We start from the raw sequence: 72,089 nt of genomic DNA on the forward strand, positions 1-72,089 counted from the left end.
AAGGGGCAGAGCTAACTTTCCTGTTCTCATGCCCCTGGGGCTGGCCCACCCTCGTCCACGCCAGCAGGGTCAACTCTATTGTGCTGTTCAGTCAGGTGCAGGTCCCATTCTCCCAAGGGCTGCAGACCTCAAAGGCCTGGGGGGCTGAGGCAACTCTCCTTCCCTCACACCCTAAGGGCTGGCTCACACACCAACCCTGAAAATAGGGCCAGATCTACTGTGCTGCCCAGGTGAGGTTCAGGGCCCACCAGATTTCCTGCTTTCATGGCCTTGGGTCCAGCTCCCTTGCCTGCCATAGATGGGGAGGAGTCAAGGGGGGAGGGTGTCTATCTCTCCCTTACTGATGCCACCACATGGCAGACAAGTTGCAGAGCCAGCTTTCCCACAGCATTTGGGGCTGGCTCACCCGCACACTCACCACCAGAGTCAGCTCTACTATGCTGCTGGGGTAGGAAGCAAGGTCTGCTTACCAGAGTCCTGCAACCTGTGAGGGGCAGGACCTGCTCTCCCACTCTCAGGACCTTGAGGCATGCTCTTCTGCCTGCCATAGGTGGCAAGGGGCAAGGGTGGAGGGCATCTCTCCCTCACCTACACCACTGCATAGCATACAAGTGGCAAGGCCAACTCTCTCGTGCTCGTACCCTTAAATCCAGCTCTTCTCCAATCTCTACCACCAGGGCCACCTTCACTGTGCTTCCTGGGTGAGGTGCAGAATCCTCTTTTCAGATGGCTGCAGCTGGCTAGGGGTGACACCAGCTCTCCTGCTCTCATGCCTTTGGAAGACTAGCTCCCCCAAAGATTCCCAGGTGAAGGGTAGGACCAGCTCTGCACATCCCTCAGACATCAAGATGGCTTCAGGCAGCAGCTCAGACCATGAATGTCCTCCAGGCCTTTGGTGGTAACCCCTGGTGCTACAGGGCCACAGACTCAGACATAATCCTCTGTGGCAGCACGGGCCACATCCTTACCCTGGCCCCAGGAGGCATCACCAGCCACACACATCAGTCTATTCCTCACCACCTTCCAGTCTCCAGTTCTGTCTTTCTTCATTGTGCACACATACCTCTGCCTGTCCAACCCCTCCATCTCTCTACCACTTACCTGCCCATCTCAGTGGTGTCTGGGGTCATCCAAGCAGTGCTATGTTCCACCTCTGCAGTGTGGTGTCCGGAAGGGGTCATTTCAGGCTTGGTCTGCCCACCCAGGCCCTGTGTCATTGTGTCTCAGGCTTGCTCTTACCTATATGCTTTCTAAAGAGAGATAGAAAAGAAGTAGATCTAGTTGGCATGGAAGATGTGGAAGAACTGGGGAGAGTATGGGGATGGGGAGGGGTAAACTAATCAGGATATATTAATTGAGAAAAAGAATCTATTTTCAATAAAAGAAAAATAAAGCCAAATTAGTCAGTGAGAGAACCAGGTTAATGTGGTAAGCAATTTAAAAGAAAAATAAAAACTTCTGAAATGTATAGAGGAAAAGAAAACCGAAATAAATTACTAAATAAATAAACACTTTTGATACTGTGGAGTGATTTCAATTAAAACTCTCTAGTAGGGATAGACTCTGTATATCCATTGAGTTCTGTAATTTATACACAAGGGGCAAAATACTTTGATGATAACTGACAATGCTAGAGTCAGACAGTGCCAGAGGATATATGATCGTCAGTGCATATGTTGTCATTGCTATATGATATTTTCACAATTAGAATATCAAACAGTTTTAAACACTTGTTTACTAACATTGTTGTTGTAATGCAAGTGCATCTTTCCACATATATAAAGTAAATAAGAAATCTCATGGTTAACTTACTTTTTAATTCTTATTGGTCATATCTTATCTATGTAAATATGTAACGCTGTAAATTTTCCCCTGAAGCTATATCGCATATATCTAGTTTATTATATTTTCATTATTATGATTTTTCCAGATATTAAAGAATAATGTATTATATTGAAGATTAAATGTAGATAAAATGTTTATTTTCTTTTTATCTGGACAATAATGTCCAATTTTTATTGAATTATTTTATATTTCTTCTTGAAACAAAGTCATGCTTTGAACAGATGTTAAATTTATATTTGAGGAAAAGTTTTGCTGGATATAACATTTTTGACTCATTTTATTTTCTTGAAAACTAAATTTTATACCTTTAGAAAATTAGATTTTTAAAATTATAATATTTTCGGAATTCAGATGAAAATGCAACATTGTGTTTCCTTATAAAAACTTTAAAAATTTCCATACATTTAAATAATACCTTATTATTCTAAAATCCATTAATTTTACTTAGTCTTATTGTAGAATTTGTCATTTGATGTCTATTCTGAAAGATATCCAATGTGCCTTTTCTTTATGCATTCTTTTTCATTTTAAGTGTTAGGCTCAAGAAACTCCTCTTAAACATGAACATACACTTTCATTATTATCTACCAACATTAAGGTATTTGGAAACCCTACAAATATCACATCACTAGAAAAATCAGATTATTGCTGATTCCTAATTTAAATACTAGCCCCGCTACTTTCTTGCCTATACAATCTTAGGAAAATATCTTATACTATCCCTCTGTTTCAGTTTTATCATCTATAAAATGAAGAAAATACTGCATGCCTCCTAATGATTTTGTGAAACTAAATGAAGTTATATACATATGATACTTAAATGTTATATCACAATGCAGTTTTTATTTTTTTAATTTTATTTAAGTAATTTATTCAGATTATGTCTCAATTGTTATCTCCTCACTTGTATCTTCCCACTCCTCCCTCCCTCTCTCTTTCACTCTATTCCCCTCCCTTAGGCCTGTAATAGAAGGAGACTTCTTCCCCCACCATATGAGCACAGCCTATCAGGTCTCATCCTGCTAGCCTGCTTCCCCTTCCTCGGCACCAAGGGGAAGTGGTCAAATAGGGGGCACCATAATTCATGTCAGAGTCAGTCCTTGCTCTCCACACAACTGTGGAGAATGTGCTGTTCATCGACTAGATCTGAATAGGGGATCTAGGTTTACTGCATGCATTGTCCTTGGTTGGTATAGGAGTTTGAGCAGAGCCTCCTGGGTCCAGATCTGCCAGCCCTTAATATATATATTGTCGGGAGCCGCTCCGCCATTACAAGATGGTGCTGGTTTCCTGTTTCCTGTTTCTTCACGGAAGCCCTTGCGGCCAGTGCGCATGCGCAATTACGTCATCCTTTCATAACCTGCTTACGCAGACGATATGCTAATTGGGTATTCTCTAGAGCGCCAATGATAAGAGGACACGTCCCTATACGCCCCTGAATTCCCTATATAAGCCTCGGGTTTTTTGGGGAAGAGGTCCTTCTCCATCTGTCTGCAAAGAGCTGTACAATAAAATCGCTGTCAGAAGAATCCTGAGTTGCTGCGTCTCCTTTATCGGCGAAGGCTACGCGTGACAATATATATTTTTTTTTTCACAAGGAGGATGGTAGTGATGTCTTTAGAGTACCACACTCAGATAATTGTTATCTTGGCTTAATTGTATAAGTAAAAAATAATTCCTTTTGAGTAATAGATATAATGCAAGAAACTACTGAAGAACACATGGGTCAAATTGCAGAAATACGGTTCCTAGTCTTAGATTTATAATGTTCAGGAATTTGTTAATCAATTACAAGTTGTAATATTTAAAGAACAATGAGACAATGCTCAATGGTATCTCACTTCCCTGAGAAATTTCCTCATTCTCTTTGTCTGGTTACTTTGCCCTTATCATTAGAAATTCAGGCTGGCTACTTTCTTCTTCAGCTGTCGAGATCCCCTCAGTGTTCAGGGGGCTCCCACAACACTCTAATAATGTCTAGTTTAAATCTAATTATATTCTATGAATGTCTTCTGATTACATGGCTTTGCCTCCAGAAGGCAGAGATGATGTTTGAAAACTTGCTTTCAAATCACCTGGTGTTAATGGGCAAAAAAAAAAAAAAAAGTATTTTTCTCATCAAATTTACATTTTCTCGAGAACGCTTGTAAAGCTAGAGTGGAAAAATACAACTAAAGTTTTCCTGAAAGCACATCAAGTTAAAGGGTTTAACAATTATAAATAATGGAACCTGAGCAGAGGATTGGAATAATTGTGCCATTTAAAGTCTAAGTAGGTTCACCACTGTAAATAGAGGAATCAAGGACATCCACTTCGTTTTAATACTCCTTTTCAAAGCAAACTGCACTTGCCTGTATATCAAGCTACTTTCAAAGCTCTGTGTCAGCTTTTGAGAGACAGGAGCATCTCTGTGTGTTTGCTGATTATGTTTTTAAGCCTTTGAGAAGTAAACAATTGCTGTTCATTTTACCTTCCTTTGTGATTTATATGAATACTCATGAAGCCCACATCTAGTCTCTGAGCTCTTTCAGTAATTCCCACTTACAAATGCTCTTGTAAATGTCTTGGACCTTTTTTTTTTTTTTTTTCAACACCACTTCTTGTATAAATGCAGTGAGTAAAACACTCTGTTAGTTATCTTATGCTTAAAGTAAGACAGAAGGATACAACACATTGGCTAAGATTTGGAAGCCACACAAATGGAAAGTGTCACTGTTATTAATGTGAAATTTGCCCCTATCTACCATTTTCCACATCTCACTCCTCTCCAATACATCTATAATCACCATGATTGTGGTAGTCTAGTAGACTGAAGAAATAAGTGTGGTATCTTACAGAACAATGGCTCCCTTGCTCAATAAATAAAGTCTAAATTACTTAAGAATGTTGAACATGTATCTTATATTTCTATAAGACTCCAAGAAGCCTTAATGCTATTAAATGCTTTTCTTTTAAAGAATTTTATTAATTAATTAATTAATTCTTATTAATTAATTAATTAATTAATTCTTATTAATTAATTAATTTTTATTAATTTATTAACCCATGCCTTGTATCCTCCCATTCTTCCCTCCCTCCCATTTTCCCCTTATTCCCCTTCCCTATGACTGTGACTGAGGGGAACCTCCTCCCCCTGTATATGCTCATAGGGTATCAAGTCTCTTCTTGCTAACCTGCTGTCCTTTCTCTGAGTGCCACCAGGTCTTCCCCTCCAGGGGACATGGTCAAATATGGGGCACCAGAGTATGTGAGAAAGTCATACCCTACTCTCCACTCAACTGTGGAGAATGTCCTGACCATTGGCTAGATCTGGGTAGGGGTTTAAAGTTTACCGCCTGTATTGTCCTTGGCTGGTGCCTTAGTTTGAGTTAAATGCTTTTCTTTAACATAGAATTCTACAATTTTCCATTTTAGTCTTGTACTTTTACTTTTCACAGCTGCATCCATTCATCTATACGCACATCCACCCATCCACTTATCTGTCCATCCACTCATCTGTCATTCCATCCATCCATCCATCCATCCATTGATTCAAGAAACATTTTATTGATTCTTTGTGAGTTTCACATTATGCACGCCAGTCCCACTCATTTCCAGATATTCTCCCTTCATACTTGTAACATCTCCTCCCAAACAACACACCCACCCACACACACACACACACACACACACACACACACACACACACATCAAAGCATAAAAAAATCTCATTGTCCCATAGTATATCCCTCTGTCCATACATTTTCACTTGCAAATGGTCATTGAAATGAGTCTTTGGTCTGGTTCCAGGTCTCTGGCTTTTGTGATACCATCAATTCTAGATCTTCATCAGGACTCCTGGTTTCTCTGTTGTTCTGTGTCAGGGAGGCCCTACTGACTTTGGAGCAGCAGGACTGGCCCTTTCATGCATCCCCACCATTCGCAGATGATATAGATTTAGAGCCCTAGATTCAGAGCCTTTGATCTGAGCCCCAATGGAAGCTGAGCTGGTCAGTCCACCAGCTCTCCCTTATCTGTTCCATCAGGGTAAGCTTTCCAGCACTGCTCCATCTCACCAGGAGGCAGGAGGAAGGGTCAGCTCTCCTAATTCCATGCCCTCAGGGCAGGCTAACTGGCATGCACACCTCCAAAGCCAGCTCCACTATTCTGCCCAGCCAAGGTTCAAAGCCTACTTTCCCAAGTGCTACAGCTTGAGAGGAGCTGTCCGCCAGCTCCACCATATTGCCCAAGTGAGGTTCACAGCCTGCTCTCCCAAGTGCTACAGCCACCGAGGGGACAGGGCTAGTTCTCCAGCACTCAAGACTCCAGGGTCAGCTCTCTTGGTCACTAGAGGTAGTGAGTGGGGAGGAAAGGGCGAGGTCATCACCCCTGCACCCAGGCCACCTCATGCCAGGTGAGTGGTGGGGCCAGCTCTTCCATGATCTTGCCTTTGGGGCTTGCTCACGGTGCACCCCCTCCACTGGGGCCAATTCTACTGTGCTGCCCAGATGAGGTGCAGGGCTTGCTCTCCAGAGTGCTGCAGTGGGCAATGGACAGGGTCAGCTCACCTTCTTTCATGACCTCATCAGGGCCAGTTCTCCTAACTGCCACAGGTGGTGAGGGGTGAGGCGGGGTGAGGTGTGAGGGAGGGAAGGCAACACCCTGCCACCCCTGCCACCTCACTGCAAAACCAGTGGCTGGGCCGGCTCTCCTGAGCTCTTGCCTTCAGGGCTGGCACACATACTCTGTCAGCAGTAGGGTCAGCTCTGCTGTGATGTCCAGGTGAGGTGCAGTGCCTACTCTTCCAAGTGCTGTAGTTGGTGAGGGGCAGAGCTAGCTTTCCCGAGCTCATGACCCTGTGGGCAACTCTCCCAATTGCCAGAGGTGGCAAGGGATGGGGAGTGGTGTCACATCTGTGCCAATGCCACCCCACAGTAGACCAGTGGTAGGGGAAATTCTGTCATACTCATATCATCATGGCTGGCTCACCTACAATACAGATACCAGGACCAGCTCTGTGTTGCCTGGGCAGGACAAGGCCTGATCTCCCAAGTGCTGCTGCCAGTGAGAGATGGACCAGATCTCCAGAGAGCCACATCCAGTGTGGGGCGGAACCAGTTATGCACAGCTTCTGGTCATCCACTTGGGCCCTGGTTGCTGCCCCAACCAGGGACATCCTCATGTCCTCTAGTGGTGATATGAGGCATGGACATCAACACTGACCTCTGCTGCTGCAGAACCACAGACTCAGACATGGTCCTCACCATGGGCCCAGGTGATGGGGCTGGCCACTCATTAATAGGATACTTGTCTCTACCCTTGACCTCCAGTTCCATCTCTCTTCATAGTTATCAAGCTACTCCACTTCTCTTTCTCTTCTTTCTGACTACCACATACTTGTTCACTGTGGTGGCTCCCCCTGAGGTCTGTCCATGCAGCTGGCCGGCTCTTGGGCAACATCCTCCATCCCTGTTCCATGGTGTGGCAACAAGCAGGTGTCTATGGCCTGTCTGTGCCATGAGATGGAAAGAGGCAGGTATGTGGGTGGCATGGAGGTCCACAGGTCTCTGTCTGCTTCCTCCTTTTTATTGGTCCTAGGTACCAATAAAGACAGCTTTGGCCACCACACCAGGCATCAGTCTAGGAAAAACAAAGGGTTGCTATCTGCTTTGCCCTTAGCTGATATGAGAATAACATTACCAACATGGTGATCCCATTGCCAGGAGGGATCCACAGTACCTCTTAAAGAATCTGAATTTATTGTTTTATCCAAAAGCTTACCATTCAGAGCAATGGGTAAGCAGGCAGTATACTAGATTACCCTATAATGAATTCATTGTATGTTTCTATCATGGACACTTTTCTTATCACATGCTATAGCACTGTCCTTCCTTTAGGGTGGCTTTTAGAAAGACCTTAAGATTTGAACTCAGAATTGACTTACATCCTCCCCCGCCCCCCAGTGTATGGAAACCTATGATCTCTTGGATGTCAATGAAGAGCAGAGAAAATAGACACTGTGGGAAGTAAGAGAAGCATAGGTCAGACTTGAAGAGTGAAGTGGAGATTTGCAGACAACGCTCTCAGTGACAAGCTGATTTAACTCTGTGATGTTCTTCAAATACATTCTTCTTTCTTAAGTGAGTTTGTGTGCCTTGCAACCAAATGGTAATAGACATCTAATGTTCGGACTGGAAGTAAAGGACCAGTGGGGACATTTTCAGAACATTAACATTCTAGTCGGTTTTCTGTTGCTGTGACAAAACATTTTGAACCAAAGCAATGTGGGAAGAAAGGATTATTTCAGTTTTTTTTTTCTAGGTAGCAGTCCACTAGTGAGGGAGATCAGGACAGGGAGTCCAGTAAGGAACCTGGAACCAAAACCATAAGGAATGTTGCTTGCTGGCTTGTTCTCTGGGTCTCTTCAGCCAACTTTTTTTACACAGTCCAGAACACCTTCCCAGAGATTGTGCCACCACAGTGAGCTGAGCCCAATCACCAGTCAGAAAATCTATCAGGAATGGGGCCACAGATCAATCTGATCTGGGCAATTCCTCAACCGATGGTCCCACCTCCTAGGTATGTCAGGTTGACAGTAAAAAGTAAGCAGCTGTTCCATTCAAAGCAGACAAGGTGCTGGCTCAGGATGGGTCTTGATAAACTGATTCTTGCATTTTCTTGCCATAGGCAAATAGTGAGTCTTCAAAGGGGGGGGGGGGAAGAAGAAGAAGAAGAAGCAAAAGATAAAGAAAAAAAATCAAGGTATATAATCAGCCAGTTCACAGGAGAAGTGCGCAGCTTGGCAAATGTGAAAGTGCCCCATGAGAGCTCTAGCTGCCTTAAATTCTGAAATTAGTGAAATTCAGATCAAGAAATCAGCCAAATTCTATGATGAATTGCAGCTGTTGAATTTTCAGTCCCATTACACATCTGTGGCCAAATTACAGAATTCAGCAAAATACAAATTCTGACTTTAGGAATAGCATGTGGATTGAAGGTGGTAGAGGATCTTAATATTTCCAATCTTTCCTCTTGATGTTTTAGGCATTTGTTGCTGAAATATTGATAAGGTGCTCTAAAATAACGCACTTCTAGTGATTGTCATCTGGTATGTGTCTTACAGGATGTGGCCTTGCTCTCATATCATGAGAACGAATTCTAGAACTCATTACTTCTCTGCCTCTGTTCATTGTATCACACATCCATTAATTCATTAGGTCTTTTATTCATCGATCTTCTATTGAACACGCCATGAGCTATTGGCACTCTTCTAGGCATGCAAGAGGCAGCAGTGAATCAAAAGAAACATTTCTCCATATAGTTCATGTTCCTATGGGAGAGAGGTTTCAGACGTTGATCCAATCTTTGAAAGAAATAAAATAGAGGGATGAGACAGAAGCAACTGTAGAGGTGATAGCGTAGATGCACCATTTGAGGTAATAGAGATGTTCCCACCTACAACAGGATAACTGAGCTTGCCTGGAAATAAGAGCAGATTAATTGTGGGGTAAACGGGTGAAGGAATACTTAGTAGAAGAAAATAGTGTGAGGACCCCAAAATAGTAAACAATGTTTTAAAGAATGAATATATATATATATATTTAAAGAATGAATCCTGATTAGAATATACACGTTATATATTATATATATACGTATATATATATTGACAGTCTGGAGAAAGTTGGTGTTTCTAGAAATGTTGGAATTATTATAATAGGAATGAGGATCTGGAGCATCACTGATCAGTAGACAGTATGGGAGCTACATATGTGCAACATGGAACTTTCCAGTTGCTACATAAAATAATACAAATAAACAGGTGAAATGGATTTCAATAATATACTTAATAAAATACAATAGAATCAAACTATTACTTTAACATGAATTATTAGAATTTAGTTATTTAGCATGGGAGAAATATATGAAAATATTATCCCCGTAACATGAGTTTCCTTCTCACATGACAATGTGTATTTCAAATGTTGTATGAAGAAGGGTTGGATATTTCACAAGAAGTGCTAAAGAGAGCGGAGCCACGTGAGACAGCAGTTTTTGAAGGTTGACAGTGAGTTCGTCACCACTGTAATCTTCAGAACATTGGAAATGACCGAAGTTCAGCTTTTGCTTAGCTAGAGAGGCCTAAGCATGGCGATCAAATAGACTGCTTTACAGGGAAGGCACTGTGTGAAGGAGCAGAATGTGATGCATTTTCTACATGTGAGCATGCGGCCACAGAAGAGGAAAGTCTAAGTACGTCACAGAACAGCAACCGACACTGGGATTCAAATCACTCCCTTCCTCCCACGAGTCACCTGCTAGAACCAGTCGTAAACATCCGGCAACACTGCGTTATGAGAAGAGCAAGCACTGAATTAACTTTGAATGAGGCATTTTTCAGAAAGAGGTAAAGATGGGCCCAATAAACGCAGAGACTGGGCCAAGTGTTGCTTCCGGTTACCGGTTCCCATTCGTTTTTAGGGCAGATGGCCTTTCTTGAATTTGGGTTCTAAGACATTGCTGTCACCTATTACTAAACAAGCCCCTCCCCTTTCATTGTTCTGCTTGACCGACTTCTGTGTGTAAAATCTGTTTCTCTAAATGCTGAACACAATGAGGTCCTGGTTTAAGCAGGATTTCTGTGAGCTACAGGTAAGTGTGTCACAAGGCGCTGGCCAAAGACAGAGAGCAGACCTGTAACCGTGCAGCATAGCAGGCCCAGAATAGCAACTAACAATCTTATTTTAAAATCTGCCTGTTTATTTCCTGATTTATGTGCCCCTATTTCAAAAAAAAGAGAAATGCTATTTATAAAATAAGGACTAAAAATTTCCTATAGCTTCAGGAAACAGAAGTGATTGCTACTTTTTTTTTTTCGGTGCATCATTTGTTGTCTTGTATATAAATTGATCTCTGGTCACTAAATCACTTTCTTTTATTGCAAATATTAGAGCAAGATCTCGATTTTGTAGAAATCTATCTCCATAAATACATTCCCCCTGCTTTCTTTATCCCATTTTCAAGGAGAAGTTTTTATTTTGTGTTTATTCCCTCAAGCTTTCCTCACTCTGGCCCTACAGGACACCAGGAATCCTGGCAGGCTCTTGGATTTTCAGCGAGCAATTCCACTCGGGCTCTCACAATAGCTGTCTTGTACAGAGACAAGGCTATTGCTGGTCAGGAGATTTCTAGAGTAATCACATTTTTAATTTCTACAGCCTTGAGTGATGCTTCCTCGGGAGCTTTTCTAATGCCTCAGCTTAGAGATGGCCGCTGGAACTTGAGACCAGCTCAACGTAGCTGTCACTGTAATAGCAGCAACCTCAGCGGAATCTTGGAAAGAAAGAAATCAAAAGCTTTGCAGCATTTACACAGGGTTTCTGCAAAGGCTCTTCTGAGGGAAATAATTAGTCTGGAGCATTATCTGTTGACAAAACAGCATCCCAAGAAGCTGAAGTTAAATGCCAGAGTCTTCAGAAAACAGAACGAAAAGAATCCTCAATTTCAAGGTCCTTACTCTTGGCAGCTCCCATAGCTGTGTGACAAGAGAAAACACTTCTTCAAGCTTAGCATGGCAGTGAGCATAGGGTGTGAGATCCTTTTAAAAATATGAAAATTTCCTGCTACTACACAGGTTGATGTGATGCTGGTTACTCTCTAGTCCAGAGAGGGGAGTTTGATTTATTATTATTATTATTATTATTGTTGTTGTTGTTATTATTATTATTATTATTATTATTATTATTATTAAGCAGAAGCCTCATTCATACTAGGGTCATAGGGGAGCAGTAAGTAATACAACATGTATCTGCTTTTTCCATTTAGGAGATCTTGCTGAAAATGTGATGAAGCAGCTAGGATGGGTTTTACACAAGCCATGCGCACCAGAGAAGGCTAGATGCTTTCTGCCTGTCTCCCTCTTGTATCATCTTACTTTCTTATTCTCTCAAACTTGTCTGGATACTTGAAAATCATCCATTCTTTTTTCATTTAGCAAAAGTTCATTTGCCTGCAGGTGATAGTTGATATGCACACACAGCATTTCCTTTAATTATATTCTGAGTGCATTTTTTTTGTACTCAACAAAACAATATGGGTTTCAATTTATTTAACATCTTAATAATTATTATGTTGTCTTCTGGTGATTTCCATATTTAGCAGATTGGTCTCTTTCTATATATATATTTGAGTGCTTCATGAGGTCAAGGCCTGACACTGTTGCCGTGAACTGTCAATATTGTCACAAACATTGACAACTGGCTTACGGACTATGTCCAAAAGTGTGTAATGAGTGAGCAAATTATTTGCTTTTACTTATTACAACACGCATTCATTCCTATCATTTTTTTTTTCATTTTATAAAAGAGAAAAGCAAGACTCAAGAAAAATGGTACCCGAACCCCAACGTCATATAAGAAATAAGGACACAGCTGGCTTTAAGCCCGAGCTTTTTCACCTCTGTCACCTTTCCATTTCACCCTTCTTCAAGCTAAATGCTGATGGGAAATCTCCTATTCTGCTGGCAGATAGTCACTGTTAATTGTGTGCCTTACAGCCTTCAAGGGAGCCAGCCAACCTATCTGGGCAGACAGAAGTCAGACAGCACGAGACACTCACAGATTTTGAGTGGTTGGTTTCCTCAGTTGTACAAAAGCGGCCTTATGTCAATGTGTTTACTCATTTGTCTTGGCTTAGGCTTGCTTTGGTTAGACTTAATGGTCCATCTATTTCTTCAATAAGCCATCCCGCTCCGCTCTTCACCACATCCTGCTCTGTAGGTGCATCTTTTATGTGACTTTGACCTCAGTACGTTTCAATAATGGTACCAAAGTTTGGCCAACACTATCTTATGAGAAAATATCTGAAAAGGGTCCTCATTTTATTTAGCAAAACTGGTCAAATGGACAGGACATTCTCCACAGTTGAGTGGAGAGTGTGGTATGACTTTCATATGTACTCTGGTGCCTCATATTTGACCACGTCCTCTGGAGGGGGAGACCTGGTAGCACTCAGAGGAAGGACAGCAGGTTGCCAAGAAGAGACTTGATACCCTATGAGCATATACAGGGGGAGGTAATCCCCCTCAGGAACAGTCATAGGGAGGGGAGAAAGGGGAAAAAGGGAGGGAGGGAGGAATGGGAGGATACAAGGGATGGGATAACCATTGAGATGTAACAAGAATAAATTAATAAAAAAAAGAAAAAAGTTTCACACCTATGCTAATTCCATAAAATTTCCATGAAAGGGAAACACCAAGACACATTTCCTACAGAGGAAATGGGGACTTCATGTCCATCTAGTTCTGCACTGACATTTTATCTCTTGATAGCCACCCCTCCATTCAGTCACATTTCCCTGATGTCGCTTAGATGTCGTTGACATCTCACTTTAGATTGTAAGCTGGTCATTTTTGCCACCCTGGTTTTCCCTCTCTTCTGTGATTCTCTTTTGAGGCACTTTTAGTTCTTCCTTTATCATACTATACTTGATGCTTAGAGGATATATTCGGCAGGAAGAAATGTCTGCTGCCTCTTTCTCCATTAACAACAGTCGCAATAAGACACTGCCTGCATACATATACGTGTGCGCACGCACACACACACATATGCACGCGCGCACACACACACACACACACACACACACACACACACACATATGCACACAGCACAGAGGTTTCAAGAGAAGGGATACATGTATGGTTTATTTTCAGTTATCATATTTTTTTCTTGTCTTTTTACATTTCAGATTTTGCTTACTATTACCTGTAGTTTCATCTTTGGTAATATTCCCATATGTTTAACTTTTTATTATTTCTTCTCCACCACAGCTTAAACTGTCCAGAGGAAAAAAAACAAACTTTGGGATTCTGCTACATTTTATTGCATGAATCAAGAAAAAACAAACATTTATTGCTCTGGTGTTTTTATTAAGGCAAGCATGGCAATCTGAGAGAGAAATGTTTGTGCTGGTGGTCCAGTGCCAAGGTTCCAGATGACATGTTCTAACTCTTCTTCCTCCAACCGCGAGCTTTCAGCAAAGAAGTTATGAGGGTGCTCAGAGTCTAAAGGCTGGGAAAGTTAAGCAACTATTTGTTTATTTGATGAGTGGAATAAATCTCTGCACTCCTTATATTTGGCACTCTAGATAGTTTTAAATACCAATCCAAATATATCTAGCTGTTGGGTATTAGATATAGCTGCTCAGGAATATTGCCAACTGCAGGTTGTAGAGGAAAAAAAAATCCCCCAAATTGGCATGCATCATATTACTATGGTGTCAAACTTGCTAGACATGCGTTGGCCTGGCCATTAGTGGGGATCCAAAGTCCTCCTGACATGAGACAAAGGACATCTGCAGCTTCAGACACCCTCTCTCCCTGTCCTCTGTCTGCTACACAGGACTATTCTCTCACAGATTCAGCTGTTCTCCTTCCTAGCACATCTAATTTACTAGTCACTGTACAGCCTTCAGTCTTCATTTGTATGCGCATTACAGACATAAATGTCCCATCTTAAAAACATACAGCAGAATACTACTTTGTCTCCATAAAATGTTTGCAAACAATACTTAGTTGTAATTTTTAATGATGATGCCCCCCCAAAGCCCTCCTATTTTGTGCTTCACATATATATTCTTATTCCTACTGGAAAAAAATTCCCTCCCTTTCTTTTTATAGCTTAGGAGGGAAGGAACATTAACTGTAATTTTGCAGGACTCAAGGGAAAGACATGAGCATCTGAAGGTGGCTGTTCATTGCACTGTGCAGGACAATCTGACCTGTGGCCCAAGTGGAAACAGGAAGAACATGAGGCTGAGGGTAGCACTAAGCATTAGGGGAAATGAAGATTAGATGGCCAAGCAAGACAGCTGGCAGAAGTACCACTATTATCTACATTTTATGATGTAAGAAACATTTATTCTTGCCTCGTTGTTTCTTCATTATGAGCAGCTTTGATAACCTGACAATTTTACTTTTAAGTATATGTTGAATCTGTTCCCAAAACTTCATGTCCATAATCTATACTCTTATTTATTAATGCACCCACATTACCTTTGGGAAATCCTGTAATGGTCTCCTAATTTGTTCACTTATTTTTTGTTGTTGTTGTTGTTGCCTATTTTATTCAATAATTCTTGGTCAGTAATAAAGAAGAAGGGCATTTTTTTCCAGGAAGCATCTGGTTTGGTGGGAGGAACACGAACTAAAAACGGTGGTGAATTCTATTTCCCCTTCTGAGTGAGATTTAAGCATCCTCCCTTGGTTCCATCTTGTTATTTATCTTCTTTGGGTCTGTACATTATAGTACGTCTATCCTCTACTATACTGCTAAATTCTTATAAATGAGTACATACCATGTATGTCTTTCTGGATCTGGGTTACTTCTTTCAGAATGACCTTTTCTAGTTCGATCAATTGTCTGCAAATTTCATGATATCCATGTTTTTAATAGCTGAGTAGTATTCCATTCTGTAAATGGCTTACAGTTTCTTTATACATTTTTTGGCTGAGGGACATCCAAGTTGTATTCAGATTGTGGCTATTGTGAATAAAGCTGCTATGAACATAGCTGTTCAACTGTCCTTGTTTGGTGAAGCATCTTTTGGGTATAAGCCCAGGAGTTTTCTATTTGGGTCTTGAGGTAAAGCTTTTCCCAATTTCCTGAGAAAGCGCCATATTGATTTCTAAAGTGGTTGTCCAAGTTTGTACACCCACTGGTAATGGAGGAGTGTTCCCCTTTCTTCATATCCTTGCCAGCAAGTGCTGTCACTTGAGTTTTTTATTTTAGCTGTTCTGATGGGTGTAAGGTGGAATCTCAGAGTTTTGATTTGCATTTCCCTGATGACTAAGAACATTGCGCATTTCTTTAAGTGCTTCTCGGTCATTCCAGATTTCTCATTGAAAATTCTCTCCTTAACTCTGTGCCTCATTTTTTAAAATTGAGTAATTTGGTTTGATGGTGTTTATTTTATTTTTTGAATTATTTATATATTTTGTATATTAGCCCTTTGTCATATATAGAACTGGTGAAAATCTTTTTTCCCTAATCTGTATGCTGCCCTTTCATTCTATTGGCAGTGTGTGTCCTTTGCCTTATAGAAGGTTTTCAGTTTTATGAGGTCCCATTTATTAATTTTTGATCTTAGAGCCTGAGCTGTTGGTGTTCTGTTCAAGAAGTTGTCTCCTGTGTCAATGAGTTCAAGGCTCTTTTCCACTTTCTCTTCTAATAGATTTGATGTATCTGGTTCATGGTGAAGTCTTTGAACCACCTGGTCTTGGGTTTTGTGCAGGGTGAAACATATGGATCTATTTGCAGTCTTCTACATTCAGACATCCAGTAAGACTAGCACTATTTGTTGAAGATGTTGTCTTTTTTTCCATTTTATGGTTTTGGCTTCTTTGTCAAAACTCAAGTCTCCACAGTTATGTGGGTTTAATTCTGGGTCTTTGATTGGATTCCATTGATCAACCAGTCTATTTCTATGCCAGTACTGTGTATAGTTTATTACTACTGCTCTGTGGTATAGCAAAAAGAGGGAACAAGGTAGGAGAGGGATCACAGAGAGAAATAAGGATGGAGATTAGACTTAGGAAGAGCAGGGGCAGTGCAGAGCAGGGGGAAGACAGAAGGCCTGCAGAGAAAGAGAAACTATGGGCCTAGGCTTCTCAGTGACAAGCTGGAGACCTAAGTCAGGATAGGCTTCTGGGAGGGTATGAGGAGGATCCTAGCTGAGACTCCTAGTAGAAGTCGTCATGGAGATGGAGGAGGATGCCCTCTAACTAGACATCTATAAAGGGATCTGATGCTTTCTTCTGGGATGTAGATGTACATGAATATGCAAATTTAATCACTGAAAAGGACACCCTCAAACTAGACAAGACTCCTACTGGAGGTAGGAGAACACCAACCCATCCACAAAATGTTGACCCGAAATTTACCCTGCCTACAAGATGTGCATGGATTAAGAAAGAACAGATAAAGCAGAGACTGAGGGAATGTCCAATCAATGCCTGGCCCATCTCAAGACCCACTCCACAAAAGAGAGCCAACCCCTGAAACTATCAATGACACTCTGCTCTGTCTGCAGACAGGAGCCTAGCAGAGTTGCCCTCTGAGAGGCTCCACCTAGCAGCAGATTGAAACAGATGCTGAGACTCACAGCCAAACATAGGGAGTCTTATTGAAACGTAGGGGGAAGGATAAGGGACTTTATCCATATGAGCACCACGAAAAGACCAAAAGAGCCAACAAATCAGGGCCCAGCAGAGCTTGTGGAGACTGAAGCACCAACCAAGGACCATGCATGGAGCTAGACTTAGGCCTCCTACATAGATGTAGCCAATGGGTAGCTCATGCTAGAGGTGGGTCCTCTAGAAAGGGGAGTGGAAGCTGTCACTGACATGGACTCAGTTGCCTACTTTTTGATTGCTTCCCTCTTGCAGTGTTGCCTTGCCAGGCCAGAGGGGAAGAGGATGTGCTCAGTCATGATGCGATTTGATAACTTGCCCTGGTGGGTAGGAGTGGCGCCTTTTGTTCTGAAGAATAGGGGGATGGAGGAAGAGGGAGGGAGGGTGGGACTTGGAGAGGAGGGAGGTGGCTATGACTGAAATGTAAAGTGAGTAAATAAATTAATTAATAAAACAAGCAAGGAAGCAGGGGACTGACCGTTTACCTAAATGCATTCCTTATGTAACATCTAGAATAATTTCCTCACAATGGAAGTATCTAGGTTATTATATACTGAAAAATACTCCAGATGTTCAGTACTATACTTAGAACAGGGCTGAAATCTGACTGCCACCTTAGGACACAGAGCTCTTTTTGCCCCTCGTGCTGCTTCTTCTCATCTTTCTACTTTTTCATTTAGCCTTTTTCTCCTCAGGCCATTCCTCACCCTTCAGCCTTTCCAAACACCCTCTTATTTTCTTGAGAATATTCCCTTCACCCTTCTTCACTTCTCCTTTTTTTCTCTTGCAAAATATGACTTGAACTCCTGTGTGAGTTTGTAGACTTGATATTCTGCTGCCATAGTAACCTACATTATACCATCACTGCACTTAACATTCTACTGTCAAGCTTTGTTTTCTATTTTGCCTCTCTTGTTAGATGGTAAGTTCCATATCTGTTCAATTTAGTTGTATCCCCTAGAGACTACTAAAATGTCTAAGCAAATTACAGAATAAAAATAGAATCAATCTCCTTTGATATTATTGTTATATTTCTGTATTGTTTTTAGAGTCTTCCATATTCATTTCTACATTATTCCCTTAACCTTTTCACGAAGGCTTCAGTGATCATGGGAGTCTCCAGGATGCTCGTTTTGGCTGTAATATGGAGGGACTTAATCATTCACACCGCCACGGTGATCTCCTCAAAAGGCAAATATGATATTATCCCATGGTTTTAAGGGAGCTCTGGAGAGTTCTTTTGGCCTAGAATTATAAATTTCAAAATTACCAAGTGGCGTAGGCTCTATAATCTTTCCCTGAGGTCTCCTAGTCTTTCAGTTTTATGCTATTTCATACTGTTTTACTTTTAGATATTTTGTTCCCTCTGACTGGAACACCTTCCTATCAGTCTACCTAAATGACTGTTTAGGAAATTTCTCCTCATCCCTGAGTGCTCTCTCCACTCTGCCATCTCCTCTCAAGACACTCTTCCAAGGCTAAGGGAAAGCACTTATTCTCCTATCCTCTATTGGTCTAAATTCACCATCTTCTTACTAAAGGGATTTATCCATACGATTATATAAATATTTGTGGAATTGCAGTTGCAGTTGCTTTCTCCTTTTGGACTAGTATCTTTTAGTTGTATTTTCTTGATTCAGAAAACATAATACCAAGCAAACTGCTACAGTTATGGAGCATAGAAGCAAAGTATTTTCTGCCAAATTATCTACAGATTGATTTTCCTGGCAACAATATGGAGAAACTGGAGATTTAAATGCCTTCATTCTATCACTTATTATTATTTTTTAAATATTCTTCATGATCACTTCTCCTCTTTGTTCTGGGATTTTGTCTGGCGTGAGCTTGCACTAGTCTGTGCATCTTGTTAAAGTCACTGCAAGTTAATATGTACTACTGTTCTTTTGTTTCTTAAAAACAGTATTCCATGTTGTCACTCGGTATCTCTGGAATTTACAGTTTTTCTGCCTTCTCTTCCAGAGAGATCTAAACCATTGGAAGAGGCTGCATGATACAAACAGGCTAAGCATTAGTCATGAAAGGCTAAGCCTTCGGTCACCTCCTACGCTCTGGTCCTTAACCAGGTGTGTATCTCTGTGTTAATCATCATCTACTGCAAAGGAAGCTCCTAGGTGAAGAGCTGTTTGCACAGAAAGCTGCTGGGAGAGGGAGAATCTGTTTTCCTTAGCAGGGTGGCCTTTGGTAGATTGACTGTGTTCCAGTGGATGACGACACATGTTGGGGAAGAGGCGGATACACAAAGTTGGGCATGTAGAAAAGGGGGAGTGGATCTGGGAGGAATTGGAGAGGGGGAGTGAATATGATTAAATACATAATAAGACATTTTAAAAGAACTAATTCAAAACGATGTTCTTAATGTATACTGCTATCCAATCGCCAAATGGCACCTCACTTATATAAATATTTGTTAAGTTTTTAATTTACCAGATAAAAGCAAGTTTAATTAGTTGACAATACTGTTTATGATGCAATTTACACTTTTATCTTTGAAACTGAGAGATGCTAATAGGCTCACAGCTTCAGTAGCTCTTTCATAGTGGACCTTCATAAACATCCTTCCAGCAGTAAAGAGGATCTGAGCAAATTCTTCTCACTGGGTAGAAATAATAATAGCTGGCCTGCTAACTATGGTTTGGTTTCATACAGTGCTAAAGGTCATAGCAACTTTGTCTATGTACTACTACTACTACTACTACTACTACTAATAAGCAAATACAACTGCTAAAGCATGTACTTATCTGAAATCAATAGCAAAGTAGGCATAGGTTTTAATTTTCTTGATTATTTGATCAATATTTTACCCTATTGATTAATATTTCACCTGTATTCTTGCTATGAGAAAAGCTTTAACAAAGTAGGTTTTATCAGGCCAATTATTAGTAATGTATTTTTTAAATTTTGTATTAATTTATTCTTGTTACATCTCAATGGTTATCCCATCCCTTGTATCCTCCCATTTTTTCCTCCCTCCCATTTTCTCCATATTCCCCTCCCCTTTGACTGTTCCTGAGGGGGACCTCCTCCCCCTGTATATGCTAATAGGGTATCAAGTCTCTTCTTGGTAGCCTGCTATCCTTCCTCTGAGTGCCACCAGGTCTCCCCCTCCAGGGAACATGGTAATATTTATATAGGATTCATTACACATGGACAAGATTTTGTTTTCACATCCTCAGTAAATAAAGCACTAAAAATCTTATGAACAGCCAGGAAACAAAAACCCAAGACTACTGGTGTAATCTCTGAGAAACTTTAATGGCCATAGCTTTCTTTTCATTCCTAGTAAAAGAGCAGTTTAAGTAATTTATGAAGCACTAGCCGGAAATTAAGTATGCAAAAGCTTCCACTACCATAGACTCCACAGTAAGAAAATGGACCACAGCTTGAAATATGTTTCCCAACTGAAGTTAAGGTCGAAGTGTATTTTTGAGACACATATGGCTTACAAAGAATGTATATAAGAAAGTTTGACTGCAAAGCAATGCCGTCTGTTAGAAATAGGATTCTGAGAGAGTTGGGGCTTCCAAGAATTCTGCCAACTACACTAGTAACTACCCTGATTTATAATTGTTAGCCAGATCATTCTATTGCCTTTGAAAGCTCAAAAGGTTTCAACAATTAGTGGAGAAATGTCAACCCCCTGCCTTGGAACAGCTAGTTACACCATCATTGAGGCTGTTCATGCTAGAAAAAAGTTTTCCATTTCAAAGCACTTCTTTTATAAAGATGGCATATTTTAAAGTCTCCTCTTCAGATGAACATAAAGATATGCAGAGAATTTTAAAACTAGTTAGTTTCAAGGCCTCAGCGAAAAAATTTTAACTAGATTCCCTGGAAGGAAATGCTGCTTCTACCCCTTCACATTAAAAAAAATCATTAGTAAAGATGGAAGGATTTTGAATAACTTAGGTACTTGACTATGTTTCAGCTTTTAGAGCCAGTTCTTTACAGCAACATCCCATTCTCATCTACTCATTTTGGATGAAAAGAGATAGCTTCAAAATGTTTAAAAGAAAACAAATTCAGATGAAGACTGAATTCGGTCATTTGAATATAGTTGCCAACTATACTCTAAACTTTTGTTTATTGCACAATAAAGCTGTAATTTTAAGTGTCTGTTTCAGATTATTAGAAAAATATCAGCATTTTTCTTATAGGAAATATTTAACATTATTTATGCTTATTAAACTCTCTTTTATCCAAGGGTTTTCAAATATTTTATAAACAGTGATGATCTTATTATAGTTTTGTTAAGAGTTTGGTATACTCAAAGTTGAGTGTGTATTAAGTTTTTTCCATTGTGTCTTCCTTTCTCAATATGAACATGTTATATTTCATTATTCTTTTTTAGCACCAAAACAAATTCAGAACACCTTTATGTAGAATCTCATATACAGTCTCTTAGGAAAACCCATACCTTTATGGAAAGAGATTGTTCTCCAAGAAGTAAATAATTGATAAGATAATAAATTATAAACTGAATATATATGTTGCCATATTAGTGGCAGCAAAGCCCTATAGGACAAGACAATTGTGTGTAAGTTGATCATGGAAAGATCGGAGGTGACTTTATGGAGTAGCAGGCTTTGGGTTTGGAAGGATGACTAAGTAAAGGACAGGAGATGACAGCATGTATAACTCTGTCAAAAATTATGAAGATTTAAAAAATGTGCTCTGGATATCAGGTTCTTTTTTGGAGAGAAGAAGGTGAAATGAAGTATCTTCTCACTTCACACATAAAGCCTAAGAGCACTGTCCTCTATGGTAGCATACGTTATCCATTCACTATGGGGATGTTCCCTAGTACATCCGGTGTAGTCTGCCTCTCTGTAGTTATAAAGGATTTAGTAAACCATACAAGACCACAGTCCTAACAGGGCATAACCAAGTCTCTCCAGAGTATTTTTCTAATAAAAGTAGGTAGCTCTATATCACTACACAGTAAGGCTCCTGAGAGGATCCTTGGCACTATTTCCAACCGTTCCAAAGGATTCTGCAAAAGATGTGAGAATACCACCCCCCCCCCCCGCCCAGATTCATGTTGGAACTCATGAAGTAGCATTTAGAAGTAGTATTTAGGAGGTCATGAAGTTATAAGCACTCTACCTTCTTGAATGAGAAGTGAAGTTAGAGGGAGTGCCCTTAGCCTTCTGTTCCCGCTGCAAGGCTACGACATCGTCAGTCACCTTTGGAGGATGCAACAGGACAATAATTTGGAATCAAAGCCAGGCTCCTTCTACTCCAATCCTATGTGGTTCTTAATCACAGACTTTAAGCCTGTTGAATGGTGATACATTTCTGTCATCTAATACATTACCTAGTATCAGAACCATTGCTATTGTGAAACAAGACCACTAAACCAGCAACTAACTCCACACTGGTGGGCTTGTTTTATTCAATAGAGTTTAAAGAGTTGAAATGTTGAATTCCTGTATGGGATACGGGTAACAGCTGTACTGCTCATGCTCACCATTTAAATAAGCTTTGTCACCACAATAAAGAATTAAAGAATTATGACACTTGTTCCCTTTAGTGGATGGTTATCTTATTCCTTCTATATATTATTTTTCAGTTGTGAAGTTGTGTGTTTAATTCATATTCACTTAATTTCTGCTTGTTTTATCCTATCCTTGAAAATTATGAGTCACATGCTGCTGTCATGCTCAACAGATGAGCAATCCCATAATAATCACAAAGGTTATTCAGCATTTACTGTATTATCTGTACTGTTTGAAGGACTTGCAGGTGTCCATTTACTGCATATCAAGATCCAGTAAATATAACAGTAACTACAGAGGCAATTTAATGCATAGAATTTCCTACATAGATGTAAGAGCTGAAGGCCAAAACCCAAAAGTAAACACCTGGAGATGTTACCACACAGAGCTGCTGTGTATTCTTTACCTTCCAGTGTGACCAGAGAAGATCTTGTGTCAAGAACCTGGTAGATTGGAGGAGGATGCCCAGATATTTGATGAGAGGTATATGTGTATATCTATCTATCTATCTATCTATCTATCTATCTATCTATCTTTCTTTCTTTCTTTCTTTCTATCTATCTATTTGATGGAGAGTCTAAAAGAGCTATTGCTTCATTTTCTAAGAAAGTGAATAGATGTCTAAATATACTTTTAAGTGTACAGTGTTTTAAAAATAAGCTGGAGACTCAAATAGAACTTACAAAAAGAGCAAGAAACAGAAAGAAGTCCTTCTGTCATCCTCCTCTCCTCCAGTTGCCTTCTTTGACTCTTAACAAGGAGAGCCTAGCATGACTACCACTAGCAAAGGTCTGAAAATGTCATTTGTAGAGTCATTCTGCAATAACGTTGACTATTACTGAAGAATGCATTTGGGCTGAGCATTAATAGATGAATAACAAGGTCAGACATGTCACCTTGTATACCCCTTATGAAGTAGATTCTACTTTCATCTCTACTTTTTAATAAATGAACAAAATGCCAGAGATTTTAGGTCAGTTTTTCAAGGACATCCAATAGGAGGGGTAGGTATAAGCTCCAGAATTTTAACTTGTATCCAATACAACATATGTATTTACACATTTTTTCTTGTGTTTGTGTGAATTCTTTTAAATATTATTGCTTTTTTAAATTTTGAAGTTAAAATATTTAAAAATTTTATATTTTAGAGTAGAACATCTTTATAATTTGGGAGTTTTTATGTATACAAAGGAGAAGGAAATATCAAGACGAGCTTTATATTTTTGTTTTGTATTTAGTATATCCGGATATATTTAATTCAGTGTATGCTCATGAATTGACTAACGATGAAGATACATCCTGAGAAATGCACCATTAGGCATTTTTGTCATTCAAATGTAGTAGCCTGTGCTTAGGCAAATAAGATGGCTATGACATCACTTGGCAGCAATCTTATGGCACCATCATTGTGTATACGCTGAGTCAGTGACAGAAATATCATTATAATGTGTGTGCTGAAGTGGTGTGTGGGCAGAAATTGTATTGCTAGGATTGATTCTTTCATTTTTTGATATATATTTTTGAGCAGCTCATTCATTTCACTTTTCGTAGAAGATGTTGAAATAGCAACAAACTAGGCAGATACCATCCTCCTGTTGTGGCATTGACATTTAGCTTCTTCAGAAGGGTGGAATGATGGTTTAGTAAGAAGCAATACAGTGAATTTTGATATAGCCATGGTCTCATTATCACCATCATTATTCTTTCAAATGAATATTGAACTAAGTGTAAATGTTTCTCAAAGATGTAAATCTCATTCCTTCTGGCTTTATCCCCTGAAAAGATAAAAAAAGATAGGAAGTGACCATTTCTTCAGAAATTTCTATGTTAAGAACATGCGAATGTTGAGAAAGGGTTGCAGTCTCACGAGAAAGGGCTCAAAACAAAATTTTGTTTGTAGATGGGTAGGAAATCAAAGGTAGTTTAGGAACTCTGCTTCTTTGCTAGTGAAAACAGCTCTCCGAGTTGAAGATAACAGATCAAATACTTGAGAAATCTATAGCTATTTCACATTTAACAGAAGTTTTCAATGGAGTCTAGAAATACTGGGGAATGACTTTAACAATGTATGTAGTCACCAACATCCAATTTGTATCTGACATTTTGGTCTTTGTGCTATAATTTTTTTGGTTTGTTTTGTATTATTTTTAAAAGGGGATTTTACCTAAGAAATTTATTTCATATACCCCAACACTTACAGTATTAAACTTAACTAAGATTTTAGTTTTCAGATTTTTCTCCTAGGAGTGCTGGGACTATAGTTAAGTTGATACAGTGCTTCTCCAGCATGCCCAAAGCCCTGGGTTTGATTTCTAACACTACAGACACTGACTTGATTACACACAGCAGTAATCACAGGCCACTGGAGGTGGAGGGGAGAGAATGAGATAGTCAAGGTTATTTTGTTCCTATGATGTCACTACCCTGAGCCACAGGAGATCCTGCCTCAGAAAAAAATGAATAAGTAAGTACAGAGATATACGGAATCAAAAGCTTAGACTAAAGGAAAATCCCATGGAAGGCTTTTTCTCAAAAGCTGAGGCCTATCTAGAGTAGAAGAATTCCTGACATTCCCAACCCTGCTCCCCAGTGGGGAAAAACAGTTTAAAAAAAAGTGAACTCAGGAATCTGAAAAACAAAGTGATTGGAGTAGATAAAAGTACAGGAAGAATTGCACCATGTAGGCACGAGTCCAAGCATGTGCTGTCCAGTACATGGGTAAGGAACACTCAGGCTTTTAGAGGATGACACATCCTCATCTTTACCTCCATCTTTGGGGTACCCACTACTTTCTTTCATACATTTCTTCATTTTTTTCCCACCTACAGCCTGCTTCCCCTTTATTCTGTCTCAACTCTAACTTTAAATAATGATTGTTTATTTTCTTGGAAGTTGATTTTTATTTTCTATTTCACATCCTTCCTGTGGCGTGGTGCCTTCAAGAATCCAACCTTCAGTAAGACGTTTCTTGGCTCAACTCTAGCACTTACCATGTGCAGAGCTTGACCTTAGTAATAGCCCTGTTTGTGTCCTGAATGCTAACTGAGACAACTATCGACAAACATGTTTATTGACAAAGACAGTGGACTTTGACAGGCCTGTGTGTGAAAAACATTTCAGGTTGCTACCCAGGAGAATAATATTTGCCCCCTAACTGATATATGCTTTTTAGGATCATAAACTTTAACATTTTAAGCCAGCCTTGAATTTTAAAAAATTCTGCATCGTTGTTCAAACTTTCTTGCTTTTATAAGCAAAGTATAATAAGCAGCATTTAAGCATTTCTTGATGACTCACTTTAATTTCGAAAATTAACAACTCTAGCACAATATAAAAGGGAGTATAAAGTTACACTAAATGGGCTCAGATTGCCATATATTTTGCATCTTAGATAATAATTATTGTCTTTCCTTTCAAGTTGTTAAGCTATGAAATTAGCTGTTTTCTAAGATCTCCCTGACTTTTTATCATATGATGTTTTGAATTTGAAAACTGGATAATCAAACTGACTAGACTAGTGTGCGGTAAAGTAGATCGACTTTCAGTGATGACTGCTGAACTTTCCTGCTAGGAAAACACATGGTGTTGCATACCTAAACACTGACACTGACTGGGGCTCTCTCAAAGCCTTTTTTCATTTGAAAAGGCATGGTTTTGTAGCTTAGAGATCAAACTCAAGGCTAAGCGCATGGTAGACAGGCACTGTGCCATTGAGCTATACCACCAACACCTTGGTTCACTTTCCAACTTGTATTTGGGTTCTGGAAACTCTGTGGCTCCAAACTGTCCGAAAGCAGCGCGATTCACTCACATGCCATGTCATAAATAACAAGAAGCCATCACGGCATAATAGGTGTGGATAATCATTGGTTTTGGATCTTCTTTTGTCCATTACTAACTTGGGTGTGCCACTGTGCACTTCGGACTCTTGCCAGCTTGATATTTGTAATGTTGATAAGTGTTTGGTTTCTAGGATCTTGAGATAGATAAATCAAATAAATACCCTACTTGGAATTTTTTTGTTCATAAAGGGACTTAAAACATGTTACTTCAATAACTAGAGGGATTAGCTGTTCTCATATGTGTCCAAATACAGTTCTAACGCATAGTATAAAGAAAAAAAACTCCACGAAGCATATGGAACAAAAATTGATTAGTTCTCAGAAAGGAGCAATTTAGCTTTGAAAAACCAAACCATACTGTTTACCATATGCAAACCCATATGTAAATGCCACTTTTAATGTATCAACTATTTTTATTGCTACAATTTTCATAATAAAAAATTCTATCCTACCCTTCAGAGCATTATTGTAGTGATGACCAAATGGCCAGGAGCCCAGACACTAGGCTCCATTTTTCAGTGTCCTGTGTTCTACTTGGTCTCCTTTTAGCCCTTAGTCTTTACAAAAGGAAATTTTAGTGACACAGAGCAAATTGAAAGCCAATGAGAATAATTTAACCAAGCACAGGGGAAAGCAGTGCAGGCAGGCCAGAATTAACAATGCAATCAGAAGTGGTGCTGTTTAAAAAGCAAAACTGATGCTTCAAACTTTTTGGGGGAGGGACACATTTGAATATATCTCCAGGGTAAAGAAATAGCCAAAGCCTAGGACTCCACTGTCTATGGAATACATCCTTTGGGGCAGTACCTAATTACTTTTGAAACCAAGAAACTTGTCTTCTTTGTTGGAGGACGTTCCATGGCCAGCCCAATCCAAGGACAACTCTCATGCCCTAAAATCAGTTTGTTTCATGATGTGTCTGCTTCATGGGTGTGTGTGTATGTGTGTGGGGGGCGGGGGGAGGATGTCCACAAACTGTATCTTATTTAGTTTGCAAAGTTTCAAAAGGTGATGTTGGCTGGAACATATTTAAATAACTGAAAAAATATCAAAAGGACAAAATTTTATAATATGTAAAATATGTTGAAAATGTCAGTGATTAATTCTGGTAAATAAAATTTAAAAGTGTCATCCATCTTGACACTAGCAAGAATTGTTTAGGATTTGTTTTACACAGTGGGTTTGAATGGTGGTGACGAAAAGACTATGTCACCAAGCCAAAAATACACATTTTTCCAGACTTTTGCGAAGTTGTTGTTGATCACAGCCCAAGGGTATTGCCTGGGACTGTTACCACAACCAGTGATCTCAACCTGCTTGTTGACTTTTGATAAATAAGAACATTTATACAAGCAACAGACTACTATCTATATGCTTAAATATCGCATTTGATCGAAGCTATTAAAACCCTTTGCAGACATGGCTCTAGCACTTCATTACGTCAGTAATCATAGAGTGCCAAACTCCCTAATTTTCAATGACAGCACAGAGTTTACCCATAGGCGTATTCTGGGGGTGAGTTCACATTGCTCCTGACTCCACCACAACTCTGAAAGCCCCACAGTGGATTTGCTTAGTCTTCTCTCTCTTGGGAACACTCAGTAATATACCTGGACTAATATTTGTTATGGCTACAGACATTTTCTTACCTTTGTTCTCAGGAGAGGGATGGGTGTGAGGAGAAAACCGTGCTCCCACTCTCTGAGATTGCCAGGAATGTGGGGGAAAAACCTGTCATCGTTCATGTCTCGTGTGTGAGACAGAAGCGGAGGAATAACCAAGAAGTAAATTTATTAACTTCTCATCTATGTAGAGAACCTGTGCTTAATTTAGCTAAATATACGAATACATAAAAGGAAAAGCCAGTATTCTGTTGGAGCCTGGATCTGAACCAGAACCTGAAGGTCAGACTAGTAGTGATTTAAAACAGAGAATAAGACCCGCAGTGCTGCCATGGTCCTGATGCCTCTTTTATGTTTATCTGCACCCCATCTTTGCTTTCATAAACGTGTGGGTTCTAGAAAACCACAAGGACTTAGAGCTTCCTTCTCACCTTCAAACTGTATTACTCACTCCACAGCTTGACTTAGAAATCCTGCATGCCACCTATTTTTGAGACAAAATCTGTTCAACCTCAAAAACTCAAAAAAAAAAAAATCTTATCTTTTAAATAGACCTGCCTTCAGTATTCTAAACATCCATCTTTTAATTTCATAGTATAATTTCAATCATTGACTTTGCTCTAATACATGCAGTTTGTACTTTAAGTATAGTGTTTATGACTGTTCTACCCCAATGACTGAATTGAATATAAACTTTTGAGGCCAGTTAAAGGCTGTAGCTTTATTCTCTCTCTCTCTCTCTCTCTCTCTCTCTCTCTCTCTCTCTCTCTCTCTCTCTCTCTCTCCCTCCCTCCCTCCCTCCCTCCCTCCCCTCTGTCTCCATGTTTCTGTCCCTGTCTCTCTGTCTCTGTCTCTCTCTGTGAGTGTGTGTCTCTCTGTCTCCCTGTTTCTGTCTCTCTGTCTCTGTCTCTATCTGTCTGTCTCTCTCTTTCTGCCTCTCTCTCTCTCTCTCTCTCTCTCTCTCTCTCTCTCTCTCTCTCACACACACACACACACACACACACAGAGTAGGAGGAGAAATATAAACATGATTGATTCACTATTAATAAATTCCATATTTGTAAATTCACCTATTTTCCAAATTTATTTGTAATCCTAATCAATACTTAGCACATTTTTTTTACCCATTTGTTGACATACATAGATTTCATTGCCAAATAGACATTTTCTATATTCTATTTAGGTTTCTGGATTGTAAACAAATTTCTATGGCTTTCTTAGCAATTTTTTTTTGTTTCAGATGCTAATCTTGGGTGAGGTGCTATTTAAAATATTCCCGACCTTAGTCCTCAGTGTCGTCTAATAGTTCTTTATAAGACTACTAAGATGTGCTAGACAACCTTTGCCTAGGCTTGAACTGTGAGCTGAGGCATGACTGTAACTTCAGTGTCAATTAGTGGGCAATTCTGGTGTAATATAATGCTTCAGACACAGCCATACACAACCCATGGTTATTTGCTGATTTGTTGACAAACAAGCCTGTGAGCAGAGGCTCAGGTGAACCTTCCCTGGCATTTCCTCTAGAAGCAAGAGTACAGCCATCACCAGTTGAGTGTTCATAATGAGGTTGCAGAACATAGTTACATCTTGTGGTGAGAACCAGATACACACACACACACACGCACACGCACACGCACACGCACATGCACACGCAAACGCGCACACCCGCGCATGCGCGCGCGCGCACACACACACCTGTTCAAGAAAGCTGAAGCTAGCTGTAGCTTCTTTTTGCACCTTTGTGTGGTGTATGTCCTATGCACCTTTCAATGCCTCAGCTCTCCTGCTCTACATCCATCACCCTCTACAAACATCCCATTGAGAGTGGGTGAGAAGGCAGAGAAACAGCTCAAAAGACCAAAGCAGCATGGCCTTTTAATTTGGAATGTGAAGCTACCCGCCGTCATACCATACTTTCTATTTCTGCACTAATCAGTACCCTGATTTTATCCTACCATCAGTGTCTACAGTGAAAGAAAGAAGAACCAGAGATTGCAGATATAACCTCCTTACTACCTCTCCTGACTTGCTCATGGGGCGTGCGGTTAATTGTTCCTCGCACTCCTGTTGCAACCCGATGAGATTATGGAGCAGTCTCCAGAACAGGACTATAGCAGGTGACTAATAACAGATCACAGTGCAGGCGTGGAATTGAAATGTTCTCAGCAACCGTAAGCAAAGCGTGTCCTCTTCCTCTCTGATGGACTCTAAATTCTATGCATGGTGTGGCTTCTGCATTATTAATAAAAAGCTTCGAGGAAGTAATCCTGAATGGATTGTGTATTACGAGGTCATCATGTGTAACTCAGAAACGTGGCATAAACATGCATCGGCTCTGACTGGTTAGGTGAGGCAGCTTTCACAGTGTGCCGAGGAAATGTACTTTAAGTAATGAATACTACTGGACAGTGTTTACAAAAATCAAGTTTATCCTACTGTGTTTGATTGCCAAGTACAGAAAGCTAGAGCACACCAAAACTTAATTGTCATCTCCTATTTGTCCTCTCACAGTCCTCTCTGGCAAAGCCAATTTCCATCATTGGCTGTATGCTGGTGGCACTGAGAGTAAGGACAGCAGGTTACCGAGAAGAGACTTGATACCGTATGAGCATATACAGGGGGAGGTAATCCCCCTCAGGAACAGTCATAGGGGAGGGGAATAAGGGGAAAATGGGAGGGAAGGAGGAATGGGAGGATACAAGGGATGGGATAATCATTGAGATGTAACAAGAATAAATTAATAAAGGAGAAAAAAAGTATAAAAAAAAGGAAAAAAAAGGAAGCTCAAGATACATGTATTAATGCATTACTTTAAAATATTATAAAACTGAATTTAAAATTGGCCCAAAACTTCCTATAAGTTCTTGCAGACAATGCTGGGAGTGCCATGGGCGTTTTGAATAAATGATCAATGGGGGTCTCTCTCTCTATGAGTATTTATTTTAATGTTTTGTATTTAATGAATATATTCAGGAAACTTATTTTACTCCACTGGTGCCTTTAACAAATTACACTGCATCTCCCTTCCATATATATTATGGATCTCCTGGGCAGTTGATATAACTTTTGTGGTATGAGGACATTATAATTTTGTAGACACAAGCAGACCAGTTGCCAAAGTGAGCAAAATGAAATTCTCTGTTCCATTCAGGTTAAAGTTCTAGCGCCCTCAGACCAGGGCTGTCCCAGGATCCCCTACACCAGTAGTGGAGAAGGAGGGGACATCCACTTTCAGTATTCTCTGCTTCATCTTGTCCCTCCTTGCTCTTTGCTTTGGGCTTCTCTGGATAGGAAAAACAGTAATCAGAAGAGAAGTAGAAATATTACTAGTTTCTGTTAGACAGTGTTTTCTCACAAAGAATAAGTTTTTTGCAGCCAGTCAATAGCTGGACCTTTTAATTCCTCCATAAACTTTGCCTCTTGCATCCCTGTGAAGACTTCTGCCCTGAAAATAATAGTTCTTCCTACATTCCCCCTCAGTGTTCTCTGGGATTCTCTCATGTTATCAAGAAATTCTCGAAGGGAAAGTCACTACAGAAAAGCGGTAGCCAAGTTTTCTCAGGTCTTATTTTCTTGGGTTTTAGGGAAACTTGTGTGCCCTATTTTTTTCCACATTAAAAACGTTGTTATTCGTTCTTTTTTCTTGTTTTTAGACAACAGTCATGCATGAAGCTCCCCCAATTCCAAAGGACTTATATCACTTTTCCTAGAGAACCGCTTAACTACCTAAAACCTTTGTTCTGTGACAGCATCCGACTCATGGTCTCAACTTGAGGGAACCAACTAAATAAAAGTTCAGTAAAGTAAAAAGTCAGCTTGGGGCTCTGGAGAAGATGCAAATGCATGTGTCTCCCTGCCATCAAAGGAGGAGAAAAAAACACAGTTCTTTTTACTAATTGACTTCAGTTGTCCTCCCCTCTGTGATAAATATTGTCTGAATTTCCCATCTGCTGTATAAGGAAGAGGTGGGCCGTGGTCCAGAGGTTACAGAGGACATTTTTGATGAGTTCTTTAAGGAGCAATCAGGAATACTGCGTTGGATGCACCTGTATCCTTCAGTAGACTCAGTTTTGGCCAGCATCAGAAAGGCAGATATCTATGGTAGCATCCATAGTGCATTAATCACTCTAAGCCTGCTATCCTGTGAGCTGGTTTTTTAGTAAACTTATAAAGTGGAAGAGTCAAGAACCATGAGCGTCAGTTAATTCACCTGCATGGTTAAGTTTCCTCTGCTGCATCCAGTTGGTAGCTTATGCAATCTCAACTCCTCTAGTCATGGCAACAACTCATTGTTTCCGGATACAGCTCCAGTTAGAAATCTGTCCACGCTTCAAGCTAAAATCTGCTCAGCGATTTTTACCCAACATGCCTCCTTATTCTGTTCTTTGAAGCTAAACTGGACAAGCTGTTCTGTCCTGAAAAATCTTCTATGTGAGATTCTTGAAATATCCAAGTATAGCAGAGATGTTTTCCTATTTCTTGGAGACTTGGGGTTCACATTGATTTCAGATGCTCCTTAATGAGAGTGATTCAGTACAGAGGCTCTTTGGATGCAATTCGTTTGCCAGATGGTGCATCACCTACACTAAGCAGAGTGAATGTTTCAGGATGCATCACTTTAAAAACTACCCTTGCTGCCCTGTTTCTCCTGCAGAGTCTTATTCCATTATTTGGAATTCAGATATCCTGCTTTGTATTGCCCTCTTTCCTTTTCTGTGGTTCAAAATGTCAATTTATTATACACACTTTTATTTCAGCCAGTAGCTCATTGAACCATAAATGCTAAATGCTAAGATCTTGGAATAGGGACACTGTGATATTAATCTAGGCTTCCCTGTATGGTTAGCACAGGCTAGAGATTTGATAAATATTTGTTAACTGAGTAGGCAATTGACCATATCCAAGGATTCCTAACAGCTTTGTTGTAGTCATAACACATGTTTATACCATGCTACACAATTGGTCACTGTACATTTCTGTGTCTCTTACTTTTGTTCATCTAAACCAGGCCTGTACTATTATGCTTGTTGAGATGTCTTTACTTGCCTGTACATGGACTAAATGCAAAAATGATGGGGGCACACATGTATGCAACTTTCACTTAATTTGAATTGGGAAGATACATTTAATCCACCATTTTTTGAGCTAGGAAGGCCCGCCTTGAATCTGGGCTACGTCTTCTACTGGAATCATATATAACAACATAGAAGATGGAAGCTTTTGCTCTTTTCCTGCTTGTTCTGACCACACCAGCAAGTTCATTCCTTTATTGGCCTTAGCGCCTACTTCTTTGGGGTTCGGGCACGTACTGATGGCTAGCTGAGAGACACAGTCTTCTAGACTGAACAGCTGCGAGATTCTTGGACCTGTCTTTCATTGGCAGCCATTGTTGTATCAGCTAGACCACAGCCTGTAAGTCATTCTGATAAGTCCTTTCTCTTGATCTATCTCTCTCACTATTCGTTCTATACAGTGTTACTCTAGAAAACCCTGATTAATGCACTTATAATTCTGTGTGTTCTTAGTTACACACTGATATTGGAAAATCAAAATCTGAAAAATATATTTTAGTGAAAACAAGTATAACTTATTTTAAGCTATTTTTTTTTTGTTATTGTTTTACTCAGTGCTGAGTGTTGAACCCAAAGCCTCACAATAGCTCTTCAAGTGCTCTACAGGAAGCTATATTTCTATTCCTAAGCTATTTACTAATACAGAATAAGCCTTGTCTTACTAGCTGCTTATCCATAACTTCCTAAAATGTCCCCAGTTGCATATCTAGGAATTAACAAAATAACAAAGCTAAGTATCTCTTCTTTGGCTTTTGTCTTTGGTTGATAGCAGAGGGGACTGTGGGAGAAGAAAGAGCCTCTCGTTCCTATTCCCAAACCTCGTGTTTTGAAAGACTGGATCCCTTTGTTGACTCGTGTCTACAGCTCTTCAAACAGGTTCCTTTGCTATATTTCTGTGTCTCCTCTTCCCCAAAGACAACATCAAAGTATTCATTTCTGAAAGCAATCATTGGGTGTGAAGTCATACCCAAGAGCCTCTGAACAACTAAAGCAGGTTCTCAGGTATTGAATCCCAGGAAAACAGAGTGGAAACCTTCTCCTGGCATAACTTATGCTTTGCTTTTTCATGCAGTAAGTAAATAGAAGCATAGAAAAGTACTCTTGAGTTGGGCATAGCGGTACATACCTGTAATCTCTTGTGACGCAAAAGCAGGAAGATGAGGCGATCTGCTCTATCTTTTCCTGCATGTCAGGGTCAAGGCTAGCTTGGGCTCCATGAGACCCTGTCCTACCAAAATCAAACAAAAACAAACAAACAAAAGAAAACAAAACAAAATCAACCCAAACCAAACCACACCAACAAAACAAAACAAAACAAAACAAAACAAAAAACAAAACAAAATCTAATTTTAACAAATTCCATTTATAATGTCTAAAGAGCACTGGCTTGTTACAAAGAGTTTATTTTGTCTGATCATTGTTTTAGGTGTAGGAAATGTAGCCTACAGCTCTACTGTGATTTTTTTTAATACTACAAATGCCTTTGCATTTATCTAACCGCTGTTTAATGTGTTCTTGTCTCTCTCTGGATTCTTGTTTCATTACTGGGGAAGAAGCACCTCTCGTTGTCTACTGTATTTGTGAAGTAAAACCAGGTGAGGTTAAATATAAACTTATCAGACTTGATGTTTAAACTTTGGCAATAGAGGTGGCTAAACACATAGGAGGAGAAATAAACATGAGTGATTGGGAGCAGACAAATGGAATGAGCCTGGCACAGCTTTGCCTATGGCCTGAGCTATTGCTTTGAAGTATTTAGAGTTCTTGTGAAAGGGCGGTTATTATAACCAAAGCCGGCTTTTCATAGCCTTGTTATGTCCACTAGAAGAATGGTGTTTCATCCAAGAGTTTGACTTCTATTTGTCATCAGCATTGCAAACAGTGGCTCTGTTTTTCTTAATCCCTGTAAACACTCCAGACCCACCAGTCTGCTTCTTTTAAACGTTGAGCACATTGTTGGTGCTCAATAAATGTTTAGCAGTCGGGATACTTATGTTTAACAGCTGCAACACTGAGTCCAAGGACAGCTGCGTTTTAATGATGTGTGAAGTGATTTATGTGTAAGCTGCTAAAACTCATAACTAAAGTACTTAGCACTTTAGGTTCCTCTGGGACAAAAGGTGATAGATTAAGGTAAAATGGTTTTATTATTTAATTCCGAAAGAAGTAAATTACCCTGGCCAAATGTTCTTTGATGGTCCCGCTGAACTGCTGTGGTCTGATGCTCAGGAAGCCTGGTCCAGTGGTTGGAACTGTGGCCAGGGAAGCAGGAGTCCTGGGTACTATTTCTGGTCAAAGCACTGACTTCCTGGGTGACCTTGGACAACTCACTTAACCTCTTCTTTCCTCTGTCTGCTGCCCTAAGAGTTGAACAGGCTCTGCTTTTCAAGGTTCTTCTCTGAAAGGGCATTTTAAGGGTAAGCTTTCAAATGCTTTATTTGGTGATAATATTTTTGTAGGGTTGGGTGATTTGTTTTTCTCCCAGCTGCATGGCTGGCCGTTAGAAAGGCAGTATGTATTAGTGTGTCCTTAGGCCAAATACACAAAGTACATTCTCAGCTGTGGACACAAGTGTCTGTATGTAGAACACCAACACTGCCAGACACCTCTGCTTCCAGGCTTACTTGCCCATGCACAGTTACTTTGACTCTCTCCCCATCATGCTTAAATAAGTTTAAGGAAACTAAAAAAAAAAAAAAAATTTGTTAAATTTTTGGTATAAATACCTGCAATGTGAATTACCTTTGGCAGATAGAGAAAAACCAGGTCACATATTTGGGCAAATAACTAATCTTCAGATTCAGGGCTTCTAGGGATGCTACAGAAAAGTGAGATGCAGAAGACTACAGAGAGGTTCTTATTCTTGTGCTTTCAGCCTGGCGAACCATTGTAATCGGAAGAGATGGCGTTTGACTCTGTAGAGAGTAGACCTTGAGTTTTAACTTCTTTGCTTACTGTAAATTCCAGGAATGGTCTCTCTGGCTCCACCTTTCTTATGCTGCCTGGATGAACATATAGCATCACCAGTGGGTCCTTGTAAATCTTTTGGGAAAATGGTAGGTAGACATGAGATGTGGGGTGCAAGTAGGAAAAAGATGCATAAGGCGAAATTATTGAATAAAATATATTTAATATTTGTGATTAATGCATTAAAAATATCCCAGTGAAATATGTCCCGTGAGATTTTAATCGCTCATCAAAATGGGCTGGGCTTTTTAATAGGTCATGGAATGTGTCACTGATTCTGACCCTCATTTTAAGCCAACCTTAGGAAGATAGTAATTAGCATGTACTAATACAGTTCAATAGTTCCTGTACAGGGGAATTGAATTGACCTTGAAGTAAGAAAAAGATTATATGGGCAGCATAAATATACTCAGCTACGTTTTTGTTTATGGTGGCTCAGCTACCATCACATTTCTTATTACAAATGGTGGGTATAAGTTGCATTATGATTGATTGTTATTTTTGAATTTTTAATATAATTTTCAGTTTTTCTTCTGTGTATTCTGAGAACAAGCTGCTAACATTGATAAGATTCTCACTCATGTCTATTGAAGGGCAAAGAAACGAAATTTTAGTCATTTACTTCTCTTTAGCTCTAATCAATGAATTAATGATTTTTAGTTTTATAATAAAAATAATCACCAAACATGAAAATCATTTTTTGTATTAAAAATGTGATAGCAGAGCTGGGCATGGTGGCTTACACTTTTAATGCCAGCACTTGGGAGGCAGAGGCAGATAGATCACTGTGAGTTTGAGGCAAGCCTGGTTTACGAAGCGAGTCCAGGACAGGTAACAATACACAGAGATACCCTGTCTCAAAAAAAATGTTATAGGAAAAAAAAGTTTAGTATTGTGGTACAAAGCTCTGGTCACAGCACAGTAGTGATCAGATATGTACCCAATGTCATCACTGTTTTTATGGGGTATTTTTCAAGTAATCTCAAGTTCCTTAGAAATATAACTTTCAGATTTCAGCAGAAGAGACAACATAGAATAAATGGCAACAAACCCTGACTTGCATGTAAATGAATCAAGTGCAAGATAAAAACAAAGTTGCTAACTATTGAAAAAATTCAGTGTTTATTTCACTGCATTGATCATGTGGGAAATTCTGTAGGGAGATAATATTCCTGAAGGTGAGTGTTAATCCAAGGAACAGGTGTTAAGGAGAATTTCTTAAAATTACAGCATGAAAATATGTTTACCTTGCATACAATCTATCTGAAATATTTGGTTCCCATTGAAATCACATAAACTAAATTACTGAATTATTTGATTGTTTATCTATTTTTTATTCATGAGAATTTCATACCATATATTTTATCGTATTCTTTCCTGTTCCCCAACTCCTGCTAGATTGTCCCACAGACCTAACTTTATTTTATTTCTGTATCTAAGATAAAAGAAAGAAAGAAAGAATGAATGAATGAATGAAAGAAAGAGAAAAAGCCACTGAAAAACAGCGAGTCCAATGTGTTGACTGACTATTCCTGAGCTTGGGGCCTGCCATGTACTTGATGTCTTTGATGTACTCTGTGTTACTCCATTTAAGAAAACTGAATTTTCATCTCCCAACAGCTATCATTTCTGGAAAGCTTCTTGGCTAGGGGTGGAATTTTGTGCCAATTTCACTTCCTCTGGTCTGGGATTTTGTCTGAATTGAGCGTGTACAGGTCTTATGCATAGAGCTACAGTCTCTGTGAGTTTTTATGTAAATGAAACTATTGTGTCTGAAAAATGTTGTTTCTTTAAAATCATTTTCCACTTCTGGCTTTCTGCCCCCTTTTTCACTAGGATCCATGAACCTTGAAGGGAAGAGTAGGATAAAAAAAAAATCACATTTAGGGCTGAGCATTCAAATTCTCCCGTTCTCTGCACAATTTTCAGTGGTGAGTCTCTGTTGTCAAGCTTCTATGATGAGGGTAGAGCAAAATAATGATCTATTAGTGTAACAATATGTTATTAAGAGTCATTTTACTTCTTTTTACAGTGAGGGGGATAATAGCTTTTTCCAGGGTTCACGACCTATCTAGTCTCAGGGTCTTGACAATTAACAGTGTCAGGTACTCCATCTCAGGAGGCCAACCTTAAATCCAGTCAGAAAGTGGTGGTTACTACCTTAACATTTGTGCCACTGTTACACCAGAGGGCATAGTTTTCCAGCCAAGTCAGAATTACGATCTCCGGTAACTTAACTGGGTGAGATTAATGAGTACTTTCCTGTACCATGTATAGTACTTTCCAGCACTATGAACACTAGTCAGTAGAGATGAAACTCCCAGCTGAGTACCAATTAAGTATCTCCACATTTTATGCCAAAACTATTAATTATCTTCAGCAGTTGGGTCTATCAACTTGTAGAATGTAGCCAGCAGAATTGTCACTAGCCTTTAGTATTTGTGGAGGCCCATGGAACCCCAACAACTCAAAGATGGAACCTATTATTTGTACTGGGAGGTTTACATGGTAGTATATGATGTCTAGTGAGATACTGTCTCCCATGTAGTGACTATTTAAGTTCCTCTCATAGGTCTACTATATTAAGAGGTGTTCTACAATAGTTGGCTTCTATATGGCTTTTCTAAAGCCTCCTAGTGTTAGTTACTCTTCCATGTATTCCTTGCTCTACTCTGGCTTTCTCTTCTCCAACCCCATTTAATCGCCCTGTTCTAATTTCCCCTTTATTCCTTCATATCACTTTATTCTCTTGAGCCCCTTCCTTGAAAGATAACCTACTTCATCCTGCCCCCTTACTAGTTACTTAACGTTTGTGCATACTCTAAGTAAAACACACACACATCTAAAGCATAAAAGCTGTATTCACATTACGAGAAAACATATTGATTAACTTTTTTGTATGAAAACAGTAACGTATAACCTTATGGATTGGTTATTACTAACCACAAAGAAAGGTACATAAACTTTTCAGAGGTCAAACAACTAGGAGTGGAAAACTTGGGACGGCAATAAAAACTTTATTGTACTCTGCCTTCTCTAACTACTACACTTGATTTTTTCTTTTACGGTTTTTATGAAGGCTGTAGAAATCAAAACATTGCATTTTGCATTTAGGCCTAGTACACTAATGTTTTAATTAGGAAATTTACTTTTGGGAGACATTGACACATGTAATTTATCCTAATCCAGGATACACTCAGCTGCACACACTTTCGGGTGAAATAATACTAGCACAGAATTCCAAAGACTGCTAAAAATATTAATTTTTACATGAAACAAAAATTATACATACTCATGGAATACAGTGGTTCAACATGTAGGCATTGTATAGTGTTTAAATCAAATTAAATGCCAATAATTTATAGAAGTTCATGATCATATCAAGAATCTCAAGGGTATGATGCTTTACAATACTCAGAGCATTAGCAGAATGAGCTGAGTATTTGAAGTATAACAGGCATGTTCATGCTGGTTCCTCTTTCTCCTTACAGGTTCCAAGGGAATCAGTAGGAGGTGGGTGCAGGTGAACATCACCTCTAAAGGCTATGAGCCAACCTGAACAACCTTCATCCAGCAGGAGATCTTCCTTCTCATCTTTGTTATATTGACCAGCAAGAATGTCTGTTTGCTATGCAGAAAGCAACACCTTATATGGAAGTGGCTCCCAACCTTTTTAATGCTGAGACCCTTTCATCCAGTTGATCATGTTGTGATGACCGGCAACCATTAAAAAATAGTTCTGTTATGACTTCCTAACTGCAATTTTGCTACTGTTATGAATTTTAATGTAAACGTCTGTGTTTTCTGATGGTCTTAGATGACCCCAATGGAAGGGTCATTTGGCCCCCAAATGTTCACAACCCCTGAAAGCCACTACTTTATGTTCTTCTTAGACTTTTGTGATGTAGAATATCTTGAAAACACAGTTTTGAAAAGAAAAATTGGGATAAAATCTATTCACAGTCCCAAGGGTGAGAAAATATACAAAAAAACCAAGAGACTCATGAATAACTGTCTCCTAACAGTACCATTTCCTGTGGTGTGTCCTATTGTAGTTGACTCCTACAAATATTGTACAAGAGTAATATGGCCGATCTTATATGTATAGATTTTTCTTCTTGTAAAGTGATTTTGTTGACTCAATCAAATTAATGTAGGTTCCTAAATTTGGATTTTTGGTAGTGAGATGTTTAAGTGTTCAAAACCAACACCAAATACATTCATTGATGCTTGAAGGGTTTCACTCTTATAAGAGGAAGAATTAAAATTAAAAAGTTTTTCCTATATTTTATATTCTTTCTTTGTAAGGATTTACTTGTTTAGAGGCAAAAATAAGTACATAAGTAAGTAAGTAAGTAAGTAAATAAATAAATAAATAAATAAATAAATAAATAAGGGTATTTGCTGTCAGTCTCTGGCCACTGAAGGAAAAAGTGCATGCCGATAATACCCTTTCTTGCAGAATTCTAATTTGATATGAGAGGGTGATGCAAACTGATAGACTACTGTCATGATCTGAATGAGATGTTTCTCATAGTCTCAGACATGCTTTTAATAATCAGTCTCCAGTTGGTGGCACTTTTTGGGGTGGTTTAGGAATTGTGACCTTGTTGGGGAAAATATGGACTGGAGACAGGCTTTGACAGGTTAGAAACTTAGTGCCGTCCCTAGTTTGTTCTTTTCTCTCTGATTTCTGTTTCTGGCTTGAGATTTGAGTCCCCAGATTTTAGCTTCCATGTCTGATGCCTGTTGCCACACTGTCCTAGCCATCATGGACTCTGGCTCTCTGGAGCCATATATCCCAAGTAAACCCTTCCTTCTGTAAGTTGCCTTGACCATGGTGCTTTATCATATCATAGAAAAGTAACTCATATAAATACACAGGAAGATATCATCGTTGACGAACAATGTAACTTTCTGTTATAATACCACTCTAGCATGAAGTATCATGTTTTGTAGTGTGAAAGCTCTAGTGTGCCCAATAAATAATTCTCTAATTCATTCCCTCTGTGTGTGTGTGTGTGTGTGTGTGTGTGAGAGAGAGAGAGAGAGAGAGAGAGAGAGAGAGAGAGAGAGAGAGAGAGAGGAGAGAGAGAGGAGAGAGAGAGACAGAGAGGTGTATGTATGTGTTAATGTGGGCACACATATGTGGCCATGTGTGTGCCCACTTAAGATTGGTGTAAGGTTTTTTTCCTATCTCTTTTCCTCATTTATTTATTTTAAATTTGTTATCACATTTATTTATTGCGTATGTCTGTGTGCCCACATGCTACAGCACCTGTGTGGAGGTCAGAAGACACCTTGTGGGAGTCAGCTGTCTTCATAAATCCTGTAGGCCCAGAGAATTAAACCCAGAGTGTCAGTCTTGTTGGCAAGCACATCTGCACACCGAGCCATCTTACCTAATTCTCTATATTCTGTTCAGAGAAACAGCTTCTCACTGAGCCTGGGGCTCGCTAACTCAGCAACAACAGCTGGCTAGCAAGCTCTAGGGACCCTCCGGTTTCTGCCTCCCCTTGGCTAGGATTACAGGTGCATGCTATCATACTCCACTTTTTAAAAAAAAAATTATTTTATTTTATATGTTGGGTACTTTGTCCATGTACCACCTGTTCCTTCCAGAAGAGTTGTCAAAGGCCCTGTAGCTGGAGTTACAGATGGTTGTGAGCCATCATATGAGTGCTGGGAATTGAACCTGAGTGCTCTGCAAGAGCAGCAAGGCGCTCTTAACTGTTGAGCCATATCTCCAGTCCCTCCCCCTCATTTTGCATAGGTGATAGGAATCCAAACTGAAGTCTCATGCAATGCATATCAAACTCTTTCCAAATTGGACCATCTACCCAGCCTCTCAAATAATGCTTTAATAACTGAATAAACAACCACTACTGAATGTGGCTTTACTGCAGGAATTTCACAGTAATTTGCTCAGTGTCACTAAGTGGCTTCTAATTTCTTTTTAAAACTGATGAGACTTTAACCCACTTTGATGAATAAAATTAAAGCCATAGAAAACTTTCGTCCCAGTGTCGATTAGCAAAGAGGAAGTGTTAATGTGTTCTGCAGAATGGGTGCGGTGGTTGAGACTGAGATGGCTCACGGTCTTATCACTGACCTTACATGAAATAATAAAACTAGAAAACAGGGACTCTGGGAAGTGAATGTGAGCAGCTAAAGGACAGCTGAGCACTCTGTGCTTGAGCTGATTTTTAACACAGAATGAGATTAGCATACGTTTTAAGAGGCCCTTCTGCTTTTATTGATGACTGACACAAGTTGAGAAAGATGGCTACAACTGTACAACATCTAAGATATATTTGCCATGGTATCTGGAAGACTGTGCTCCATCCATCAGATGTATCGGTTGTCCTAAACACAGATCACTCTTCGAATCAGCTGAATAAGTTAGCTTTGTACAGTGGAGTGAGATCAGGGGTACACTTTCATCAAAAGCCAAACTCTCAAATGCAGGAGTTGGTGATATGGTAAAGGTGTTAAAGGTAAAAAAGAAAGTTGTTTGGTACTTAGGTCTTAGATTTGGGCTTCCCTGGCAAGTGGGGCCAGTCATTACGAGGCACGCTTTCTTCTTAAGTACAGTTTACACTTCTTTGTTCACCTACGGATAATCTCAGAGCTAATAACAGCCAGGTAATGGCGTACATTCATATGGCTTTCTAATCAATGCGTGGCTGTTAGTTGGGAGTGTATTTGAGTGTCTGGATTTTTAAATCTCACATACCCACTGCCAGATTTCAACTCAGAGATGTGTGTCCCAGAAAAATAAATGCGAATTTAGTAAGAACAGTAAGCACAATCAATCGAGAATTTAATTTCATGTATACGATATTACTTTTGTATTAATCATTCTTTTCTCCATGTTTATATCAATACCTGAAATATCACAGTAACAAAAATGATTATATAAATATTTTTCTTACCACTTCTGCCAGTTTTAACAGAAACATGGTAATTTTTTTAAACTAGGTATTTGTTTGGAGGAAGATAGGGTTAGAAAGTATATAACACATTTGGCCACAAACTAAAACCTCAAATCTACAGTTAGTTTTTGTTTATATAGGCATACTCTATGTAAGACAGAAGGCTCTCTTACAGCGAAACAATCGTGAATTGCTTATCTGGAACTGAAACCTAACTAGAGGGCCCTAACCTTATTATTATTTTGACATAAATAGGGAATTCTTTGGGTGAGGGGAAAGTTAACAATTGAAAAGAGGGAGTTGTCTACCAAAGTCTCAAGCAGGTAAGGTGAGGTTTTCACTGTTTCTCAAAACAATATGGAGGCCACTGACAAGGGCAGAACTCACTGGCTCTTACCACAGTCCTCCCTCGGGATAACATACATTTCATTTTCTCTATTTAAAAAGAAAAAAAAACCGCTCTCATGCCACTTGGTGGCTTCTGGCGGACCCCACTAATACACGGCCACTAGATGGCAGTATGAGCACATCATTCCCCGCCCCCTTCCTGCATTCTGCAGCCAATTTTCTGTATCTTGTCCTTTTTCTCTTTACAGGTTTCAGCTTGTCACTTTTCCTTCCCCTCTTTGTTTGCTATTTTTACTTTTATTCAAATGAGAGGACAACCAGCTGGTTGAGAATGTCATACAGTGTTCACAGGAGGGCTGCAATTGAAAAACGGAGCTAGTTGGTTGTCTTGGCTGCCGTATCTGGTTTCCAGGCACCAAGGGCAATACATGATCCGAGGCTGTGAGGTTTGACCGCACTTGGCTCTAGGATGGTCCACCTGAGATAGAGTTTCAGCTGTACAGAGGTGTCAAGAGGCGAACACACTTTCTCCACAGATGTAGATTGGCATTTTGGGTTTTCAGGAGCTGTGATGTCAGGAGCATAGCTCTGTCAGGCTATGAATCTTATTTTTTACCCACAAGAACAAAATACATTAAAAGGCAAAACTATACATAGTAGCATGTCAATAATTGATCTCAAATCTGTAGTTAGTATTACCCGAAACACCTTATGTTGCTGTGTGTTTGATTTTTGAGGCACAGTCTAACGGCAGCAGCACAGGCTGTCCCACAACGCACGATTCAGCACATGCTGGCCTTGAATTCACATCTGTCTTCTTGTCTCAGCCTCAGCTGTGCTGGGAGTACAGTCAGCCATGCTTTCTAGCTCTGATATTGAGTTTGCAGTCATATCCTTTAGAAGCTTTGATGTCAGTAAGAGAAGGTAATACTTGCACATTTTGTTCAGATGTACTTTGTTAAAGACAGACTGTCCTATAATTTTTATTCCGGAGTAAGAGAAGCAAGGAGGAAACGGTGAAGAATATGAGTGAAGTCAGTTGAGGTCCTGTTGCATCCTTACCTATGTTGCTTGTGTGAGCAGAGACTCAGCCTCTCCTCCATACTCCTCTGCTCCGCGCCCTTCTGGTATGCTGGAGCACCAGCGTTTTGTGTGCTGCCTCGAAGCCGTGATGCTGTGGGTGCTGACTGTTTTCCTTTCCTCAAAACCCACACCTTAGGTATTTCCAGACATGAACCTTGTTTCACCTGAGTTTTCCTGAGCAGATAGTTAACACTGTGCATTCTACTGTCATCTCTCCATCGTTCTCTATTGTCAACCTCAAACTGTGTGACCCTTTGCTCACTTTCGAACCACGTACAATGTTTCGTGGGGAAGGGGGAGAGAGAGAGCTGAAAGCAGCCATGCTTTGGTCAGAATCTCCCATACTGTGCCTACCTTCTGACTATGTCAAGAGATCGATTCTTCCTCGGTAGCAAACACAAAAATATAACTACTCCTTCCCAACCCCAAGGAATCCTGTATGTAAAATTCTTCTTGGTAATTATCTGTACCCTATTTTCTCTGAATTACAAATGGGTTTCCTTAAAGGAGATTTAATGTTAAGCAAGAAAACTTTAAAATGGACAATTTACCTTTTAATTTCTTACATTGTATGATGATTAATTTAGAATATTCATCTGATTATGCATTTATAATTAATTTTAATTCCTTGTACACATATTAGCCATTTGTTTGATAAATATTTACCTTTGCTGTGCCAGCTATTCCTTAAAAGTTATGGAAACAAAAAAGAGCGTAACAGACTCGGCCCTGCACTTCATGCAGTTTGTTGAACATGTGATGGTTATAGATCAAGAAACAATTTTAAAGTCAGATGCAATGTGAAACATTAGAACCAAATCAAGAAACTAGTATTAATAACTACCACCTACTAACTAGGCACATTGTTTCATTTATTTTACTCTAGTATAACATCTCAGCTCAGGAAAGCTTGGTTATAAAGATGTTTACCTTTTCTAGACAATTCTTTAAAATTTTATAGTGTAGGGAGGAAAAAATGCCAGTTCATCTTCTAATTGTAAACTCCTTCTACACCCTTACTTGAAACCAACAGTTATGGGCACAATGTTCAGCTCCAGATGTGCACCCTGTACAGTGGATAGAATCATAAATACAAAGAATGTCATTCCTGCTGTCATGGAGACTGTATTAGAGTGTTCATAGCAATTATCAAACTGAGCTATGAACTTTACTACTTTAGTATTTATTACAGTAAAGAAAAAAAGATTCTTTTTCATGGGAACAAAGGATTCCTATGTTTGTATTCTATGATTTGATGACACATGTGAGCAACTCAGGCAGAGGAGGTATGCTGAGCCCATGGTAACAGCCATCTCAGGCTATGTATAGGTTCCCAGGGAAGTGCTGTGGGTCTTATGCCGGCGACCAAGTTTGTTTCCTTCACTCCACATCAATTTACAGCGAACATATAAAATACATTCGATAAGTTTTCCAGGCTCTCACTTCCTTCTGTTGTGTTTTGCATCCTGTCTTTCTAATTTTGTTTCCATCTAGTGTCTACATTTGGAAGATGGTTGCTGAGAATATTAAAAAACTCTTTCCCTGGCATCCTGAGTGTTACAAAGAACACATTATTTAACTGTAAATGAAGATTTAAAAAGTTGTACAAAGGCGATGACATAAATCTTCCTTTCAAAATTCAGATAAACTGCTGATAGACAACTTTCTTTATGAAAAGCATTACAGGGCTGATGTTTTTATATAGATTTGGAAACCATATGTGTTGCGTTGTCTCTCTGGCATCGAATGAACAGAACTCACATTATGAAATACATACTGCTGCTTGGATACTTTTAATTTTTCTTGCCTTCACTAAAAAGGATATGGTTGTGCAGATCGCAGGAACACTGCATTCCAAATCCACATGTTCATTCCTCAGAAGTATACTCCTTTTCTGAGACCTCTTTTAAAAATTGATTGAATCATCCTCTTTTGTCACATGAGGCTTAATTTTCAAACAATGCTACCAAATTGTAAAGTGTTTTAAAATACAGCTGGTGTAAAGCAAATACTTTTTATTTCTCTGCCTTGTTTCCTTACTTAATCTTGACTTCCACACCCAGAGATAGTAGCAATGATAAAATAAGTTACCTTGCTTCTATTATTTGGATATTTGGTATTTTCCTCAGATAATTATGTCATGTCTTGAGTCATATAAGTGCTAGAGTATAAAGTGGCATCTTGGCTCTCTAACTACTCCTGAGCATTATTATTATTATTATTATTATTATTATTATTATTATTATTATTATTTAATTATTATTAATATTAATTCACATTATATCCTGATTGTTATCTCACCCTCTTATCTTCCTGTTCCCACCCTTCCTCCCCCTTCCACTCCATTCCCCTCCCCCAGACATCTGAAGGGGTGAGACCCTCTTTCCCCACTGTCTGGCCATAGCCCATCAGGTCTCATCAGGATAGCCTGCATCCCCTTCCTCTGTGTGCCTGCAAGGCAGCACTGCCAAGGGGCAGTGATCAAGTACTGGGGACCAGAGTGCATGTCAGAGGCTCAGAAGCAGTCTGCCCTGCTCCCACCCCAACGTGGAGAATCAACTGTCCATAGGCTACATACGAACTAGGATAATCGTCTCTAGTTCCATCTGTTTGCCTGCACATTTCAAGATTTCCTTGTTTTTAATAGCTGAACAGTATGCAATTGTAGTGACTGCCGAGTAACTTAGCTATTATGTTGCTCCCATGACAGATGAATATGCCCCAGAAATGTATTTTTTCTAAGTTTTGTTTGGAGAAGCAATATAACTCTTAACTATCTTTCCTATCTGGCTAAATAGAATATTGTGAGAACCACAAAAGATGTCATGTGGTTCTGAATCTTCTTTTTCTGACTCTAGTCTTGTCTACTACACATTTGAGGACTTTTAAAAAAAAATACCTTTTAGATCTTGTGAGAGGGTTAGGGCTAAATTCAAAATTCAAGTATGATAGTTAGACTTGGCAACTTGGTCAAGAGACCTTGCTGTTTGAGGTCACAGTCCACCATGTCCAGACAACTTACCTGACCTTGGCACAGAATGGATCCCCTTTCTCAGCTAGGGGCTTCTGTCTCTCTGTCTGAATTCATTTGGAGAGTGTCTCTGAGCATGACCCTCCCTCTTGAGGGAGATCACATAGGCCAAGGCCAAAATGTAGGTACCTTAAATCCCAGCCAATAGTATACTTCTACCCTAGGAACTGTTTACCAATCCCCTACCAAGAACTATATAACCCTTGTTCACCCGGAATAAAGTTGAACTGTGTCCCTGATACTGCTCCCGGAAGTCAATCAATCCATTCCACTTGCAGGTCGACCAAACTCTCTTCCTCTGTTTCCTTTGCCCTCATGGACCAATATAATTGGCAGACAACCAGGGCTGGAGAGGGAGGCATCACAAACTTAATAATACTTAAAACCAGCATGGATAAGGGTCTCAGTTTATATGTGAAAGATTATCTCGATTACGTAGTGGTGAGAAGACCCATCGTAATGCAGGAAATATTGTGACTAAAAAGGAGAAAACAACTTAGGGACACATTTTCATATTTTTCTTCTTTCTGACTTTAAATAGAAGTCTGACCAGTTGTGTCAAGTTTCTAGTATCATGATTTTCCCATTGTAACAGAAAGTTTCCTCTATCCTTGAAACGTATTTCTTTATTCTAAAGTAATTTTTGTTAGGCATTTTTGTCACAGCAACAAGATGAACATCTAACACAGAAAATTGATACCGGGAGTGGGGCTGTTGCTGTTATAAACCTGTTATTTTGAGTCCTTTGGAAATGGTTTGTTACGAGCTTGTAGAAGAATTTGGAACTTTGGTTAGAAAACACTGAATACTGTATGGAGAGCTAAGTGGGCCGTTCTGAGGGTAGCCCATAAAAAATGAGGGTTGATAGATAGGCAAACAACAGATGCTTGGCTCTAGAAGCTTCAGAGATTAATGAGGACTTTATTAAGAACTGAGCTACATGTCACTCTTGCCATAGCTTGGCCAAGACGGCCTGTGTTCTGCCTAAACCTTGAGAATCTGAATGATGCTGAATATAGAAGCAAGGAACTAACTGTTAGGCAGTCACCCTTTCGACAAGCGCAGCATTTGCGCCGTGTAGTGTTGCTGCTAGCTACTTTCATCTGCAGCTACACTGAGGGCAGAAAGTGAAGCAGAAAGGTATTATTAGAACATGCAGTTTGGTGAGGCAAAAAGAGCGATATCCAGTTTAACTTCATGGAAAAGATGGGTTTGAAAGCCTCAGTAAAGAGGAAGCTGGCGGCAACAGTAAACGCGGGAACAGGAAATGTGTTCTGAGGGCAAAACCTGGTTCACTAAAAGCTCTATCTTATGAAAACACAAATTCATTGAAGAAGAGAGCCCAAACTGAGAATACACTAAAGGGGTTTCCTGCTCCTTGAAAGCAAGAAATCCAGGACATGTTTCAGCAGGGTCAGCATACAGAATCTGATGCAACCCTGGTCTAAGAAAGCTGCCCTTCATGAGAATCTGGTCACGGAACTTGCCAGCATTGTCTACAGAATACTGATTTGGTCGGCATGAAAGAGTCAGGATGAAGGGTGTTACAGAGCCTTGCACAATAATTCAGAGCACTGCTGAAGCCAGACTATGTGTGTCAGCATTGGAGTTCCTTCAATGAGGCCTTTGTGTGAAGGTGTGAAAGTGATGCCTATGCTTTAATGGAACGTCCAGGGTGTTGGAGATGCCAAAACGATGGGATGTCCCCTAAAGAAAGCTGCAAGAGCAAAATTCCAGTACCCAGAAACTCTAGGGGTAAGGCAGGTAGCAGGACTGGAGGAGGGTGGCTGCCTAAGCCCTAGGAAGCCCAGATGAGCCCATTAGGAGCCTCAGAGGTCCAACATGAAGTCCAGAGCTTTTTGTTTTCCTTGCTGGGTTTAGGACTTGCTTTGATCTAGTCATTCCTTTCTTTGTCCCCACCTCTTCCCTTTTGAATTGGCATGTTGTATAATGTCAGTATGCAATTTATTTTATAGGCATTCACAAAGATTGTTTTGAAAGACAGAAGAAAATTTAGACTTTTAAGTAGTATTGAAATTGTTTAAAGACTATATGGTTTTTTAAAGGCATTTTTTTGATTGTTTCTTTTTTTAATTTTATTAATTTATTCATATTACATCTCAATGGTTATCCCCTCCCTTGTCTCCTCCCATTCCTCCCTCCCTCCCATTTTCCCCTTATTCCCCTCCCCTATGACTGTGACTGAGGGGGATTTCCTCCCCCTGTATATGCTCATAGAGTATCAAGTCTCTTCTTGGTAACCTGCTGTCCTTCCTCTGAGTGCCACCAGGTCTCCTCATTCAGGGGACTTGGTCAAATATGAGGCACCAGAGTACAGGTGAAAGTCAGACCCCACTCTCCACTTAACTGTGGAGAATGTTCTGTCCATTGGCTAGATCTAGGTAGGGGTTTGAAGTTTACGGCCTGTATTGTCCTTGGCTGGTGCCTTAGTTTGAGCAGGACCCCTGGGCCCAAATCTGCCTATCATAATGTTCTTCTTGTAGTTTTCTAGGATCCTCTAGATCCTTCTACTTTGCTATTCTCCCGTGTTTCTCTCATCTAGAGTTCCATTAGGATGCCCTCCCCTCTGTCCCAGCTTCCTGGTTAGTGAAGACTTTCATGGGACATGCTCCTTGGGCTAGTATGCAGATATAAGTGAGTATATACCATTTGACTTTCAGAAAACTGGGAATAGGGCTTCCACAAGACCCAGCTATTCCACTCCTTGGAATATACCCAGAAGATGCTCCAGCACACAACAAGAAAATTTGCTCAACCATGTTCATAGCAGCGTTAATCATAATAGCCAGAACATGGAAACAGCCTAAGTGTCCCTCAATAGAAGAATGGATAAAGAAACTGTGGTACATTTACACTATGGAATACTACTCAGCTATTAAGAACAAGGAATTCCGGAAATTTGTGGGCACATGGATTAAACTAGAAATGATCATAATGAGTGAGTTAACCCAGAAGCAGAAAGAGTCAAATGGTGTATACTCACTTTAAGGGCAATTAAATGAATTTTATAGTATGAGATGGCTCTGAGTCTATGGGGACAAAAGATTGGGTCTGTTTGTTTTTATTTAAAGTGATGTGTTTGGGTGTCATACTGACAAGGGATGAAATTGTGATGGTTACTTTTTTCTTATTTTAACCTTTTGTTTGCTTGTGGTTCCTTTGTGTGTGTGTGAGAGATAAGATCTGTCTATGTAGGCCTGTATGCCCTTAAACTTGCTTTGTAGACATGGCTGGCCTTGAATGAAAAAAAAAAAAAAAAAAAAAAGAAAAGATATGCCTATCTCTGCTTCCTAAATTCTGGGATTAAAGTGTATGCCTCCTCATCAGATATGATGATTAATATTAATTATCTCCTTGGAAGGAATTAGAATATGAAAAATGGCCTCTGGGTATCTCTTTGAGAGATACTGTAAATTATAATGAACTGGGAAGAGACATCCAACTTTGGGCAGTAAAGGGCTAATATTCAAAGTCTAACATGGGCTAAGGAACGTGGGACAGGAATCTTGACATGTTACTAATACCATCAGGTGCCTAGCACCCAGGAGTCTCTTAATAAGGGAGTCTAAATGATGGTGTGGTCTCCTAAACTGAGGAATCTCTCTTCCCCAAAGGACCAAGACCCCTGTGTCCTGGTATGTAGCCTCTACTCTTACAGAGAGACTGTGGCCTTCACTGTTCAGGATAAAGGACACTCTGCTTTTGTTGTGGTTGGCATCTCCTTTCATTTTCATGTTGCTTTGATCAATCACAATCTAACTAACAGGCAGTACCCTTCCATGGATTTTTGAAACTGAATACAGAGGAGAGAGAGCTAATCACGGACATTCATTGGCATATGCCTCTCAACTGCAGATTTAGTGTCACCAGCTGGCTCGAGCTCCTGACATGGTTGTTTGGATGGATTGTACCTTTGAGCTATAATTCCAAATAAACCAAGTCTTCGGTAAGCAGACTTTACCAGTTGTTTTGTCTCAGCAACAAGATGAGTAACTAATGCAGTTACCAAAAGACAGTTTTAATGATCAGAGATCTTTTTATATTGATTTTAGACTATAACTGAATTCGCAGGCTGTGTTTCAATGAAAATTTCTCATAACTAAATTATATTCATGAGAACTTCCTGGAACCTTGAACACATAGAGATAGAATATATCTACCTCTTATACTCTTAGGTCTTAATTAGCAATAGTTTCTCAACTTCTTCCTGTTATACATGATGGATTATTGGTTCTACATTCCTAATAAGAAAATAGAATTTAAAAGGCATGAGAACCACAATAGCAAATGCAACTCCTCACTGGGGAAAAAGTTTCCTTTTAAATTTTTGTTGCATCTATCTCAGAAATAGTTCCTTTTTAAAAGTTAAGTTAAACATAATGGTTGAGTTCCTGGGGAGAATGTAGCTCTGAAGATCAACATGGAATACACAGATACACACACAAACACACACACACACACACACACACAGAGAGAGAGAGAGAGAGAGAGAGAGAGAGAGAGAGAGAGAGAGAGAGAGAGAGAGAGAGAGGAGAGAGATTTGTGGGTATACATATTCATTCCATATATTCCAATTGTGTGTGTTTATATATATATATGTTTATATATATATATGTGTATATATATATATATATATATATGTCAATGGGAAATGGATTCAGGTTTTCATCACAAGGTACCATATGAACAAACTGTTGTGTTTTAAGAGAGGAAAAAGAAAAACCTATCTTTATCCTTTATGAGTTCTTGAATAAAACAGACCATAGTAGTAAAACTTAGGTTAATATAAGAAACACATAGTTGGGAGTAGAGGGTACGAGTATGTAGAAGGAGCTGTACAACATTCTGTCTCAAAAAACAAACAAACAAACAAACAAAAAACAACAAAAAAAGAAAACAAAACAACTCTCCATAAAAACAAAAACAAGCAAACAAAACCAATAAAAATGAATAGGAGAAAACCAAACACATTTTAAATGTGTGTAATGCACATCAAAGGAGATAAACCACTAAGGAAACAATTCAATATGGTGGTTTAAAACTCCATTTATGCCACCAACCAAAGAACTTACATGGACAGAACCTAGACCTCCTATACATATGTAGGAAGTGTGCAGCTTGGTCAACATGTGGGTCTCCTAAACATAGGAGTAGAGGCTGTTTCTGACTCTGCTACCTACAGATGGCTGTGGAGTGGTACTGGGAGGAAAAGGGAGGGGCTGGGATCCAGATGTAAAACGTTTAAATAAATTAGTAACTAGAGGGAAAAACCCTCCATTTCCATATAATTTCCACGGAAGAATGATGAACGTGTAGAAAAACGACAGGATGAATGATACCACTTTGGAACTTCCTAGGATGTGAGAGGAAAATTTTCTTGAAGATTTCTGTGGTGCTGTCTCTAGGCTGTTATGAGTCTGTGTTGTCTCCAGGAACTGACAATTCATACTATTGGTCCAAGAGGAGTGGAGGAGGGCAAGGAGAGAGAGTTTATTCTGTTTACTGTATTCCACTTTCCTTTGATGAAAAATTAAAGCAACATATTTATGCGGCATTCTAACTTCCAAGAAGAAAAGAGATACAATGTATTCATTAATATATTTTGGGGGATGTGTTGGTTCTATTGAACTTTACTCTTCCATCTTTCTTTCTTTCTTTTTAGTTTTTTCTTTTTGGTGTTGGATTTTTGAGACAGGGTTTCTCTGTGTAGCCTTGGCTATTATGTACCTGCTTTGTAGACCAGGCTGGCCTCAAACTCATAGCAATCTGCCAGCCTCTCTTCCTCAGTGCTGGGATTAAGCCATGCACTACCGCATGGCAAGAGTAGGGGAAGGCATGAGGTTGTGGTGGTAATAGTAGAAAGGACTATTTTTCAAATATTTTATGATAATAAATATACAAGAATTTTGCCCAATTTCAATATGCTTAATGCTTATATATTTGGGAGGTCTTTCTAAAAACTAAATATCCATGTTTGCACACAAAATAGATAAAAAGTAAATATTTACTCAAGATGAGAAAAACACACTGAAATATGGATTTTAAATGCTGAGGAATACCATAAGGATTACAAAACAAAGATATAGAAAATGTGTAATAATTACTTGCTACAATTTTTTGGTGTTTGTATTTTGGCTGAGTGGCTTTTGGTACTTTATAAGGAAAATATTTCTAACACATTTTATGACATATATTTTAATATTTCATCTATCATGATCTATTAAAATATTCTATTATTGGCCTTAGGGATTCACAGGCATGTGAAATCATATACAGATGGGCTTGTAGTACATGATGCCATGTTTATGAGCTCAAACTCACGGATTCCACACTCTCTGTTTCATGTTTCATGTTTCTCTGTTCCCATAAGTACATGTTGTCTGCTTGTAACTGCGTGTTATGCATTATTAAACAAAGCCCTAATAGAACAGGCCTTTTCTTTCAAATAGATATTGAGTAAATATAAATCCTTCGCTAATAATTGCATCTCTGATGACTGGAAGACTTTCCCATCAGTTGGCTCCTGAGATAATACCTCCCCGATGTGTTTTCTCCTATATGTAGCATGTGCTTTCAGTGGACTATATGGGAGAAAATTCATACTACATTGTACCAACGAGCTAAGGAGGGTTAAAATATGTTAGTTTTTAAAGTTTACAACAAAATCCCTTTATATGATATGAGTGAGGAGTCTGGAGTCTGAGAATTTGAAAGTTTTATGGTGGGTCTTTTATTGGAATCCATATATTTTCATTTGTTACTGGGTTTTAGACCTTGGCCTCTTACTTTTGGAAGGTGACCTTCCTGTGTGAAAGCTCTCTTTAATTAAAATGGTCAATCCAGTCAGGAATGGTTTCAATAAAACCTTCATGAATACCTTGAATGGAAACACCATAGTTTATCATAGACTTAGCACTGCATAGGTATAGTTCACTATAGATTTAGCATACTAGGCTGATAAAATGTATTTAATGGAACTTGGAATCAATTCCTAGCTCCTTGTTATGAATTAGAAAATTCTTAATATTAACAAATTTAAAAATACATTAAAATCCTATGTTAATGTGAGTACATCTTTATTTTACTTATAAACCTCTGCTTTAATTGAATTTAGAATACTCCCTGAAGGTGATATGAGGAAAACTGGTACACAGCTCCTTTGAGGTGTGGTGGAAATGTTCAGGACTGGCTCATATTAAGAGGTTTTAAGACACCGGAAAACGGCCCCAAGGGAGTGTGGGGGCCATGATCACTTCCTTTTGCTCTCTTTCATATCTCACCAGCAAGTGAACAACAGCTTTGCTGTACTCTGGTCTCTGTGATGATGCTAAATTATGCTGGTTGGAAACCTCAAAACAATGAGTAGAAAGCTGGTGAAAAGGTTTGGGGAGTAAAGGTAAGTACCACCACACCTGAGGGCATGATTGTAATCCTCAGACCCGTGTTGGAGAAATGAGAAAATCATCTCCCACATACAAGTTGTCTTCTGACTTCCACAAGTGATCCATGGCTTGAAAGTGTCCATACCCCTTCCCCACACATACAAATTAACAACAGAAACAACTGAAACCTTTCTATGTTGATTGTCCCAGGCATTTGTTGCAGACAGAAAGTTGACACTTGCTCTCTTTCTCCCCCCCGCCCCCCGTTTTTTTCTTCTCTCACCTCCATTCTCCCAATATTCTTTCTTTTCTTTCTTACCATTTTGTTTAATGTAAAGATTTTAGGCTATATAATGCACATAAAATCATCTTTAGTTCATTATACAGCCTCTCTCTCTCTCTCTCTCTCTCTCTCTCTCTCTCTCTCTCTCTATATATATATGTATATCTCACATGTGTATATGTTCAGGGGCCACATGGCAGCATCCAGATACATTATTATGTTGTATTTTTTTTAACATGACATTTCCAGTGATTCTCTGGGAATTTCATGTCATGCACCCCAATCACAGTCACTTCCCAGTCCTTTCATTTCTGGTTCCCCACCTTTGTGACCATCTCCACCAAAAGAGTGAAAATAAAAAGAAGGAAAAATAGAAAAACAATTAAAAAAAAAAACCCAACCCCGTCTAATTTATGTTCTGTGTGTACTCATTGCAGCATGGTCAAACTTTCAGTGGCCTGACCCTACAATACAGCTGAGCCCTTCCCCTTCCACACTGCTGCCGGGAGCCATCGGTTGTGGAGAGCTATACTTCAGCGTCTCCATCACACTTGGGGTGAGGAGTTGGCTTTGGGGTGGGGGCAGCATAGAGGTTGTCGCAGAAGCCTTACATGTCTTTCCTTATCCACTGTGCCTCTGCAGTCATTGATATCACAGAAAAAGGAGCCTGCTTACTTTTCCCAGTCAGCAGGAACACGGATCATGGGCCTCCGCAAGGATTTTGGTGACAAAACACAGCTCGTAGCTGTGTGAGGACCAAGGACTCAGACAAGGCCTTAGGAGGCCTCCTGGAGCATGGACCACGTGGCTTCAAGTGGCAGCACAGGCCACTCAAATCAGCATGGCTCCCAGCAGCAGCAAGGCCCGTGGACATCGACATGGCTTCAGGGGACAGTACATGGACATCGACATGGCTTCAGGGGACAGTACATGGCCAGCTACATGGCCTCCGGTGGTAACACGGGTCTCAGAAATCAACATGGCCCCCGAGAGTGGCTGGCTTCCCTGACTCTTGCTGCTATGTTGTTGTTTTTATCAATTTTAAATAATGTAATGTTTAATTCAACTGAATACCTAAGACAAACTGGTAACGCGTATCAATGCAGTGCCCCGCATAGTCGGCTCTCTTAGCTTCCCCCTCACGCCCCAAAAGTCACCAGTGGGTTAAATTTTGAGTTCATTCCCTTTAATATCCTGTTAATCTCACTGGCTTTGAAATCTGATTAAAATATTCACAGTCTTCTGATATTTCTTTCTTCGTGTGGCTTTATTACTAAAATGATTCCATGTTTGGCTGGAGAGATGGCTCAGTAGTTAAAAACACTGGCTGCTCTTCAGTGGGCCAGAGCTTCAGTTCTCAGTGCTCACATCATGACTCACAACAGTTTGTAACTCTAATCCCAAGGAATCTGAAACCCTCTTCCTGTATCCTTAGCGCGCGTGCACACACACATACACACACACACACACACACACACACACACACACACACACACACACAGTATACACGCACACACACACATACACACAAAGGTACACAAACTTATGTGCAGAAAACCAACCATACTCATAAATAAATAAAAGAATGAAAAATTATTTTAAATAAAATAACTGCACGTTAGTTCATCCAGTAACATTTAATTGTGCTGAATTGCTGTTTTGTAGCTGTTCATTTTCCTGTGGACAGGTATTTAGATTGTTTCCAGGTTTCAGTAATTACAACAAGTGCTGCCATGAATACTTTGTCATCTTCCCACAATATGCACATGTAAGTTTTCTTTCTAAACACCATAGCTAACATATTTATAGCAGCACTGACTAAAGAAGTCTTTATAACTTGTTCTGTAAACAGTCAATATTGTCAAAACTTCCTACTTTAAAAAATGTAGGGTCAAATGACGCTATCGAAGAATTGATTTACAATGTCTAAGTCAATTGTAAGTGATATGTTATCAACTCATCACTTGTTTTCATTGAGCTTAATTTCTCAATAGAGATTTATTGGCACCATTTTCTTTTTATACACACACACACACACACACACACACACACACACAAACACGTGTGTGTGTGTTCTAGCTACCCTCTTTGTGTAGCTAAGTTCTCTTTGAAAATATTTCTTATAAACAGATTACTAATTTATTTTATTTATTTATTTTATTTATTTATTTTTAATTTGATGAATTTATTTAGATTACAACTCAGCTGTTATCCCATTACTTGTATCCTCCCGCTCCTCCCTCCCTCTCTCCCGCTTTCACCTTATTCCCTTCCCCTAGGTCTATGACCGAGGGGGACCTCCTCCCCTACTATATGGTCATAGGCTATCAAGTCTCATCTTGGTAGCCTGTTTATTCTTTCTTTGAGTGCCACCAGGCCTTTTCACCAGGGGGAGGTGGTCAAATATGGAGATTACTAATTTAAATCCACATTATTTTCAATTTTTTTCTCATTAGTGATATTTTTGTTTCATGAAATTTTCTTGTCTCTGAAGGAAACCAATATGTAGGATTCCAAAAGATGCTATGTTGGTATAGTGGTTATTTTGAATTAAAGCTACTAAACAGGTAACAAGTACAAGTAAAGCCTTTCTCTGACTCACCTTACCTTCCAAAGATAGAACCATTAAGGCATGCTTCCAGTTCTCATGAATCCTCTCCTTGGGTTCCATCATCTGGGAAGCTTGCCTTAGCCCAGGAGAGGAGCTTTGAAGTTGGACTTCACCATCACTTCCTCCTTACCATGTGCCCTGAAGCAGATGTTGGGATGCTTGCTGGAGAAGTTCCTCTCAATAGGCAGAGGGCCAAAGATACAGAGACATTAAGATGAGCCTCAGAGGCAGTCTTCATCATCGTCCCATTATGTCCACTTGATAATATTATTTTTCTTCAATAATATTTCTTCACGAATGTTCGTGGTTCATCAAAAGTAAGCATCCAGACAGATAGATTTATCTCTTCTTTTGATCTTTACTTTTGAAGGTTCATTTATCACACAAATTGATTTGTGTGCTTTTCACCTGTTAGTTTGTCTTTCAATTTAGGGATGGGCAGGAAACATCTTTTTCCTTGCAATGGTACCCAAGTATAACCTTAAAGCTAATTTTTGAATTTAAGCTTTCTCTGAATTTTTCTATAATTGTATGGAGATACACACATTAATGTGCTTTTGTCTGTATTTTATTGTTAGTCTGCCATTTTTCAAGGAAGGCAGTTGAGAAAAATATAAAGGTTATCCCTCCACCCCTTACTGCAAATTCAGAAATCAATTTGACAATCATTAAAGTTTTCATTTTCATCTCATGAAGCATCAATCCACCCATCATTGATTTTCATTCCGCTGTGGCATAGATAGGCTTTCATTTTCATTGAACTGCTACAATGAAAACATGTCTGTAGGTTCTAGCTGTCAAACCATTCCTTTCTCCTGTCCTGTCCAGTGACTTCCATGACCTCATATTTGACAATGAAATGTTTCTGAAAATGGAGTTGAGTCATAGACGTTACGTTTGACTATTTTTCTACCAAATCATTTTTCACATAACAATTTAAAGTACAGTACTCTGAGACATCTGTGACCTGATTTAAACAATTGAGGCTCTGAAAGAAATTCCTTGGACTTTCTGATGTTTGTGTTGGTGTGTGTGCTTGCTGATCACAGCTATGATAACTAGGGTACTGTGAGGTATCAAGTAAATTGTTAGCCTTTCTCTACTTTGCCATTTTCTAACTTTTGCTATATACTCTGTCAGCTCCTGATCCTTACAGTGGGTGAGGAAAAAGAACCACATGTTCCTGCACTCATGATGCTTTCTTATATCAGGTTTATTAATGCATCCACACGTCCACTAACTTCTAATTTTAATAGCATTTTCATAATCACATAGGTATATTAATTGGTGTCTCCTATATAGTTTTAGTAAATGGCTTCCCTTCTTTTTTATTACTTCAGATGAAATGTTCTTAAACTTCTCTATGTATCGGAATTTCCTGAGTGGCTTGTGGAAGTAAATTTAGCTGAATACCATCCCCAGAATTTCTGATTCAGAGGAAGACTTAGCCAGTTGCTGCTTTGGAAGCCTCACCAGGAGGGGAACAGCTATCTTAGACTCACCCTGTCTTTGCAGCTCCTGGGGATTCTCTCTTTGTTCCCACCCTTTCCATTGGCCAGTACCTGTTCCTCCATGTACTCTGGCAATCAGGCCTGTTAGGTTTTGTTCCTTTGGTGGAGAACCAGCTGAAAATGATCTTCCTCAGGGAGATAACTTAAATAATGCTTAAAAGAACAGACCTTTGTCTCTTGACCTTGCTTTATAACGGTATGTGGCTCTGTGTCTGTCTGCTAGTGATTGGGTTTCTGCCCTTTAGCCCTTTTACACACATGAATCTATAAAGCAGATGAGAGCTATTGGGGGTGGAGTGGTGTCAAGAAAGACAAGCTGGAATTCAGTCTGTATTCCCAAAGGGGAAAGAGAAATAGGTGGCTACCCATTTATAAAGCAATTCCTTAAGATGGTTAAGACCGACACAAGGATTTAAAGGTACTGTGAATAAAAGACTACTAGAAGGAGTCCGTGCATGAAGAGATTGGAACTGCAGTACCATGGCGAGATTGGAATTTTCCAGAATCAGAGGCCATTTCCTTTATCTTCGGCTAGTTTTAGCCTTCCAGAACAGCCACTCCTCCCCTGAGTTCTATCTAAACTAACATCTCGTGATAACAAATGAAAACTTCGTAGAAGCTATTAACTTAGCAGAATAGTAGCTTCTGCCAACCCATGGGTCAAGATGGTCAGCCGCCAGCATTTTAGGCCTATAGAAACCCCCGCCCCCATCTCTGTCTCTCTGGTATATCCACCAATACATTTTAAACTTGATTTTAATCATGATTTGTTGTTGTTGTTGTTGTTCTGCAAAACTATAAAGACTTCATGAAAGTACTTCTATGTTAGAACATGGAGTTTTGGGTAACCTAAATATGTGCTCCTGGTCCATGGTCACTCGATGGCTGCAGATAAACTCTCTTATTCTTTAAGATGAGATTTGTGAGTTTTATGTTCATGGATTTTTGGTACTTGTAGCTTCCTTACCCTTTTAGCTATGAGCATAATTTACTTGCTTAGATTTCCACAGAGCCTTGCTCTAACTGAATGCCATGATTAATAAAATCTTTTTCAAACTCCGTTAGCCTTGCAATTGTATTTGTCAGTGAAGGAAGGAGATTTTCACTCTCCAGGTGGAGTCTCAGCTCCATGAAGGCCTAGTTAGATTTACTCTTTCAACCTCCAGTTACTTGTCCATAGAGGAAAACTGATTTTTCTTGTAAACTCAGTTGTTCTACTACAAAGGTTCATAACAAAGACAACCATGTTAACAAAAACTCCAGTTTTTATTTGCACAACAGAAGTGAATTGAACACTATATCTGTCAGGTCATCTGATAGGCAATGGCAACAGATTAATCCATAAACTTGATACACTTCCTCCTTGCCTTAATCTCCGAGCCTTTCAGGAAAGACAGGGGTTAAGTGTGTGCCACTATAACCATTGACTGTACAGTAGGGCGATGAGTATATGTAATATGAGATCTCAGGGATGCTTTGGCGTGAGAACTGTGACAATATTTACATGTGAGGGAAGTGAGAGGTGTCTCTGCACTCCTCAGATTTGAAAGTTGATGTTCCTTGAACAAGATTTATGTTCAAAACTGGCTAACTTGTACAATTATTAAGTAGTCATGAGTAGGAAGGGTGTTGCTCAGTCTCAAAAGTGCAGGCAGCAGAGATGGATATGCACCCCTGAGAACAGTTAGCATTCCTCATACCAAAGAGGGAGAAACAGAGACGGGCTTATACGTTTCTAGCGTAGGAAGGGGGGAAGAGACAATCAACAACTGTGTACATGGGCTTTAGAGCAGTGGTCCTCAACCTTCCTAATGCTGCGACCCTTTAATGCAGTTCACCATGTCATGGTGACCTCCAACCATAAAATTGTTTCATTGTTACTTTATAATTGTAATTTTGTTACTGTTGTGAATTGTAATGGAAGTATGTGATGTTCAAAATATCTGATATACAACTCTCAAGGGGTTGTGACCCACAGATTGAGAACCACTCCTTTAGAGAAAGTCCTGCAAGTGGCAAAACTTGCCCAAGAGCAAGAAGATATAAGGGCTACTCCCTTCTCCCCCACTTGCCAATTTGAAAAAATAAAATGTCTATAGCTTGGAATTCACAGCAGAGAGCTATTGTGTAAACCAGAATAACAGCATTCTTGGCTGTAATGCTTGCAAAAATAACAGGGGAATAGCAGGAGGCCTGTGGAGAGCACCCTAGGGGGCTGAAACGCAAAGCTTCCTGCACTTGTAAGATAATGGGATGAAATTCCCCTTGGCCACCTGTTGTGCAAAATGAAGCCCCCTAAAGGAGAAAAAATCCCACAGAGACCTGGCCCTTCTCCTCCACTGGCTTGGATATTCTCCCTCATTCCCTTGCTTTTTGTCTTATTTATTTTTCTTCACAAATAAAATGCAAATGACTTAAATAAGTCCTCTAATTATTAATGTGTTTCTATTTTTAAATGAACATCTGCAATCATAGGAAGTATTAATGCAACTTGAGGGTTTTTTTTTTTGTTTTTGTTTTTGTTTCTTGATATAGCATCTTGTAATCTGGTATGGTTAACCTTAAATTCCTTTGTCAAAACGTTCCCTGAATGACTGATGCTGAGACAGCGAAATAATTCTTTAGGAAAGGAAGAGAGAAGCCCTTTCAATCACTCCTCTAACATGGGCACATTGCACCAGGCTTGCGGATCTCTTATGTCACACTCTGTAAAAAGCACTGAAGGAAGACACATGCTATGTGAGAAGAAACTCCAGTAGAGAGATTATATTTTGAGTTAGCCTTAAGCCAATTTGAAATCTGGGAGGAGATGGGAATTAAGCAGAGATCTTATCTTTCTCTTTGTGTTTAGTATATTAAGGGAAGGAGAGGACTCTTAAAATGTCTACAGTTGCTATTGCTAGACTCGTTCTAAAAGCATTGGGATTTTAGGCATAAATATCAACTAGAGGTTATGATGGTTTGGGTTTTACGTGGCTCTCAATGATGCTAATGGCATGGGTTCCAGTTGCTGCTGCTGGAGAAATGGAACAATGTGGTTGCTGAATGAGGCTACTAAGGTAGTGTGTGTCCCCATGCAAGGAAAAGTGTGAGACCAGGGATGGATAAGTTAACTTTTGTGGAAATGAAAGTGAAAGACATAACTTGCAGAGCTGTGTGGGCAAGCATGCAGAAGGAATCAAATATGGAGAAGGAATCTCTATACACTGAGTTTCCTTACTTGAAGCTTCTATTGAAGATTAAGGTGTTGCATAAATTGACTACATGACCACTCAAAGGTATGGTTGAGGGAAAGATAGTCAGGGACATCTGCATCTGGAAGAATCCAGAGCTGAGAGAGAAAGAAGTAGAATGAACATAGACAGCAGACTGGACCTGGCTATAAAAGAAGCAAGAGCTGAGCCAACAGTTAGAGATGAGAGAGAGAGAGAGAGAGAGAGAGAGAGAGAGAGAGAGAGAGAGAGAGAGAGAGACAGACAGACAGACAGACAGACAGACAGACAGACAGACAGAGAGTGAAGATTGAAAATGCCAGTTATATGGAGCACGAGTAGCTGAGAGTCGGGAAGCCCATGAGCTGGAAAGAGTTTAGTTTAGGTGAGAAAGGCTAGGAGGCTAACATGGACTTTGAAATGTGAAACAGGTCCTTATAATAATGAAGGAGCCTGTAGGCCAACGTTGATTTTGGTATGCAATTATGTTCCGCCCAATGATAGCCATTTGTCCCTTCTGCATTTTACTATTTGGGAAAATGGAATTTCCTTTGGACCTGACGTGTTTGTACAGCTGATGTAAGTTTTAGGACACCAAAACTGTGCTGTGCCTTTTGAGCTATTTCTGCTCAGCATCCTGGGAACTGCTTACAAAGAGCAAAGGTGGTAGGATCCTGTGCTAGGTGATCTTTGAAGCATGGCACATGTACAAGGACCTCTATTTGTATATATCAGTCTATCCCTGTTTGTGTATATTGGGATAGGTGCCACTTGGATCCACGTGAGTAAGTAGCACAGCACTTGTGCTAGCAGGACAACTACCACATGATTATATGACCCTTGTGGTGGCACTACCAGTGTTTTAGGACAAAATCCCTAGATGTAGAAGTCCCAAAGTTTGAGTCTTGCCTCCCTACCTCAGTCTGTTAATCAAGGTGGCAAGTGGTGTTGAAGAGTGGAGAAAGCTGTATGCAATGTGACCTCCTTAGGAAGAATAGAGGACTTCAAGTATGTCCCCAAGAGGCTGACAGAAACATTGTCATTTTATATAAAAAGAAGATAAAGGAGAGAAGATTGGAATTTTCATAGTTGACTGATCAGGTGACCCTGGGCAGGCTAGTGGTTGGATTCATCCTTATCTTTTCTGGTACAAAAGGAACTGTAGAGAAGTTCTTATCTCTGTGATAAGAGGATCAATGAAGTTTCCATGGCATGGTTAGCTCTGTTCCAGGGTTCGATCACACCATCATGGCTAACTGCCCTTGTGTAGGTGGTGATCTCATCATAGAGTGGTCTGTCCTGTAAGGATCACTGTTGCTCAGAAGAAGTTACAGTCTTTTGTTATAAAGGTAATGATTGATCACACCTGTCATTCCTGGAATCCTAGATAACTGCAGAAGGCAATGCCTTGAAAGAAAACTATCACAGAGACGAAAAGTATATTGGATAGAGACAAAATTGAGTGAGTTCGGCCTGAAAATGGTGGCCGCCTTCACCCTCATGTTGATGCATGACTAGTAACCATTGGAATACCTCAGGAAAGTACACTCAGCTTCAGATGCAAAGCATGAATAGGTTGACATTTGTGCCTAGTTAGAGACACAATCCTATGGGAAAAATGAATACTTTGCTTAAGGCAATTTCCTCTTTATTTTATATAATTACCTACTTATCTGTTCTTATGTCACTTGCCACGTGCAAATCCAGTGCCTCCCAATTTTCTTCCAATATTCTGGGTAACGTTAAGCTGCAAATGCATTTAGTAAACCTACATTACTTTGTCTTAGAACTGAAGGAACTGATATGTGGGGCTTATAGTAACTTTCTAAAAAGCAGTGGATCACTGCTTTGATTTTCAGACATTTCTCACTACAATTCGATCTTAATTTCTTGGTGTCCAGGAGTTTCACTTAGCCAGTCAAGTTTTGCTGCACCTAGTTTGGCACATACTGGTTGTTTTAATCACTTGGCAACTAGAGATGTGGTCAAGGTTTCTCCACAGAGTTCATAGATAGCAATAGAAAAACATGTCAATGGAAATCAACTGCATATAAGGATAGAAGGTCATTTGTATTTGTGAGACATTAATCTTATTTCAGTAGCTCAAAGTAATTTTAATTGAAGTAATCTGTTTGGAGGAAGTCAGTTCTATGTAAAGACATTAAGACGTTGATTCTCTGGGTTTATAGTTACAAGTCAGAACTCTAACTCTCTCTCTCTTCTCTCTCTCTCTCTCTCTCTCTCTCTCTCTCTCTCTCTCTCTCTTTGTGTATTTCAGATTTGAAATATTCTCCAGATGAACATATTACTGTCAAACTACTTCCTATGGAGAGACAATGACCGTAGACGCTGCAGTTCATCAAAGAATTCTGAAAATTGCAGAGCTTTTTAATGGCTACCAAACATCCTAGAGGATTAACATTTTGCCCATGTGCACAAGTCTAAGCACATACTACTAAAGCACTATGGTAGTGATTGAAGAAATCTAGTAAATTATATATGCCAACTTCTTATAGTATTTCATACACACCAAACTCAACTATGTAGGAATGCTTCACAATGGAAGCAAAAAAAAAAAAAAAAAAAGGAGGAAAAGATGTTCCTTTGATTTGATATTATTGTTTCTGTCTTCTAAACTACATAGTACTTCTGAGTTATGTTGGCTTAAGTGGTGTTTTGTTTTGTTTTGTTACAGAAATGCTATTGTGAAGGTGTGTGTTGAACTTCTAAAATAATATGGCTGGAAGCAAAGTTTATTTTTCATGATGCTTAAAATAACTTGCAAATAATAATGACAGACCATCTTCTTCCTTTTGTTTTTTGTTTGGTTCTGAAACTTGCCAAAGGTGCCCAAGGGCTAATAAATGATGGGAGAATCTCATAAATATAATAAATATGTAATAAGTAGCTAAATAAATAATAGATATATAGCTCTGCTATTGACTTTCATAAGAGATGTGTGTATAGGAAGAAGGGATACAGGTTGACAGTTTTTAAAGTGCTTTATAAAAGGAACCATTTAAATATAATATATTGCTATTATTCCAGAGGCAAATGCTTCCATATAAGTAAAGGGCCTGTCAGCATTTCTATCGGAAGCTTTCATTTTAGGGGTATGTAACTCAACCCTAAATTGTGCTGTCAGCTGAAATATGGTATATAAAGTTTCAGTGTCATTGTCATTTTTTTCAACATTTACAATCACAAAACCTCATTTTTTCCACATGTGGACATTAATATAACGCAGAAGTCAGTAAGTCAGTAATTGCCAGTGCTATCAAATCTTATACCATCTGAATAAGATATTATTTCCTAAGAAATCAAGGCTGCTGACACCAAGGAGCATATGCAAATAGATCTGTTTTATGTCAGTGTTTTGGTCAAATATAATGTGTAGGTGGATGCTGTAATGCTGGCTTCCAAGTCATTTGAAGGAAAATAATTATGCCTGGGGCACTGGAAAAATTTCAATTTTGAACTAGAGATGTGAGAGTATTAACAATCACGCCTACTGAGATGAACTCTCTGCTGGTGACATTTAAAACTAGCCTATTCATTTCTATTCTTTATGGGCTGGATGTCTATTTCAGGGATTTATGGCAAACATCTGATCCAAAAGTAGTTATGTTCTTGACAACAAAAAGTGATAAAGAAGCTGTAGAGAGCAATGAAAATTGATGGAGATAGAGAGTGATAAACAGCAGAAGAGACCCATTAAGGACCAAATGATCGGTAAAGCCTGAGAAGAAGGGACTGAGGGCTAAATTGGAGTGCAGGGTGATCATTTCACAGGTGCAATCAGCCAGCCATTCCCCCGCTGTGTCTGCTTTGTTCTGGCTTGAAAGCTGAAGGTAAGTTATTAGAGGTTGGATCTGATGCTATTTTGAAGTTGTGAGAAGTATAAAAAGACCCTGACTTGTGTTTTCAGGGAACTTCACGTAATAAAGTCCACAGCTCCCAAGCCCAAAGAATTTCTTTCTAGAACTGAACAAAATGACAATGAATGCAAGTACAAAATTATGTCTCCTGATGGCGTCCGTGGTGTCTAGTGAGCTCTGGGTTTTCAAAGCGTAGTATGAGTTTGAATTTGAATATGGAGTCCGTTTTCATTTTCAAGATTGACAACATAACGTTTTGGTGTTGTAGATGTGACATTTAACGATGTGCTTTACTTTTCTCTTAGCAAACAGCAAGAGAAGTGCAGTCCTGTTTGCTTGTTAGGTTCATCATCACAATGCAAATACAAATGGAGTGGGGAAGCCTTCTGTTCCCATCTCACAAACACAGGTGGGAGAGAGAGAGAGAGAGAGAGAGAGAGAGAGAGAGAGAGAGAGAGAGAGAGAGAGAGAGAGAGGTGGGTGTCTTGTGGTTTTTCCTCTCAGAATTCCTACATCCATACAAAGAGGGAATGCTTTTCATCTTTGTGAAGACTAGCACTTTTTTCTCAGAAGGTTGACAGCCATGTTCATGGAAGCAGTGCACACTATTAGGGTTTTGGGTTTCCAAGCACATAGCTTTTATGTGAAAGCACAATATAGCATACTTGATAGGAAATGCCAACCTTGTGTGTGCTATTTAGGACTGTTAATTGTCCTAAGAATTGAAATATGTTGATTTTTATTTTACTAGCTGGTCGTTAGTATCTACCAGTTAATACAGCCCTAAGATTTTTATGAGCTGGTTTTGAGAATATCAGATTTTCAAATATCAAGACTTACGGCATTCTTTAGTTTACAAATGAAGCTGTTGACAATTGCGTTAATCCAGAATATCTTCAGCCTTTCCTCATATAACACGTTCTCCTCCTGCCCTGGCAACAGGCTGGTTGATCAGTGGAATCAAATCGAAGACCCAGATACGAATCCACACACATATGGTCACTTGATTTTTGTCAAAGAGGCGTACATCTTTTGCATCTAAAATGACACGCCAGTGTTTTTCTGTTTCCTTTATGGTAAGGCGCTTTTGCCACCCACAGTTCCTACTGTTTCCTACAGGTTTGAGTGAATATGATTGTGCCAGTGGAAAGCTTAGATTTGGTTTTTCCCTTGACCACTCAGGGTGTCTATCACTGCGGGAACAGATAGAACAAGGCCTTTCTTCATCCATACCAGTCAGAACAAAGGAGGGGGTGTTAGCAGATGCAACAGCCTTTGCCTAGGAATAAATTTCATTGGGGGCACATGCACATTTGGTCACTTGATTTTTGAGGGTATAAATTCATACTAGAATTTGGCACTTAAATTCCCACTCTGATCGATCAATTTTGCTTTTTTTTCCTTCTTCAATATTGAACAGTAAAAATAGTATGAATGATGTGAAGAAATATCCTATATTATTTAAAGATAGAATTTAAAAGTAAACATGTTTTAAATTGCCTTACTGTCTCTTTTAGTCTGAAATAATGCTTAGAAAGTTTCCAGGGCCTTATAGTCAATTTGTATTATTTCACAAATACTTCCATGTATAAAGAAATAAATTCCCCTTTGCTTACCATCTGGCTATGCAGGCGTTACCATAACTTGTCTGTATGTAGATGACCCTCATGAACTGTGATTAAGACCTGAAATTTTCACTTCAGGCTGAAAATGGAAACAGAAAAAGCATCGTGTAGGTATGTCCCAACGGGGGATGGGTGGCTAAAGAGCTACCGTCTTCTATTATTTACGTTGTTATGTTGACAAAGCTCAATGAAAGAAAGTAAAAATAATGATATGCAAATTTACCTTATAATATGTTAAAGAGTGGCTCCTAGAATGAAAATCAATGTTATCTAGTTTTTAGTTGGGAATTAGTTTTCCTCTCCCCTCGACAGTTATAGTTAAGTCTGTTCAGGAAGCTTATGAGTTTCACAATAGAAAAGCTGAACTGCCTTTAAAAGCGGTGTCATGTGAGACTGTGGATGTAATAACAGGCCGGAAATCTCCAGAATAAGGGACCAACGTAACCTGCTGTGAGTAGGAGGGAAAGACTGCCATGTATATAAAAAAAATGTGTGCAGGTAAAAGAACAAATATATGTTTTTTATACTGCAACCAAACATTTGCAATTATTCAGAAGATGATTTTGTGTGGCTGCCTTTACAATGGAGTTGAATTGTTTTCTTATTTTAGCCACCACGGTGGTTCAGCCTTTCTCCTTTCCATCCTAAAAATATATATCAGTGCTATCAGTCAGCTGCAGAGCACTCGACTCACTGTGCGTGCCTGCTACGAGATCAGGGGACATGTACCGGAAGTGTAGAGCACAGGTCTTGAGAGTTTACAGTGATGGCTTTTCTAGCAAGGGATGCAAAGTGTAGCAAGCATGTCCCAGTTTACTGAGTCCTCCCACAATGTGATCCAAAGGTTTGCTTTATACTGTTCGGCTTTGCGCCTGTTGGCTTCGGGTGTTTATCCATAGCTATTTTATGTTTAAACTTCATTGTTGCAATTCTTGCTTATTAAACTATCAAACGCAATAATGGTGCCTTAGCAGGGAAGACAATTAAAAACGGAGTGTAATGAAACTGAGGAGAATCAAAACAATCTTCCTTCTTATTAACTTGCACACCCGCACGTGTGTCAGCAATCACAGATTAAAGAAGCAATTAGTCTGAACAGGGAGAATGCGAGGCTGGTACTTAATTATGTCAACAGACCCTGAGCCAGAGCCTTCACTTTTGATATTGCTCCTGGCAGTACTGCAAGAGTCTGGCCCATCATAGCTCATCATCCTAATCAAATTGAAAAAAACCAAAAAACAAAAACAAACCAATACTGGTAAATTGCATCCCTATGTCATAAATTTACATTTTTAGAGATTTATGGACCCTCAAGCTCAGTGACATAATGATTTATATCATCTGTGATTAAAAGCTGAATGGCTTTATTTGTCTTAATGTTGTTTGCAAAGAATTAGTCTCCTACAATAAGAAAACGCCAAGGAGAAGCATTTACCGTTATCCCTCATGGATGACTTCTGCAGTGTATAGGGACTTGTTTACGAGCAAGTGACACCAAGGAGGAAGGCACAAATGAAGATTCAGTTGTATTTCCTGAAATATAATTTCTAGGGCTATCTAATAAAACAAATACAGGATGAAAGTTAAGGCATTTTTCTTACCAAGGCAACTATTTTTTTTCCCTCTGTTTCAACCTTTTATTCCTTTTTAATTGACTGACCCAAGTTGTATTTCAGTTGTATGTCCTTATGCTCATTAGTAATCGATGGCTTTAAACATCTAAGTGCTGCTGATACTGATTCTGTGCAGATAAATACGACATCTGAATGAGTGGGTGGGAAGAATAAAGGTTGAGTCCACGAGGGAGTCCTGAGTGCTGGCTAGGAAGCTCTTCAGTACTGAAGGAGCCTGCGTGCTGACTGGTCATGTCGCCTGCTCCTCTATGCACTTGGGGTGATTTTCCCACCTTTGATAGACTCTTCTCTTTATACAAAAAAGTATTTTGAAACTAGACAGAACATTTATTTTTATTTTTTAGGCAGAACATTTTAAAATTAGATATTAATGAAGCTTCCAAAGGATAGCTATAGCACTTGGGGAAAATAGCAGGATTTTTAAAATTAATGATTAAAATGCACTTTAAGATAATGGAAGTTATGCTGCGTGCAGTGGCCCAGGCCTATAATCCAAGCATCCAGTGCTAGGAAAACTGGTTACCCTGATGGAGAAGCATGAAGCCACATCTCTGTCTCTTACTTTGTACATAAAAGCATTTCAAAGTCTCAGGGAAATCTTTACTGCAGGAGCTGAAGCCACTTAGTGCCTCATAGGTAAAGCATTTCAAAACATAGCAATAGGACTTTTGAAAAGAACTCTATTGGCTTTCGAAATAAGACCCATAACTGACAAATGAGGTGGCATGTATTTCAAAAGCTTCCTCAAATTTTGGAAATCAAGAGAAGAAATAGTTTATAGAAGGGAAGGAATGTTTTCTAGCTATCTATCTGATTAAGGACTGATACCTAAGATATATAAAGAACCTTAAAATGTAATTATCAAATATTAAACACCCAAGGAGTACAACATGGGCTAATGAAATGGACAGCTCTTGAAAGACAAAGTAAAAACAGCCAATAACATGAAAATATTCAATATTCTTAGCCTTCAGGGATATAAAATTTAAATACACTGGAAACCAGTATTAGCTGCTATTTTCATTGCTATAATTAATAAAAAGAAGCTAATAAGTCTTCGTGATGACTGGTCCTTGAAATAGTGGCATGCTGTTGGGTGATAACTATGTTTTATTTTGATTTTTCACATTTCCCATTGAGAGATTATTGACAAGTTTTAAAATATAGAACATGTTCATATACACCGACTATCTTTGCAAAGGTTAAGATCCAACAAGTCAATTAAAATTAATGTCCCACACCAACCGAACATTTAGCTATTTATCATTATGTTAAATTCAGGCTCTTTACAAGACAGAAATCAAGGTAAGTGTGTGTGTATGAAAGATTTATTGTGAGAAATCCTCTAATAAGAGAAAGGGTGAGAGGGATGGTAGAGGAAACCTTAACAAATGGTACAGAGAGGTACATTATGACAATATTTTAAGAAAGAATTGTTCAAGAAGAGTCTTTGAGTATAGCAAAATTGTAAAAGATTACTAGCCACAATAATAGGGAGTCTATAAATCCACGTGGCACAATTTAGTGTGCCATGTCTTATATTACTATACCAACAGATAATTGGTATTCATTGTAATTGTTTTTTTTTTTATATAAATGGGGTTTCTGTCTGCAAATACATAAGTGCACCCAATGTATGCACAAAGTTCAGAATGGTACTGAATCCCTTAAGATGGCAATGTAGATGGATGAAAAATAATACATTTGTATGCATATATTGTATATATATATGATATATATGCAAATATATAATATATGGTACCAATCGCTCTATAAAAAAAGGATGACTTTGAACTAAATTTCTTGCTTCTATCTCCCAGGTACTGGCATTATAAGTATGAATTATTATGCCTACCTGATAGAAGTTGCTACATGACAATGGAACTCATAAATAGCATACTGGTAATTTGTAACTTCGAATTCATGAAGATAATTTTTATTTTACTATTATTTTGGGATATTGTTTATCTTTCAAATAATCATCAGAAATTGACTAAACATTTGCTTTTAAAGTTTTATCATTATTTTAATGTTACATGAACAATTTTTATTATGCTCTTATTTTCTCTTGTACTATACTTCTCTTGTGATCTATTACTATTTTTGTAATACAGTTTTTGTAATAAATGTGCTTTTCAAAGAAATTAATGTCCCAGCCTATGCAAGTATCAAGGGTAGAGATTTCTATTTAAAATAGTTCCATGCAGGCTTTTAGGAAAAGTATTTCCTCAGAAAAATAATGCCAAGGATACATAGTGGTTTTAGAATTCAATTTGCACTGGTTTGGCATATTTCAATACTGAGCGAACCCAGAGATTATTTGCACAAACATTATTCCCATGTGTGTACACAGAGACATGAATTATCACAAACCCTGAAATAATTTTGGAAGCCATGGAACTTCATTAGTGTCGAAAAATATATGCCTTCCATACAAGAACACCTGTAACAGCCTAACCCAGAAGAAATACAGTTTTTATGTGGGAGGATGGCGGATGGTTAATTGCT

At 39.2% G+C, this 72,089-nt stretch overlaps 1 protein-coding gene and 1 long non-coding RNA gene across 7 annotated transcripts; one reads left to right on the forward strand and one right to left on the reverse strand.

Moving 5' to 3' along the window:
* Positions 1 to 13,800: 13,800 nt before the first annotated feature.
* On the reverse strand, positions 13,801 to 17,838 carry LOC311608623. Its single transcript, XR_014783055.1, has 3 exons — positions 17,767 to 17,838; positions 17,240 to 17,424; positions 13,801 to 13,889 (listed from the first exon to the last, which is right to left on the reverse strand). It is a non-coding gene; the product is annotated as an uncharacterized lncRNA (long non-coding RNA).
* Positions 17,839 to 17,886: 48 nt separating this feature from the next.
* LOC311608914 (uncharacterized protein) lies at positions 17,887 to 39,740 on the forward strand. 6 transcript variants are annotated; one of them, XM_084801563.1, is made up of 7 exons: positions 17,887 to 17,930; positions 18,989 to 19,092; positions 22,938 to 23,007; positions 29,950 to 30,105; positions 34,614 to 34,655; positions 36,028 to 36,116; positions 39,519 to 39,740. In XM_084801563.1, the coding sequence occupies exons 3-7, from the start codon at positions 22,986 to 22,988 to the stop codon at positions 39,552 to 39,554; spliced, it is 345 nt and encodes a 114-aa protein (XP_084657689.1). In that variant the 5' UTR covers positions 17,887 to 17,930; positions 18,989 to 19,092; positions 22,938 to 22,985; the 3' UTR covers positions 39,555 to 39,740. The 6 variants fall into 6 exon arrangements, 1 of the variants encoding a protein (XP_084657689.1); XR_014783182.1 differs by lacking the exons at positions 22,938 to 23,007; positions 29,950 to 30,105 and adding an exon at positions 37,864 to 37,958 and having other exon boundaries at positions 35,936 to 36,116; XR_014783183.1 differs by lacking the exons at positions 22,938 to 23,007; positions 29,950 to 30,105.
* Positions 39,741 to 72,089: the final 32,349 nt, after the last annotated feature.

The sequence above is a fragment of the Acomys minous genome (genome assembly GCF_964271855.1).
Source record: "Acomys minous genome assembly, chromosome: 11".
Lineage (NCBI taxonomy): Eukaryota > Metazoa > Chordata > Mammalia > Rodentia > Muridae > Acomys > Acomys minous.

What these genes read in the sequence shown, in the direction of transcription:
- LOC311608914 (XM_084801563.1), top strand. Translation starts at nt 22,986, where the DNA reads ATGCCCAGATATTTGATGAGAG. An exon ending in GCCCAGATATTTGATGAGAG is followed by an intron (nt 23,008 to 29,949) that starts GTATATGTGTAT and finishes TCCTACCATCAG; the next exon opens with TGTCTACAGTGAAAGAAAGA. An exon ending in TATTTGTGAAGTAAAACCAG is followed by an intron (nt 34,656 to 36,027) that starts GTGAGGTTAAAT and finishes TGTAAATTCCAG; the next exon opens with GAATGGTCTCTCTGGCTCCA.